Source organism: Megalobrama amblycephala, linkage group LG2 (assembly GCF_018812025.1).
Source record: "Megalobrama amblycephala isolate DHTTF-2021 linkage group LG2, ASM1881202v1, whole genome shotgun sequence".
NCBI classification, from domain to species: domain Eukaryota; kingdom Metazoa; phylum Chordata; class Actinopteri; order Cypriniformes; family Xenocyprididae; genus Megalobrama; species Megalobrama amblycephala.
The window spans coordinates 55,679,554-55,751,642 of NC_063045.1; the positions used below are offsets into that span (position 1 = coordinate 55,679,554).

The window sequence follows — 72,089 nt, forward strand, 5'->3', positions numbered from 1 at the left end:
TCGCCTCATGTTCAAGTTCACGGGAGAGTGACAAAATGCTTTACGGCAGTGGTTCCCAAACTTTTTAGAATGGAGTACCCCCTGAAGGCATTACCATCCTTCCATGTACCCCCTTCCACTTCGACTGCAGTCACACCTTTACCATTAAGGGACAATATTTGCCCCCTAAATTGATTTTCCTTTGCATTTTTTTATCTTTATGAATAACTATATAAAACTAAATAAAACTATATAAAATAAATAATGTTTTAAATAAAAATGTTCAATAGAGAAATATGCAATGATGGTAAAACTAAGTAAAACTTTTAAATATTAAACTAAAACCGCCAGTAGGTGGCAGCAAGTCACTGTTTTTGTGAGTGAGTCATCGAGTCATTCATTCAGTAACGAAGCAAGTGGCTGTGAATGAATCATTGAATCGATTCTTACAATTCGTTCAAAGAGGCAGAATTGTTCGCGAAACACAAACGTGTGTTGCAGTTCTGTGTGTAGTTTCATTGCAAAATAGAGTAAATACTGGCAGTACTGTGTTTAAAATGTACGTTTTGTTTTTTGACCTGTTGTATAATAATGTCACGTTTGCAGTCATGTGGATATTTGGGAACAATTGCATTCTTGCTCGTTATCATCATTAAATACAAGAACTCACACAAGGTATGTTTTTGTACCGGAGAAAGTTTAATCCATTTAAAGTCTTATTAAATCGAAATTAATTCATTATGTGTCTATTTTTGTTCTTCATGCGAGTAAGTGCTAAATCCCCACTTTTACAAAGGTGCATTGTCGAGAACGACAGTAATTTAGAATGATTTAAGGCAGCAGATTCGGCACGCAATCTATGCATGCTGCTTGTGTGGATACATTCATTTTTGACTGCAAATGATGAGGTCATTTGATTAAATGTACTGGATTTACGACATTTTGGCAGTTAGAAATATATGCTCTATTTTTATATTATTTTAATGTAGAATTAAATGAACTACTCAGCATTTTGTTCGCGTACCCCCTTTTGTCACCTCACGTACCCCAGTTTGGGAACCACTGCTTTACGGTAATTCAAAAACAATGTATATTATGACTTTATAAGACAATTTCGAAAATTACCCACCTCCATCGAGTGTACTGTATTTGCAAATTACCCACCTCCTCTTTCTTGTACTGTATTTGCAAAACTACTGCGCTGGTGAGCGTTGTAGTTGTTGTAGTCCAGAGCTGCGCTTGGAGTATTTACGACAGTGTGATTCACTGAAGGAACCTGTAGGGGGAGCTTCGCAAATCTTACTGAGTTCCGCTTTAATGTTTTGAAGCGACAAGAATACTTTTTGTGCACAAAAACAAAACAAAAATAACTTTATTCAACAAATTCGTCTCTCCCCCGTCATTCTCCTACTCTATTTATGTCCAGCAGGTCCGTGTTCTTCGTCAGAACAGCTCAGTATTCTTTGTTGAACATAATATTATGCAGAGAATAATGTTTAGCTTTTTATTTATTTTGTTATGTTGCAACTATTGAAAACTTTGAATTGTACATATCACCATTCAGTAATAAAATCATTTTTTTTCCATTTTATCTACATCCAGCATAATATATCAATAATGTTAAAGGGCTAATTCATTTAAAAACCTTAAAAAATACGTCATCAACCCCTAAGAGTAGACTTGGCAGCAAAAATCCAACATAAAAATGTTTTAATATAAACAATAAGGCTAATCTGATCAATTACAAAGAAGAGTGTCTCTACCTTATCTGTTTTCTTCAGGTAAACATGGAACTGTTTGAAAACCGTTGTGTCTTGAGAAATATGTGATGAAACAATGGGTCAATTCGAACACTCATATTAATAATTTCTTGAGAAAAGGAAGTAAAGACACTTGAATTGTTTGTGATGATTCTGACCTTCCAAGGAAGTGAAAGGAATGCAGCTGTGTTGAATTTATTTGTAAGAAGTGTGAAGTTTGCATGCCTGTTCTGAGCATTAACAGAAATCTTTCGACAACCACATTTGGGACCTTTTTCACCAAAAAGTCTTCAACTAGAAAAAAAAAAAGACCTGTCAAAAAAGTTCATTGTGTTCTCCTGTGATCAAACTCACCTATCAACTCTTGATATAATGGTTGTTGTGATCATTAAAGACAGATAAGTAGATGGTGATGTGTTGATTGATGTGAGTTTACAGACTCTTCTTGGCAAATGTGTGAAGTATGAGAAATCGTTGAAATGAAATTCTAGGAGACAGTTACGAGATTACTGACGTCTTTCTCGGGAAACAAACATAAGACGTGGATGACTTCCATTTGCGCTTCAATTAATCTGAAAAATGTCATGTACTTTTTAATAAGTAACCTATATAGGCTATTAACTTTTAAGTAGGCTCGATGTAGCAAGGTAAGGAATGATTTGTATACTTTTCAGTCTTTTTTAAATAGGCTGTTTCTAATGGAATAAACACTGCAATAACCAAATGAAAACTAATGCCCTTGGGTGAAAACAGACATATTCAATGTCACAAAATATTTCTTAACTTCTGTTAATTTATTATTAAAGTTATAATTTAACATAGGGTTGGTAAGCTGGAACAGTGTTAACAGACTAGATTCAAGAATTTAAAACAAAAATGGAAAATAAACAAAAAAATAAAAATGCTATATAAAAAAGCCAGGCAGAACTCAACACTACCATACACTCTAAAAATACTGTGTTAAAAACAACCCAAGTTGGGTTGAAAATAGACAAACCCAGCAAATGGGTTGTTTTAACCCAGCGGTTGGGTTAAATGTTTGCCCAGCCTGCTGGGTAGTTTTATTTAACTCAACTATTGTTTAAAAATTACTATATGGCTGGCTTGAAATGAACCCAAAATAGGTTGGAAATGAAAAACCTCTAGTAATTATGACTAGAGGCAACAATAATAATCAAAAGGTGAACATTTATTTATAAGCAATTTAATAAATGTTTATTTAATTATTATTTATTAAACATATTAATAACTGTTCATTTATTAAACATTAATAAATGTTAAATTAATTTTAAGCGAGCACTATAGTAATTTTTAAACACTAGTTCAGTTAAATAAAACTACCCAGCAGGTTGAGTCAAACATTTAACCCAACGCTGGGTTGGTCCATTGTTGGGTTATTTTTAACCCAGCATTTTTTAGAGTGAACCCAAAACATGTTGGATATTAACATTTATTAATATGGTTAATAAATGAACAATAGCATTCCTGTAAAATTGGCCTAAAATGCCTAAAAAAGGCATACCCAAAGTAATTTGCATGCTGTTCTTGAACTATTGTGTACCGGGTGGTACAGTGGAACGCTAACAGGTTAATAAGCTTAATTAATAATAATTAAACAATAAACATTTATTAAATTGCTTATTAATAGATGTTCACCTTTTGATTATTATTGTTGCCTCTATTAATTATATTTTTAATTATGTTTTATTAATTTTTTAATTTCCAACTTATTTTGGGTTTATTTTAAGCCAGCCATATAGTATTTTTTAAACAATAGTTGGGTTAAATAAAACTGCCCAGCAGGCTGGGCAAACTTTTAACCCAACAGCTGGGTTTGTCCATTTTCAACCCAATTTGGGTTGTTTTTAACCCAGCATTTTAGTGTGTATAGGCCTATAAGACGTCAACTCCAGTTTCCCCACTAATGTTTCCTACAAGTTTTGACATTTATGCATGTAATATAGCTACTATTTATGTAATAATACGTCTAATTTCGACTTTAAATTTTAAATGGATAAACGCGTTTCAAGTCGTAAACAACGATAAACTCACGCACGTGACCGCACATTCGCCGAATCCCGTTTGGCAAAAACCAACGAATATTATTAATTTGGCGGAAGAATTGTTATTTTAATCTTAATATTTAAACACAATAAATGTAAACATTTATTGAACGTGTTTTTATACCGTATTTTGGTCGTCACCGTTTTATAGTGGCCATCTGGCTTCGTAAAAGTCACTGTACACAGTGTACAGTAGCCTAAAACTCACATTTCTTCTGGCTTGTCCCCCCCAAAGAACTTTGATTCTTCCAAATAGAATCGTGTTCTTCTCTCACTGTACAGTTAATATAATCTCTCGTGTATAAGTTTTTGAACTTGAACAGCCTTCTCATTTGTAAAGTCGAGAGACTCTCCGCCCCCAGCAATGAAAGTAATAGTAAGCAGCGCGAGCTTTTCATTCTACCTGCTGATCCCGCGCTGATTAAAGCATGGCCAAATCTCAGTCGAGACGCTGCTGCCTGTGCGTACTCGCTTTAGTGTGCTCTGTTGCAATTATCTGCATTTGCATACTTTTAGCAACCAAACAGAGATGCGCCTTCACAAACGCTGCTGTTGCTGCGGACTCTCTCATGTGCTCCAACATCGGCAGGTAAGAGTTATGCTTATTAAGAGCTGAACCTTTCAGCATTGACAGTATTCTATTGATAAAAAATTTACGTTCACTTAAATACAATACAGCTCCAGTGCAAGTCAGGTAGTAGAAAGCTAAGCCATAAGTATACCAATTTATATGCTGTTGACACTCCTTTTGTTTTAAGTTAGCGTGTTAATTCTAGGAAACAATGCTGTAAAGTATTTCAAACAGTGATCCACAATGAACAATGCAACAATGTAGAGAGGTAATCAGTTTAAGAGATTAGATAATGCAGCCTTGCACAAAGTGCACAGGACACACTTGAGTTTGGATATCCTATATTTACTATATATGCATACAATTACAATCACAATCACAACCAGAGCACATCTTCTGTATATACTATTACTTATTTACACTGACAGGTCTACCATCTGCATCTTCAATGCACTTTAACATGATTTGGGCTATTTAATACTACACTCATATATGTTTATATTTACAGTGACAGCAAGTGTTATCTAACCTTATATATACACTGTCAGAAAAAAAGATATGGCGCTTGTCATTGGGGCAGTACCCTAAGGTACAAAAGTGAAAAGGTAATGCACTAATATACACTCTTAAAGTACTAATATGTACCATTTAGGGGTAAGTAAGGTACAAAGATGTCATTTTTGTACCTTAGGGTACTGCAGCAGTGACAGCACCGTACTGTTTTTTCTGAGAGTGTATATACACACACACACACACACACACACACACACACACACACACACACACACACAAACACACATACCTACATACATAATTTTAATTTATAAATTATATAATTTTTTAATTTAAAAAAAAGACTTTTGAATTACAATGGTTCTGTCCAGACTATTGTGTACATGCGGTCTTGTTGACAAATGATCTTGGATGCCATCTGTTGTAAATATTTCTGCAACCACATAAGCATGTCCAAAATCTTTTTTTCTGAGCACTGATCCAGCTGACAAACTCCTGACAATCAAAACAGGATCAACCAGATTCACAAAGCCCTACATTGCCACATTTTCTGTCCTTTGTCTATGTTTTCTGCATTTTGTGCCAAAAGTACAGTGTTTCCTTGTTTCGAAGTGTTAAGTCTTTTATGACTGTATTTCAAATAACTTGGCTTTGGTATTTAATCTGGGGTCACACTTTAACCTGCTCTGAAAGGAAACAGAAAGGAGTTAGTTACAGTTGCCAGGCATATCCTGGAAATAGGAGAAATTTGTCTGCTTTTGGATTGGATTTTGTGTCTCTTGTCTGCTTAAAATAAAAGTGACTGAGGTTTTCTTTCCGTGTCTGGCATTATTATTATGCAGATCACATAAGGCAAGACATGCAGAGCCATTAACACAATGTCTTAATGAATGCCATTCTTCTGTATTCAACCCCTGCAGGGCTTAAGTAAATACTTTTTGCTGGCTCATTTGGATCTTGCCCAGTTTTTTTCTTGCTTTGTCAACATTTTCATTGGCCCCGAGTCAGAAAAATATATGTATATGTTTCATTATACTATGTTTATAAACAGTTACTTCAAGTCACAAAAATTAATCTCTTTTTGAATCTCTGTTTGTTCATCTGGCCAGAAGAGACGACTGAGCCTGTTTTTTTTTCCATTTCTGTCACGAATGGAGTTTGCGTTCCTTGCCACTGTCACCTTTTGGCTTGCTTAGTTGGAGACACTTAAAGTCAACCTGTGGTGAAAATCAAGTTTTTAATTTTGTTTATATGTCTGTGGTGTTTTTAATATGCTTTAAAGGATTAATCCACTTTCAAATAAAATTTTCCTCATAATTTACTCATCCCCAAGTCATCCAAGATGTTCATTCACTGACGCCGCGTTCGTTCCGTAAGTTGAATAGGGAAGGCGTAGGATATACAGCGTACGCTTTTTGAAGAATACGGAAAGCGGAAGCACGTGCAAAGCGATCATTTGTGTTTATAAAGCATATACAGTTACATCGAAAATGACCGATCGTTTCGCTAGATAAGACCCTTGTTCCTCGTCTGGAATCGTTTAAAGCCCTTTGAAGCTGCACTGAAACTGTAATTTTGTCCTTCAACCGTTTGGTGCCCATTGAAGTCCACTATAAGTAGAATAATCCTGGAATGTTTTCATCAACAACCTTAATTTCTTTTCAACTGAAGAAAGAAAGACATGAACATCTTGGATAACATGGGGGTGAGTAAATTATCAGGAAAAATGTATTTGAAAGTGAACTAATCCTTGACAAACCATGTGCAAATTCATAAGTCAGCACCATTGCTGAGTATTTTCTGTTTAAAACTGCAGTGATCTAAAAACAGTCTCAAAAACGCAGTTGGTGTTTGTGACGTCACAAACTACCTTGTAACCAATCACGTCAATGTGCCAGCAGGCTTTAGCATATCATTAACTATGACCCCTCTGAAGCAGAGGAGTCTCAAGAGAAGCTTATCCTGGTATATTTTTCTGTTAATATGAAAAATTGGTTAGATTTAGCAATATGGCGGGTGTATGATGTATATTATGATGTTATGATGAACTATATGCCTTTCTTCACTGACGTTCTGAGTTGTTCAAAGCGTTTCTAAGGATACTGATTTTTAGAAGGCAGCTGTCTGATTCAGATGGCAAACATGGTTTGTGTAACATTAGCAATACATTATTAGCTGTTTGATAACGTAGTCAAGCAAAAGGCTATTATATTAATTACAGTCATGTGTCCGACATTGTAAAAAGCGATACCATTGTGCAGAGTTTACCTCAGTAAGTTGACCGAGTGGATGTCTGAGCTCGAGCGAGTGAGTGGAGGTGGGGCTAATTAGCATATTCATAGATTTGTGTATACTAAATGAAGCAAGGGTGTAGAGTTACATTCAATTTTAATGCATGAAGAATTTTTTTAAAATGTCATTTTGGTGATTAAAGATTAATTTTTAGGGATAAAATTATTGACTACAGGGGCATTTTAACATTCGGCAGCATTTATTTGAATGCACTGACACTATTGGATGAGAATTGAACTGAACTGGATGATCACATCACTGTTTTCTCCAGAGCTGCTTTATAAGTATAATCATTTAATTAAAGCTGCAAGCAGTGATGAAAAGGCGCTCGCACCCAGGGCCACCGCCACCCGGTGGCCTTAGGAAAACGGTGAATAGTGGGTGACATGCATGTAAGCGAGTAAATACGTGATAAATATGGCAAGTCATTTTGGTGTGCCACACTTCCTGGCGCTTCAAATTTTACTGAATATTGCCATATAGATGTCTTCAGGCCAGGATTCTTATCACACATGTTTGGGCAGATCAGACACTGTATGCCTGAGTTACAACAGCTTTCTCTTTCATGGCAAAACATCAGACTTTCACTTCACCCTTCATTTAATTTACACCCTTCACCGTAAATTTAAGATCTTCGCAAGTTAACACCGCTAAGACCTTAAGATTAGACTGACCAAATATAATGTTGATCTGATTAAATCTCTATGAGGAGTTAATCACAGTGTAAAACAAGTAATTTCCTGTTGCCCACAGGTGGCGCTATGACTGTCACTGAATATTGACATGTAGATGTATTCAGGCTAGGACTCTAATAAACGTGAAGTTTGGGGCAGATCAGACATTGTATGCCCGAGTTACAACAACTTCCTTTTTCATGGCAAAACATCAAATTTTGTCAGGCCGCCACGGACACGCCCTTCAGTGAAAACTCTAGATCTTCGCAATTTAACGTCACAAAGGTCTTTAGATTAGACTGACCAAATATGATGTTTATCTGATAAAATCTCTAAGAGAAAATCTCTCGTTACAGTACAACGTTTGTAAATGGCAAGAACTGCAAAGAGTTTCATGAGTTTTCGAGCATGTTTAGGCCCTCAAAAATGCGTTTCATTTCGGAAGAGAAGAATAATTGACTGAACAATTACAATAGGGTCCTCACATCATCGGTGCTCGGTCCTTAATTAAATGAATTAAAATCATTCCATAATTGATGAACTGTACAGTTAAATAACCAAACTGAACTTCTTTCAACTGAACAATGACTGTTTACAGCAGAATTGCATCATTGTTCATTATTAGGGCCTGAGCACTGATGGTGTGAGGACCCTATTGGAATTGCTCTGTCAATTCTTCTTCTTCTCCGAAATGAATCACATTTTTGAGGGCCTAAACATGCTTGAAATCTCATGAAAATCTCAAGCAACAAAAAAGGAGGTTAAAGTGGAAATCTTAAAGGTGCCCTAGAACGCTTTTTCACAAGATGTAATATAAGTCTAAGGTGTCCCCTGAATGTGTCTGTGACGTTTCAGCTCAAAATACCCCATAGATTTTTTTTTTATTAATTTTTTAACTGCCTATTTTGGGGCATCATTATAAATGCGCCGATTCAGGATGCTTCCCCTTTAAATGCTCGTGCTCCCCACCCCCGAGCTTGCGACTCTATAATACATTGCATAAACAAAGTTTATGCACAGCTAATATAACCCTCAAAATGGATCTTTACAAAGTGTTCGTCACGTTCGTTGTGTTTATGAATTATACAGACTGCAAGTGTTTAAAAATGAAAACAGCGACGGCTATTTTCCTTGCTTGCTTACCTAGTCTGATGATTCAGCTGTGCACAGATCCAGACGTTAATACTGGCTGCCCTTGTCTAATGCCTTGAACATGGGCTGGCATATGCAAAAGTTGGGGCCGTACATTTTAATGATTAATGGTGTTTGAGACTCACTGTATGTCATTTCCATGTACTGAACTCTTGTTATTCAACTATGCCAAGGTAAATTCAATTTTCAATTCTATGGCACCTTTAAAAGCTAAACAAAGATATAAAACTAAAGTAGAGCGTAAACTGGCTGAGAAGAATATTGTTTCAGCATGGTCTGGTATGAAAACTATAGTAGGTATACAGCAAAGTGTGAATAGAACTGATATTGCCATGGATGGTTTCAGGTCAAATAGTGAATAGCCCTCACTTCTCTTGTAATGAAATCATTTGAAAAGCTTGTAAAGATTGTAAGGCAAACTGAGAAAGCTCTTGACCCTATGCAGTTTGCCTATAGGGCACATAGAGGAGTTGAAGATGCTACAATTACTCTATACTTAATCTTTTGTCTAAGCACAAAAGGGGGAAATACTCATGCTAGACTGTAGTTTATTGACTTTTCCTTAGCTTTTAATACTATCCAACCTCACATTTTAGCTAGGAGACTTATGGAGCATTTTAAGCTGAGCAACAATTTTTAGTGGGTTGGATACTGGATTTCTTGACAAACAGAACACAGAGGGTGAAAGTAAATGGTATTTTATCAGATTTATTATGTTCGTCCACTGGTTCACCCCAGGGCTGTGTTCTTTCACCTTTATTTTATATTTTATATACTAATATGTGCTAAAGTAAACATGTAAATAGGACTATATTGAAATTTGCTGATGACACAGTTATCGTGAGTTTGTTACACGACATTGAGTCTGGCCATGGTCCTGTTATTGAGGAGTTTGTCACCTGGTGTGATGAATCTTATTTGGAGTGATTATAGATTTTAGAACTTGTGCTTTACATTATGACACTACGATTATTAAAGATCAGGCGGTGGATTGTGTAGAAATCTACAAATATCTTGGGACAGTCAAAGATTCTAAATTGACTTTTGAAAAGAACTGATATGTAGGGACATCAGCATCTGTTTTGCCTCAGAAAGCGGTCTAGATTTCACATTGACAAATCTATGATGACCCTTTTCTATCGGGCTTTTATTGAATCAGTCTTGTCATTCTCCCTTGAGGCATGGTTTGGTAATTTGTCTTTGAAGAACAAAAATTCTTTGAATCAAATTTTTAAGGCCGGAACACACTAAGCCGACGCTGACGAACTAGTGGCGACGAAGCAGACTGCAGAGTTGGCTCACATCAGCAGCATCTGTGTCCAAAGTTGGCCTGACACACTTCATGAACCCATGAATCAAGTCTATAGGTTTTACCTGATCTCTGAACAGTTTTATACATTTGTAGACGATTCAATTAGACATTAGTAGGCCTATAATTTAAAAGAATAATAGTAGTTAATAGTCTCTTTACTACTATTAACTACTATTATTCTTTTGCTTGCTGAAATCATGTGACTTTGGCAGTGATACATGCTCCGAACCACTGATTCGAAACAAAAGATTTGTAAAGCTTCAAAGCAGAATATTCATTTTGGGTTGAACTAACCCTTTAATGGCACCGGTGCTACTGCCCTCAAATGTTAGTCTGGAGCCCTGCAGTGGTTCTCGAGATCAGAAAAGTAATAATGATGTTAAAAGAATGTTGTCTGTTGTATATTTTCACTGCAAAACAACAAGAAAGGCTGTAAATATGGCCATAAATTTTGATAAAAGCCGTCACAAATTCTGTCAAAATCCTGGAAGGACTGGCAATAGTGGGTGGATAACATTACAGTAACGCTTCAGCTTAACACTGTAACACTAATCTAATCTTTAATCTCAACAATCATATTTAACGGTAAACCCTGAATTGTTGTCATCTTGTATTGTTGACTTAATGCACATACCATGATAATCTGATAATATGCTTTCAAGGACTGTTCATTATCATGAATAAGATGATGCATCATTATGTGATTTGATGGTCAATGTCATATGTCACATATCACTTAACAGTGATATAAGGACTGTGGTATTCCTATAAGAAGTTGTCTTATGTTTCAGATGTTATGTTTCTTCCATCACTGCCTTTGAAAGATCTCTTATTTCCTTTTATCTGTTCAGGACATCCTGTGAAATCAGACATCTGAGATCATCCTTTGTGGCATATTGCCCTGATTTCCTTCTTAATCACTGTTGCTTGCTGAGACACTACCTTTTTGACCCATATTGTGCTTAAAACACAAACGCATAATCTAAAAAGCATGAATTTTGTCCGATTTCTGCCCAATTGTGCACGTTTGGGTGTGTGTGTGTGTGTGTGTGTGTGTGTGTGTGTGTGTGTGTGTGTGTGTGTGTGTGTGTGTGTGTGTGTGTGTGTGTGTGTGTGTGAAGGCTGGAACTCCTCATGGTTCATTGAGCTCTCGGGTATCACTTGTCCTCTGGCTCAGACTTGCCTCAAGATTTTCATACTGACGTGAACACACAAAGGACCAGGGATATATCTGCTGAAAATGTGCTTGTGAATGTGTCACATTCCCTAAAGCATTGAGTTTGTAAAGGCACAATATGTAAGATTTTTGGATTAAATATCTAAAAATCACTAGAACGTTATATATTTTGTTGACTTGTGTACTCCTATCCCAAATGTTACAACAAAGTTTAAATTCATAGAAATCAGCAGTTTTAAACAGTGTAACAGCCTGTGTCATTGCGTCGCCTGTCAGTGACATCATATCCACATTATGCTTTAATATATTATGTTTTATTAGACATGTGAGCAACTGTTTGGATACCTTTATCAAATGAAAACTAATCATTGTTATCTAGCTCAACACGGTTAGTCTTATTGTTTATTTTTAAATTAATTGCATGCCATTTAGCAACACAAGTCATCCAGCTTTTATTATTATGATATTCTAATATTGATCTAGCTTACTGCAATGTGCAACAAGTGTTTCATACCAGCCACCGAGCAAACGCACAGAGTAACGTTATAACATAATTTAACACGCTCAATTGCATTTTTAGTATGAGTGTTTTCACCAGGTAAAAATAGCACTGCATTACCCCACAATTTTAATTGGTCGTTTCATTAGAATTAAAGTTCAGGTAAAAAGGAGAACATTAATTGTAAAAAAACAAACAAACAAACAAAAAACAAAGTGAAAGGAGTATAAGACACGGACCCAGGGTGACACTGAAGGTCCGGAGTGCCAAGGCGGAGCTGATGGCTCATGGGACTGAGGCAGAGACAGGGATCCGGAATACCGCTGTGGAGGCAGTGTGACCAGTGATGCGCGGGTTGATCCAAAATGAGCGGGTGCCTGCGGTCACCCGCGGTTACGAGTCATCCAAAAATATTTTTAATGATATTCGAGTCGCGGTCGGTCGGGTCGTTTGAAATAAAGATGCCAATTAAACCTTTGTAATTTTCACTTTTACTTACTAAAATTTTCAGTTTTACTTTCATGGGTATTTGTGAACATTTATTTATGGATATTGTAGCCTCAGTCTTTGGCTTAGCCTACCTGTTTTTGTTCGTCTAAAATGCGTTAATAAATACTTTATTAACATATTCTATCACTGCATTTTGTGCTTGTGAGAGCTTCAATTGGGCATTCACGTGGCGAAATAGCCTAAGCCTACTAATACAAGTGGGAAATCCTTATTTACCTTTTGAATGTTGAGCGTTATTAACTTTTGAATAAATGCTGACGCAGGACAAAATGCCCGATTTCCCAACACGTTGAACTGAGCAATACCATTGTACCATTTTAATAGGCTACTTTTAAACGCATATAGCTCAGTAATGTCAGTTTTATGTCTTTTCTGAGAGGGGGCGGGATTTTTGTTGGGAAAGTCGGGGGAGAGACGCACACTTCGATTAGACTGGATAAACACATGCAGCATCTTAATTGTTAAGAAAATGAAACAAAATAAATGAATAAATCAAGCCTTTATTACATAACACTAGGCTATACAACAGTTTGCGCTCCTAAGGGCTTTCACATTTTTCCAAAAGTGGGCCTTCTCTCAGTTGACCTGCTGATTAATTCTTCAAGCAGGGTCGAAACATAAACATCGCATTCATCAATAATATGCATCTAGACAGCTGAAATGGAAAATGATGGGCCGCCTCAAGAACTGCCTGCTCTCGCCGCTGCACCTCTGAGCGCACCACGTCAGGTCCTGAAACATTTCTCTCTTCCACAGGCTGGATTAATGGATATTATTGGCCAGGGAGGCTGATGGGGGGCTTATGGGAGGGGGGCGGCCACACCCCCCCGCACCCCTAGTTCTTACATCTATGGCCCAATGACGCTACAATGAGCATTTACTACTTTTAAAAAAATGCGGGTCAGGAAGCGGGTCGGGTACAATATTTTCCTTTTTTTTTGTGGTCCGAGTTGCGGGCGGGTTAGTTGAAAACGTCGGTCGGGTGCGGGTTGTTTATACTTTGACCTGCGCATCACTGAGTGTGACCGAGGACAATGGTGGAGCCGGAGGGAAGGCAGAGCTCAGTGAAGCCAAAGGGATGGAAGGCAGAGGTGCAACGAGCCAGGGTGACGTCTGACCAAGACAGAGCCAGTGGGGTGAGGGAGCCTGGTGGGATGACAGGCCAGGGTGGAGCTGAGCTGAGCATTGAGCCAAGGCGAACCCGATGGGTCGAAGGACCGAGGTGGAGATACAAGGATGTTAGAACTGGGCAATGTCAATGAAATAGGGAAATTTTCAGGTATAGCCTCCGTAAATCAGTCTATTAAGTCCTCCTCAAAAGTGACTAATAAGTCCCCAGGGTCCATGTTTCCCTTACACGCAGATGTGTGAGTGGGGCGGGGCTTCCATCCATGCTCTCAAACACCACAAGTACTCCCTCTGGAATGGACGTTGTTGCCGACTTGCGCACCTGGTCAGACATTATATTGGGCTCAGGCTCTGGGGAGGAACTTGGCTCAGCAGGGCTCGCTGGCTCTTTGTCTGTGGTGGAATCAGGCTTTAGTTCCGTCTGGCTGGCTATAGGCTGACTGAGAACTGGGTTAGGTGGAGGAGTGCTGGTAGGCTCCGCAATGCCAGTGGTGAATGCCGAGTTGTTGTTTACCTGAACACACTCCACACATGCGGCGAAATTATTCTTGGTACCGCTCCCTGGCAGGTTTGCTCAGGGCCGCTACCTAAGGCTCGAGATGTAAAACACGCAGAGCAAGCAGTCCGGGTAGAGTGTCAGATTTGCCAACTCTATAAAATCCCAGGTGTGAACTTCAAGGGAGTTGTCCTTCTGCTCCAGCCACAATAACTGGACTGGGGGAGGGTCCATTGTGATGAAGGGGAAAAACAAACAAAAGATGACACCACAAAAATAAACACTGTTTCGGTCCTGTCTTCTGTCATGAAACGTTTGTGTGTGTGTGTGTGTGTGTGTGTATAATATAGTTTTTAAATGATAATTAATAATAATAATAATATTTACTCTTTTTTTTTTTTTTTGCATTCACAATTAATATGCATTACCAATAGCTGTTCTTTAGTCTACATACATGTGCTGCTGTCCTTGCACTCTCTTCTGAACACTTACCTTACACAAACGTTACAGTAATATGAAAGATTCTCAAAAAAAAATCTTACTTTAATGCTAAAAGTCATATCATTTAAATGGTAAAGCATTCAATAGATTTTTGTCTGAAGATTTTCATTAATTCAGTAAGGAGAATTTGGGAAGGAAATGTGATTGTCATGAAAATGTCACAATGCAACATCTAAACTGAACATAAAAAAAAAGTCATGCAAAATATAACTTCTTATTTTTTTCTTGCTATTTTGAGGTGAAAACATAGTAACCCTATGCTAAAGTTATGATGAGACATGTCTTCTGTTCATAGGGACATGCTGATTCAGGGGGGCTCAGCGGTGGACGCAGCCATCGCAGCGCTGCTCTGCACTGGACTGGTCAATCCACAGAGCATGGGCTTGGGTGGAGGGGCCATCTTCACCATTATGGACAAAGCAGGTATGTCCTTGTATATCTATTGTGAAAAGCACTGTCAAGTAATTTGGAGTATTATAGTTATGTTTGTTTTGGCCGGCTTTGCTGTAAAAATCACATCATGAGGTGTCATAAAACATTATTTTTATGGCTGACTAAATTTCTCAAGAAGTTTAATGGAAAGCTAGATTTCCTGTTAAAAAATCCAGCATAAACCAGCAGGAATTCCTTGTTGGTCCAGGCATGTTTATGCTATTTAGAGATAGTATCCCAGCTAACAAAAATATGTGTAACGACAATCTTGTCCACTTTAGATGTTTGACTAACTTTAAGTAACCTGGCAATTACACGTCAACTAAAGCTGATTATACATGGGGCAACTTTTTGAGCAATGTTGCTGGGCAATTTTGCCGAGTGTTGTTGCTTGGGCGGTTTCCCACTGAGAATAGGCAACAAATTTCTATCTGTATACTTTTCGATCGAAATTTGTTGCATATTTTCAATGGGAAAGCACCCAAGCAACGTCGCTCAAAAAGTTGCCCCATGTATCATCACCCTAACTCTCATTAGATTATTAGTAGACTGTCTAATTAATATCTGCTAATGCTTTATTTTTATGGTCCCCCAACAGACATTCTACTGACTACAAGTCAAGTTACTCTACTAACCAGAACCCTAATACATAACCCTAACCTAACCTACTAACAGCCCTGTAGAGTCTCTAATGAGAATTAGTTGAGATGTAGTTGCTATGGTGTATAAATAACAGATTTATGCTAAAATTAATGAAGACCAGACAACTCTGACAGAATGTTCTGAGAATGTTCCCTGTTAGCTGGGATAGCACTGGTCTTGCTGGCTGTGGACCAGCAAACCAACATCACATGCTGGTCTACCAGTTCTACCACTTCACATGCTGAGAACCAGCAACTATCATGCAAAACATACCTCGTGCTGGTGACCAACAATGCTTGATTTTTGTTTAAACAGTGTTCTTAAGAGACAAAGAAAGATACACATGACGTAAATAACGAGGATTGATCATTTTGAAAAATAAAATCTGCATAAATTCACCAGTTTACGTTTTTTTTTTTAAAGGCAAAGTGAAAATCATCAGCTCAAGAGAAACGGTCCCAAAAGGTGTCCAGGCGGATCTGCTGAATAAGTGTCCAAAAACACTGTTAGTACCAGGTAAAGCTTTACTACATGGAAGCAGGCTAAAGCATCCCACATTAGCAATTTATTTAGACAGGAAGTGAAATGTCTTAAAGGGAAAGTTCACCCAACATTTACTTATTATTTACATCATCTGTTCAACCTAATGTTATTCCAGCCTCACAATATTTTCTTTCTACCATTAAAAACAATGGTGCCTTTTTGGAGTTTGGCTTGTATAAATCGCTTTCCATCCAAGCTCAAATATTCTACCTGACTTCTCCTTTTGTGATTCACGGAAGAAGGAAATTTTAGGTGGTATGAGTAACCAATGACATAACTTTATTGGGAATGTTTGGATTTCATACAACAGAAAAAAAAAAAAAAGGTATTAGATCTTATCTCGTGTAAAATAACATATGAGTAAGTTGAAGATATAGAAAGTACAATGGAACATTGTGTGCAAAAGAGGGGAATTTTGTCTTCGGGGGAATTATGTACTTAAGTGGACTTGTTTTGCTAGTTTCGTATTCTTAAGTATACTTCCTGGACAGCTAAAATGGCAGACTAGCTGATTATAGTGACTATGCCAAACATATTTACCCAGAATGACTCAAATTCAAGATTCTACAGATAACGAATTATGTGTAGTTGTCTAAATGTTCACACGCTGTTCACGCATAATGGCACTTTAATTATGATTGTATTTCTGTAATATTTATTCCAAAAAAAGAGATTTGTTTCTTTCCCAAAGGCGGTAGGTGTAATGAAACCAGACTGAAACAATTTTAAAGCTGGAAATAATCTGATTTGGCTGTAGCTCTGTCAGGATCACTATCATCAAAGATGACTGGCAGTTAGTATACAGTTTGTATTGGCGGTATGGTTCTGTTCTGGGCAAAAACTCCCTGCCCATTCATGCAGCCTATAGCATGGATAAGAGCAGGGAGAGCAGTGATAACCCCTCTTTAGGGTAAACAGAACAGAACCAAGTTTTGCAATATCATTAATTTCTTAATGATAATAATTAATGTAACAACATAATTGAAGAATATGAGTTTAATCAAAAGAAATATCAGAAGGTCAAGTCCTGACTGGACAAAGGAGGAGCTGGGGATGGCTTAGGACAGGTGTCATCAACTATATTTGTCCAAGGGCCAGAATTTTTCTCTGCAGACACTGTAAGGGCCAGATACTCGTAATATAAAATAAAATTTGAGTTGTATCCTAATATGTTATTATTTGATATACTAATTCTAATTCCAAATTTATGTTATTTTTTACATATTACCTGTACTGCAGCAAGCCACCAGGGGGGCGATAGCGATATTTTAGGCTTCATATTTGTGAGGCTGTCAAGCTGTCCATCACTGTCACATGAAGGTCAGAGGGTTGGTATTCGATTTGAAAATTTGACATTCGAATATTCGTTTTTTTTTTTTTTTTCCCGCGAAACGGTTCTCATTCCCCCTTGAATAAGGCCGGCGACACACTGGCTGCGTGAGCGTCTCAGCTGCGTGGCGTGTCCGTTTTTATTTCGGCTCCCATATTTAACAGGTTGGAGTTTGCACACTGAGACACGCGTCTCAGGCGCGCTCGAGCCACGCGGAAAATGAGTGCATGCTAGAAATAGAACCGATGCGTGTTCCAGCAACGGGAGTGTTCTCTGGCTAGAGCGCAGAACAGCGGAGTTTGTATGGACCGAAGTGCATGTCTGAGCTTGTGTTTTGTTGCTTTGACATTGTGGAAAATAGAATAATAGAAACAAAATGTATTAGCATTTTTACCCGTTATTATCAATCTAAATTAATCTCGTTTTTAATTTAACTTAAAGGTACAATATGTAAAATTTTTGCAGTAAAATATCCAAAAACCACTAGGCTAGTGTTATATATTTTGTCCAGCTGATTACTAACAATATCTCTAATGTTTTCAACTACTTGTAAATCATGAGAAAATTCCAGTGCCCAAGGAAGTCGACCGGAAGTTGAAGTCGGCCGGGTGCCGCCATCTTGTAGCAGAACTTCACTTGCGTTAGCATCCCCATTGACTCCTATTCATTTTGGCGTCACTTTGACAGTGAATAACTTTACATCTGAGGCGTTTAAAGACTCCATTTGTCCATTATTTATTTCTAAAGATACACGACAATGTATAAAGGGCTCCATTACCTTCTATGTTACATTATGGCCCCGTAGAAACAGTTTTTGTAAAAATAGGCTAACGATTGCGTCATAACCACTCGACTCTCTGTCGCACAGTAGAGAAATTACCGTAGAGACAGGAGGAGATGCTCGCAGGCAATCGGGGTGATTATCTTAATATGGCGTACTGGCGTTACATTTTAAAATACTATACAAAATAATTAATCAGAATACTTACTCCTGCTTACTCCTACTTCACGCCAAAGAACTCCCCGCTCAAGCTCGCCGTCTCTGCAAGATTAACAATGGCAGTTTGCACGCACAGCTACTAGAAGATTTACATCTGTCAGACAGGTTGCGGACGTCATCAAGCTTAGTTTGAGTCTGCGCGTCAGAAACGGAAGTGCTAAAATTCGCTAAAAATGGGATTCACTTCTCTCAATTGAGTTCCAATGGGGTCGCTGTGTCCATTTCTTTTACTGTCTATGGAAAATTCCCATTCTAAACAGTGACACGGGGCAGTGCAGTCACCTGTCAATGACGTCAGTTACCCTTTGTTACCTCCTTTACTGACGTAGAAACCACATGACAACAGTGCCGTGGACAAATGCGGAAGTAAGTGTCTAGCGTCCAGCAAACCACTAGCTTGCTTCAAGCAGTTCCTTATTTACTTCGTGCACGTTATATGGTGGATTGTGTTACTTATTTATGGAACATAATTACTGTTTACCATCTGCCGCTGGTTCCGTCGACAAGGACAGCTCCCGTAAACTCATGACAGGAAAAGCGGAAGCGGCGCCGGCGACTGTGTCATAATAAAAGTCCCGCTGCTCGTGAGGTGTGTGTTGATCAATCGCTCCAGCTCCTCGTTCAGCTCCCGCAACACTCGGTCCTGCTCTGCTTCATACTACAGTAACGTTAATAATCGCATCCACGAACATGAGTTCTTCCAGACTCCAATCCCTATTCCTTTGCACCGTCCGTTGAGATGGAGACCACATGTCCCAAGTTTCCGCTCTAAAACTTGGCGTCATCAAACTACGCCTTTGTTTTGAATAGGCTTCTAGCGACCTCTAGCGGAAAAAAATATCACAAATTGTACCTTTAATTTCGTTTTTCTTTATTTAAATTTCGTTTTTCTTTATTTAAATTTTGTTTTTTCTTTATTTAAATTTTGTTTTTTCTTTATTTAAATTTCGTTTTTCTTTATTTAAATCTACCCTTACTGTGCCAATTTGTTAGTCAGAAAAATATTAGACTACCTTAAAAGTATTGCTTAATTTAACAGACCTGTGTGTGTGCGTTTTATATCACTAGTGCAGTCCGTTCTCGGAGCATAAGCCCTGCCCGCGTGAGGTGCGCCGCTTCCCGCTCGCACTGTTCTGTAGTTTACTAAAAGTTTATTGATTCTGAATGTGTCGCGTCTCGCGTGTCCATCTATATTGCACCAAATGCGACACTGCACTCCCTTGTGAAGTCGATTGGATGAACGGTTCTCGAAATAATAAAAATGCAAACGGACATACAGACACAGATTCCTGCCTTTATTAGAGAGAAAAATATGTTCAGCCCCTCTCTCCGAAGCTTCGAATAGTCGATGTTCATTACTACCGAAGCTTCAAGCTCAAAAAATGGTATTCGGACCAGCCCTAAACTTTTTCCTCTTACAAGGCTATTCCTGAATTCAGTATTATTCTGGGGGCCGGATGGAAATCTCTGGCGGGCCGGATTTGGCCCGCGGGGCGCCAGTTGACGTTGCATGGATTTGGATATTTAGTTCCTGTGATGAAGCTGCTGGTAATAGAGTGCCTAAGGGATGACGCATTTTTTGTAGACAAAACCCGGAAGCGAGTTAGCATTTTTGGACTTCCGGTTCCAACGCCGTAAAGTCTATGGGTTTTTTGAATGGGTTTTTGCTAAATCGCCTGAAATAATGTCTGTGGTTAACAAAGCCTCTAAATACTTTCACATTTTGATCTATGATATAAAACACACCAGTTATAACCCACTTCTGATTTTTTTTTAACTTTTACTGTGTCTTAAAATTGGCGGTTGCTAACAAATTGCTAAAAGGGACTACTTCCTTTGGCGGGGACTTTAGACGTCATCATTAAAAACGGAACATTTGGACAGCATTTCTCATGAAAAAGTGGATAAGTATTCATACACAGCACATATCATAATCAGCGAGCATGTTTGTAAATAAAGTTGTTTTTTAAATACAGTTTGAGGATGCTCGGTGGTGGTGACGTTGGTGTGCTGTAGTCCGTTTATAGCCTACTGTTAGCCTTTTATATCTGACGACTTTATTTAGGCTTCAAAATCTATAAATGTTGTGTTAACTTGTAAAGATTATCTTGATAGACAAAACGTGTAAGTGTCATAACCCTTTGTTAAACACAGAGCTTATTTTCTGTGATTTTCCAAAAGTCTATGGGAAAAATGCATAGGCTTTCAGTCGAGGGAACCCGTGCGCTGCTAACTTCCGGGTTGGCCTTGGCCTACAAAAACGCGTCATCCCTGGGGCACTCTATACTGAATGGACCATATATATACGAATGCAGTGATAGGCATCGTATTCCTATAGGTCAATGTGAATCAGCTGAGTGTCAGCTGATGCGAGCTTGACTAACGTCACGTGACCTGCCAGAACTAACACAATACGCTTGATTTGATAGCAATCTTTATGTGCTGCGTTCCTGTTACAAGCCCCTGCTCTTTCTTGTGTTGTCCCTTTTGTTTTCTTTCTGAGTATAGTTACCACTTGGATGGGGGCAGAGCCTGATTATCCCTACCTGCCTATTTAAGAGTTGCTGGTGGCACTTCACCTTGGCCTACCTCAAGAAACTTGCTATTGGTGGTTTTGGAATTTGTTTTTCTTTTCTTTTGTACAGGATGGTGAGATCTGTTTGTTTAGTTATATTTAGGGTGACCAGACGTCCCATTTTTCCTGGGACAGTCCCGTATTTCAACTCTATTTTTAGTGTCCCAACTTATTAAGAAAAAAATCGTGTTTTGTCCCGTATTTCATCTTTTCATTTTCATCATATGATCCGAGATGGCAGTTTCCTCTACACAAATATTTTCTATCGTTATCCCCAACGAAAAAAGCAAATCAAGTGTATGCCCACGATCATGTGTGGGACCAGAGACACATTGAAGTAAATAAAAAGAATCAGCTAGATTCAAAAATTCTTTGGTCATGGGTGAACCAGGACAACAGACATGTATATTAAAGTCACCCATAATCAAGATTCTGTCTGCAGATGGGACGATCACAGTTAAAAACTCATAAAATTCATTAAGAAAGTTCTTATTATAGCCAGGAGGCCTATATATCAAGGCACAAATCACTGGCAAGGGTAAGTCAGTCTTCATTCATTGAACTTCAAAGCTCTTGAAACTATCAACAGGTTGTAACCTGCACTGTATCACGTTATTAAAAATAACAGTCAAGCCTCTACCCCGACAAGTGCACCAAACCTCCATGTCTTGTCCCCCTCCATGTAGTCCAGGGCAAACATGGGGAAAACATGTATCAGATAGGAAGGCCGCAACTCCTCCGCTCGTCTAACTCCACTGTTTAGGATCCTCAATATATATTATATATATTAAAATAAAAATATCATGGTCATATTGCCCACCCCTTGCTCACCTGTCCCGTATTCCACCATGAGAAATTTGGTCACCCTAGTTATATTAGAATAGAGGGAAAGCATAGGTAAGTAAGATTCTTTTGTGTTTGTTATTTTTCTCGGTAGTGAGGAAACTCTGAGTTGTAGTTTAGATTAGTTAGCTCACCAGTCTTGATCTGAGTTTTGTATGTTTATATGTTCCTTTTGTTTTTTTGTTGTTGTTGGTTTTTTTTTGTTATAGTTTTGGTACTGCCAATAAATCTGATCTTTTTATCCTGGCCATTGCGATTTTGCCTATAACTTTTTTTGAACGCCTTTTTATGTTGGACCCTAATCTGGGTTGTAAAAAAATATGGGCTTTTCTCTTTTGTTTCAGACAAGTTTCATTTACTGCAAGTCTTGAAATTTGTCTTTCCATATTGCTCATACTTGGGATTGGGGATTTAATATTAAACTTTGGTACATAACTAAGAGCCTAGCAACACCCTGACAACTACACACAGCATACTCATTAACATGCTAAAACTACTCCGAGAGGTGTCATGATTGAAATATCTTTACTGTAACTTTGATCAATTTAATGCATCCTTTAATAAGGAAATCCCTGACTATTTTATATTTTATTTGTCCATGCACCTCACAGGAATTCACTGGATAGGCGTACCAGGAGAAATCCGTGGCTATGAACGGGCTCATCAGTTGTATGGAAAGCTGCCCTGGGCCAAACTGTTCGAGCCCTCCATCAAGCTGGCACGAGAGGGCTTCCCCATGCCAGACTACCTCAATCAAATCTTCCAAATAATTAAGAAGGAAAATTTAGCTGAACAGCTAATTCACAGCACTGGACTCTGGTACTGTATCTTCTCCATCACGCTATAATGTTCAATACTGTTAATGACTGACATCTCAATGTAAGAGTTTATTTAAAGCCACGGGTGTGATGAACCTTGAAGAACATTCCTAGTGATCAGTGTCAAAGAAATAGGTTATGACTTAGCCGCAGGCAAACCGCAGGAAATATTATACATTGTGTAAAGAGATACTTTCTGCTGCATGAATAAAAGCAGCATTGATTCTTTTACCAGTTTTCTATTAAATACCTTTTTGACATTTGCTGAATTATATACTGTATTTGTGTAAATATGTAATGTGTTTATGTAATAATGTTTTCTGTTATAATGTATGTATACCTTTCAAAAGTTTGGGGTCATTAAGATTTTTTGTAAAGCAATCAATACTTTTATTCAGCAGCCACATATTAAATTCACCAAAAGTTACAGTAAAGACATGTATAATCACTTATAAATAATAAATATATCTAAAAAATATATCTATTAAATATATATAGAAAATATATCTATTTCAAATAAATGCTGTTCTAACTTTCTGTTCATCAAAGATTTCTGGAAAAAAAACGTTATAACTGTTTCAACAATAATATGAAAAAGGAGAAAATCACATACATTTCATTTTAAAATATAATATAATAATACTGTTATTTTAAGATGTAAAAATATTATCAAGTAAATACAACCTAAGTGAGCACATCTTACGACCCCAAACAAATCTTACCAACCCCAAACTTTTGAGCAGTGTTTTCTCTTTCTCTCTCTGTTTTATGTGTGTGTGTATATATATATATATATATATATATATATATATATATATATATATATATATATATATATATATATATGTGTGTGTATATATATATATATATATATATATATATATATATATATATATATATATGTGTGTGTGTGTGTATATATATATATATATATATATATATATATATATATATATATATATATATATATATATATATATATATATATTATTTTGGGGTGAAATATGATCCACACATGTTCTTGGCAGGTTTAAACACATTTTGTTTCAACTAGTTGGCTTATGTTACGTGAAGAAGGCATATGAGCATGTTTGTTTCATTTAGTTCTGGAGTTGTTTTCTGTCTGGTTTTAAAAGCTCATTTCTTTATATACTGTATGTTCTGTAGTGAACTCTTCTGCCACAAGAACAAGACGTTTTTTGGCCCAGGGGACATCTTGAAGTTCCCCCGGCTAGCAGAAACCATGGAAACTATTGCTAAAGAAGGAGCTGATGCCTTTTACACTGGAAAAATTGCCAAAGACTTGATAAAAGATGTACAAGCAAAAAGTACGTACTGTTTGTATACAAACTGCAGTCTCTGTAATTAGAATGGTTGTAGTGCTTCCGAAATGCAGTTTTTTTGGCAGATGTGCTTGTTTACACAGCTTACTTTTGGTTTTTACAGATGGAACATTATCATTAGAAGATCTGAGCACTTTTGAGGTCAGAGTGAATGATGCGTGGACAGTCCAACTAGGAGAATACAAGATGTACTTCCCTCCTCCACCAGCAGGGGGAGCGATACTGAGCTTTATCCTGAAACTAATGCATGGTGGGGTCTAGTAGTAGACAACAACAAAAATTCACCATGGCTTCTATGCCAACTGTTCTTAAACAGCTGTTATTTATAAATATTAAGCATCCCTTTTTTTCCTCAGAGTTCGGGCTTTCTCCAGCCTCCAACAAAGGAGACCAGAAAACCTTGACTTTGCATCGCTACCTAGAGGCAGTCAAGTTTGCAAATGGACAAAAGCATAACCTTAAAGACCCCCTCTTCAGCTCCAGAGATGTATGGTTCCAGCCTTATTTATCATACTGTAGTGCCTGGGCTCATATTAAAATGACATGCTTTTCTGTCTGGAACATTTATTTAAAAATTACACAACATCAGAGTTTCTGGTGTGCCTCAAATTGCTGCTGTTATATTTGCTATTGTTGGCTGTAAGCATAATATCACTGGACGTCTGTGTAGGTTTGAGTAAATACTATGAAGGGCCGGATGTTATTTCTTATGAAGGCCACACAAATGCAAGTGATTAATGTTTGAAATCAAATCAAAATGTTTAAGTAAGCATGCATTCAAACCAAGTATGATAAGAATTTCATTTAAATTAGCAACATAACAAACAATTCCAAATCTGGCACACACAAAAAAAAAGAAAACCGACACCATAATAAACATCAGATTAAACGGAATTAATTTTCCTGGGACATTATTATACTAGGTTTATTCATGTTTTTCTTGTGCCCTGTGAATGCAGATGACGTACATCACAGATGAGAAGTTCATCAAGCAAATCAGGGCTAAGATCACTGACGGCCCTACGCACGACGCCTCTTACTACAACATCACCCCGTCAGTCGACCGCTTTGGCACAACGCATGTTTCGGTGATGGCAGCAGATGGCACTGCTGTGTCAGTCACCAGCACCATCAACCAATTGTGAGACACATTTACAGTATATATATATATATATATATATATATATATATATATATATATATATATATATATATATATATATACATACTTTTATTCAGCAGGGATGTAGTGAATTGATCAAATGCAACAGTAAAGAAAAAAATTCAAATAATATTGATCATTCTAATATTGATATTAGAATGATTACTAAAGGATCATGAGACACTGAAGACTGGAGTAATGATGCTGAAAATTCAGCTTTGCATCATAGGAATAAATGACTTTAAAGTAGACTCAAGTAGTAATGTTATTTTAAATTGTAATATTTAACAATATTCCTGTATTTTTTATCATAATAAAGCATAAAAAAACTTTTCACAAGTACTAAATAATACCAACCTTTGCATTTTGAAATTTTATCTTTGCATGTTATATCTCCTTTAATATTTTATTTTAAAAGAACAAAAAAATAGTAATACATAATATTATTTATAATTTGAATAATAAATGATCCTTTATTTATAAAGTCTAATATTTTAAAATCTGTCTTCAGGTTTGGGTCAGCCTTTTACTCTCCTAAAACGGGTATCATTCTCAACAACGAGCTTGCTGACTTCTGCGGCCGAGTAGATTCCATCAAACCAGGTGAAGATCCTTCACCAAATACATCTTCTTATATTTTGCATGTTTTGAAACTTCATCACCATATTGTCTGTTTTCTGTTTTTATTTTTTCTCTCCAGGCGAACAGCCTCCCTCCTCGATGGCTCCTGCCATACTGCAGTCCCAGCACAAGACTCTGGTGATTGGTGGATCAGGAGGAAGTTTCATCACCACAGCCATGGCCCTGGTGAGCTGGAGTCAAACTCCATTTGATATTAAACAAGTTATGGGAGTTATCAATGTTCAGCCTATTTTTGTCAACTACATAGTACTTTAATAGTTATACTACAAAATATAATAGTTTGATTAGGTTCTTTTCATTGAATATTCCATTTCATCCAGGAAAAAGTCAGAATACAGTCAGTATTGACTTAAAAATCATATTTTTTTTAAAGCACTGACATGATTCCTCCAGTCGATCGAATGGCACAGATGCAGTACAGAAATATCCAACTGGAACCTAATTTAGTTTGTTTTATTGAAATTTTTATCAAAACATTTTAATCAACTATTTAATGTCTATTTTCTCTTTTTTATTGGATGTCCATGGTCTTACTGTCTAAATTGTTTTGTAATTTTTCACAATAATAATCATTTGCTTTGCCTCTTCTCGTTGAATATCCTGTTTCACCTAGAAAAATCATATTTTTGTTAGAACACTCAGTAAAAAACGTAAATTAAGCTATAAAATTAAAAACGCATTAAAAACGATTGTGGTAGTCGACAGCATGCATTGCAGAGATATCCTGTTGAAAATAACCTGTCAATAACATGAACATCCACTTGTTCTCTTTCTCTTTCAGTCCATTATGAACCACTTGTGGTTTGGGATGAACCTTAACGAATCTATCGCTGCTAAAATAGTATCTGTGGACTCCAGTAACAACATCAGCTTTGAAAGTGGATACAACCAAGTAAGTCCTTTTGGAATTTGGAATTTCCGCTCTTACATTATGATGTCGCCACAAATCTCATTGCCATAATCGCATGTTGTTAGCGTGGCCATACTGATTGTAATTGCTCTTACCTCCTCTGGAAACGCCCCCGGTCACTGTTTATAATCATTGTTTTGTAACCGGTAATCAAAAGTGACTTTTAAGTAATAATATATTGTACTTTTCTTCTCCTCAGTCTACTATTGAGGCGATGAAGGCATTAAAACACAATGTGCAGAAATCCAATTATTTTTTCAATGTGGTCAATGGCATATCGAAAGAAGGACAGTGCTTCACTGCCGTATCTGACGCCAGGAAGTCCGGCGGCTCGGCGGGATACTGACCCTGCCGTCAGCTGTTAGAGATTAGTGTGGTGATTCATCAGGTCCTGGAGGAAATGAGGGTGGAAACAAAGGGTCAGCGCTCCCTTTCAGCGACACCTGTAGACACCATAAATTCAAACACGGGGTGATTGTGTACAGGGTGTATGTTGTGTACTCTTTTGTGTACTCTTACAAAAGAGAATTACTGTAAGATTTGGGTGCATGTGAATATGTCTTGTATAACTAGTTGTCACATGGAGGAAAGGGCAATATCTCAGAAACCACACTAGGATACGTTCAAACAAGAGTCAGCTATTTAAAGGGTTAGAATAAAATATATAAAATATCTTAATTTGTGTTCTGAAGATGAACAAAGGACTTGCAGGTTTGGAACGGCATGAGGGTGAGTAATTAATGACAATTTTCATTTTTGTGTGAACTAACCCTTTAATATAGGTTGATTTTAAGGTTGAACTGTGTTTTTTTTTTTTTTTTTACCATAAATGTCAGGTTGTGGTAAGTTGTCTGGAGTTGCATAAATCGCTACAGTGATGATGTTTTTTTGTAGGCCAACCCATAGGTTCGCATTGGTTCCCTTTGACAAAAACCAAACAGGATTTTTCCATTGGCTTTTGGATTAATGCAGAAAATACTCTCTGTGACCAACAAAAGACCATGATTCTTACACATTTTGTACATCATGACAGTCTTCACAAATTAACACAACTTTTATTAATTTTGACCCCTAAATATAATCGGCAGACGAACTGCACCTCGAACGCATGGCTTCAACATTACCACCGTTAAGCTTCCGATAACTCTTTCAGTCTTTGTTTAAATTCATTTTCCCTGAAAGAACACGATTATACACAGAACATGGCTGTAAAAGCCCCTTTAAAGACAAGTCATTTCACTCGGTGGCCATCTTTGAAACGCTTCTCAGGCATTCAAGTGCAGCTCCTATCTCTTTTGAATGGGGAAAGCTTTCCATTAAATTTCATATTTGAAACCACCAATGAAATCTGACAACATAAATTTTGTTTCTAAATGCTTGAATCATGACAAAAAACTGTATTTTTCAGGCTGGATCAATCCTAAATGTGCATCTGACTGTTTCTGTTTTCAACCGGAGCTTCTAACGGCCGCTGCAGTGACGCGATGACTTTAGAATTTAGGAGGCGGGACTTATTCCGCCATATTGCGCATTGCACTTTCTCCCATTCAAAACAATACGAGTGACGCGTCTTGTGTTATTCTATAGTCTTTGAGGTTATGGCCTACAAAAATACATCATTCCTGTTACACTCTATTTGTTTGATATTTTTGTACATGATACCTTTTACATTTACCTCTTTGCCGACTAAAAATGTTTGTTTTGTGACTGTCTACTTTGATTTTCAACTGTTTTTTTTTTCCTGGCCAGTAATATGGAAATCTTCAGTAGCTTTTTTGTAGCCAAGTTTTTTTTTTTTAGCTATACATCACGTGTCTATATAGAAACGGACAGCATTTAAATACATTTATGCTGAAAAATATTGACTGGAGTGAAAGTGTGACAGCTTGTCCCTGCCATTTTCAGATTTTGTACAAAGAAACACTTATCATCCAGTACTGTTTCCTGCGAGAACTAATAGCAGTTAACTTGAGGTAAATATTTCTGAATACACTAATATCATTTACTGAATCTATTCCTATGTTTTTAAGGTTTTTATTATAAATGTCAGGAAGACTGTTAAGAAAAACGAAATGTGAATGTGACATTGCAATTGCAAAAATATCTTAGCATCTATTGTTTGACCTGTGAATGTTTTTAGTTTTCATATGCACTTTTTATATTTTCCATAATGATATTTTTATAAGCATATTTTAACGTTTTTAATAGCATATATTGGTTGAACTTAAATCATAAATATTTACTATCTACTGTATTTTATACTATTTTAATATTGTTTATTGGAGCTATTCAGAGATGGAAGTTTATGGATATTCGACATATGTCCCATGATGCACCAGCAGACTACAGAGAATGACATACTGAATTGCATTTAAGTGCATTTTAAACCTTTTTGCATGATACGTCAAAATAAATCCTTTCTAATGTCTTTAAGTGGCTCTTTTAATTGACTTTTATCCTGGAAGAAAATGGTTCAAGCTTCTGAATTACCCCTCGCTGTCCGAGTTCCAGGCACAAGCTCAAATGAGACCGTGCATAAATCATGAACACGGGAGACGCTATAGTCCACAAAGCGTAATGTGATTAAATTCAGTTTTATGTGTGTTCACAGTGAGCTGAATGCAAACGGCTTTCCCTCGAAGGGAAGAAGATATGCATTATTAAAACATGCAAATAATCCTCGTTCACGCACCTGTAGGGCAGGAGGCAAACAGAGGGATGAATTCGTTCCCCTTCTTTATACTCGGTTTAATCACGAATCAAAATTCTTACCTCATTTTTGGTTGTTTCTTGTTCAGCCACAATTTTGTTTCTTGTGAGCGTTTCTGTGACCCTGTACGTGTCCACTGACGCGGGAAAAAAACCCGCGCATATCTGGAGATTTCGCTTTGGGAGCTTAAAGTCTACTTTTTAATACACGGTCAATAAAATCCCTTATTTACAATTCATGCACGATTAAACAACGTAAACTTTATTTTCATATGCTCAAATATACATACACTGTCAGTTTAATACGTTTTCCAGCCATACTAGCACCATATTTTATTTTTGACAGTGCATTTAATGAATGGTTAACATCATAGCAATTAAAAATCAAAATCATTTAGTACACCAACTGTTTTGAAAATTGTGAGTTGTTGAAATAAGACCTTTAAAATGCAAATAACTGTAAAGACTGTAAGTCTATCCATCACAGCATCGTTTAATCTTCATTAAATTCAATATGGCATCTAGGTCTATGAAAGTGACCGAATATCATTTTACAACTAAATAGTAATATTTACCAATGAGACTTAATTTCCCCTCAAACCAGTTAAGCGCATGCGTCGGCATATGTCGACGTGACATCACAACAGGTTTGATAATATTAAGCATTGGATCCGAAATCGCATATTGTAATGTAGGCTATAGGCCTACTACATTTGGTTTTAAACTTACTTCACAACCATTAAAAAACGTTCAGATGTAAACACGGAAGCGCTGAACTGTGTTCACTGCATCAACTGCGTACAAGTGTGAGGGTAGAGAAGAATTTTTTGAATAAAGTCTTATTTTTGTTTTGTTTTTGCGCACAAAACGTATTCTCGTCGCTTCATAACATTAACGTCGAATCACTGTAGTCATGTTGATTATTTTAATTATGTCTTTAGTACTTTCCTGGGGTCTCATTTATAAAACTGTGCGTAGGATCCCTACTAAAAGTGTACGTACGCGCAAAAGCTAAATTCTGCGTACGCACAAAAAAATTCAGATTTATAAAACCATGCGTACGCCAGAACCTGCGCACAAATCCCTTTATAAACCTCAGTCAGCGGAAGATTGTGCGTACGTGCATCTCCACCCCGTCTCCTCCCCGAAATCACCATATATGGAGCTTATGACGCCTAGTTTTACTATGCATAACCTCATCTGCATATCATTTCCATACACGTTCCCATCCACGTGACACCATAGTTAACACCGTCAAAGGTACAAGACATTGGAAAATATTAGATATGGATTATAAATGCCATTTGTGCCACACATATTGATAAAGATCATCCAATATCCTCTTTATGTTTTAGAATAAATATATCAAAATATCGATAAAAACAAAATTATATAAAATACTTAAGATAAAGGTTTTAGAATAGAGCTGATTCATTCATTTCCACTGGCCAAATAGTATTTTAATAGTTTTAAACAATTCAAATCAAATTTATACAGTTTTGCTGATAAGGTGAACACATCTTTTAGGAAGTTTATAGGCTATTTTTAGTGGAAACAGATAGGCCTACTTATTTATTGCAGTCGTCTGTCTCGGCGCGTCACTGACAAAGTATTTTAAAAAGAAAACATGCTAATCTTACCGTTTTCCTCATATTATATCCTTCAAATGGTAATTGTTTGAAGATCCCTCACACGACATCAATACCTTATTATTGGACCTATTCAAACTAGACAACGGACCGTTCGACCAGCAGTGTCTTCCATAATGTCCAAGTTAAGTGTGCATTGATCATCGTTCTCGCTAAAATATTTTGTCATACCATCTGCAGTTTAGTTTAAAGAGGAATTATTGTGCTCCCAGCGCTCCTCGCTGTCATTAAAACAGCGTGTCACAGGAAAAGTGATCGAAAGTAGCACATCTACTATCTGAATTCATATCACTTTTGTTTAACTTCTGCTTAATGTAATTTCAGTGCTTATCGGCAATAGTGAAGTGTAATATTAATGTAAATGTTTATCAAATGAAAACGTGTTTCCACGCGAGTTTAAATAATTCTTTTATTTATTTAAACTGTTATTGTGGACATGAACTATATTTATGATTATGACTCAGAATGAGGATTTAAAGTGGTTTTCCTTCATCTGCCGTCAGTCCCTCAGCTCACCATCAGTGTCGCCAAACTGCTCTGTCTCCAAAATGTTCGTACGCACGGCTCAAAGTTTGCTTAAAGGTGCGCACACTCTCCCGTCAAGTTTATTTTTATAGATCACAACCTTTGCGCGGGAACTGGCGTACGCACGTTTCCAGCCCCGTTTTGTGCACGCTTTATAAATGAGACCCCTGGACCTTAAATGATAGTAATTACATTGCTTTCTATTGGGGATAAAATAAAAAATAACTCTTGGATTTCATCAAAAATATCTTAATTAGTGTTCTGGAGATGAAAGAAGGTCTTACGGTTTTGGAACAACTTGAGGGTGGGTGAGTACTTAACGACAGAAATTTCATTTTTGGGTGAACTAACCCTTTAATTTTCCCAGGCTAAATATATTTATTTTAGGAGTCAACACAATCAGGAATTTTGTGCAAGGTGAAAGATTTCCCAACAGATTTCGCAACAAGTTCAGAAAGCTGCTTGGTTTTTTGTGTACTCTTTCATTTCAAAAGGATGTCTCCTCATAACAAGTGAACAACCTTTAATATTATCTGTCAAAACTAGCAATTTGTTGACTGGATGTGAATGCAGCAGATATCAGCTGTCCTAAACTGCCATAAAATCATTAGCAGACCAATGTCTGAACCTACCGTTTAGGGTTGTATAGTCTCAAACTGTGTTCCACCTGAAAAATTAGACTAAAAGTCTGGGTAGTGATCTGGGGTAAATTGTGGTGCTGCCGCTGTAGTGATGAGTGCCATGTGACCAGGCTTTATTGTCAGCCCCTATGGGAGAGCCGGGAACAGTGAAAGAGCCTGACCTTTTCCAACCAGCACGAACCCGACAGCTCTCAAAGCCACCCGACGGGAACAAACGCCCCCGAAAAACACAAGACAATGCTAAAATATTGGCAAATGAAGAGGCAGGGACTGCGCTCAAAACATGTCTGTGCACTTGCGTAGAGCTTGCTCTATGAAAACAAGATCTAAACAGACTTCACAACATGACCTTTAATAACAGTATGAACTGCTATAATAACGACAAGCTTTGAACTTCTGTGTAAAGCGCAAATCAGCTTTCCTTTCCTAACGCAGGGGCTGAAATATCCTGCTTCTGACCTCAAAACTGGGAGATACTAAGATAAACGGGTCACAAAAACTGAGGTGTTTTAGTGTGTGATGGCTGTAAACAAGAAAGATGCATAGCAATTACTGATTTGGCATTAGCTAGTAATATTAGCGATTGGATGCTCTTAGCATGAGAAACTGGTTAAAGGTGCTACAGAGGATGTTTTGTTTTATACATTTTTGCAGTATTACTTGAAACTGTCTTTACTAACTGATAAAAGACTATTTATTAGGTGCACTGAAAGGAATAATATTAATATACATAATTTGTGCACGAGGTAGGGCCTTAAAAACATCGCGTAGACGATTGGCCCTCTGGCTTGTCAATCACTGCCATGACATTCCTTGTAGGAGACGTGCGCGGCTGCGCGCTCCAGTAACTTTCCACACTACAGGCGCCGCATGCAATGTTTTTGTCAGGAGACAGGAGTAACAACTGCAGATTATGAGTTACCTGCGGTGAGTCCGACATAATGAATCCACTAACACGACACAGCGAATGCCAGTGGTAAACAAACACTCGTGCACGAGTTTTGGGAGGCGTTCCCTCGAAATGAGCTGTGAAGGAGGGGGGTTGTTCTTACGCATTCTTTCTCAGTCGACGAAAAGATCCTCTGTAGCACCTTTAACATAACCATTAACATCTGCAGGTACACTTATTTTCAAAACACTTCAAAGGCACATATTACACTGTTGTAGCATTTTATTTTTTTAAAAAGATAGTTCACCCAAAAACACTCATCCATGTGTCATTCCAAACACGTAAGATGTTCATTCATCTTTGGAACACAAATGAAGATATTTTAATGAAATCTAAGAGCTTTCTGTCGCTCCATTGACAGCCTATGCAACTACCACTTTCAAGCCCCAGAAAGGTAGTAAAGACATCATTAAAGTAATCCATGTGACTCCAGTGGTTTATCCTCAATTTTATGAAACGACGCGTGTGCTGTTGCGCAAAAAAAAAACATCATTTACCACTTCATTTACAAAAAATTGATCTGCAACATGCATTCACGCAACAATAGCGGTTTCCGTCACCCTGTTTTTATGCACATTTTGAAGTATCGCATCAGAAACGAGTGAAAAAAATGTGTCTATGAAGTTTCAGCTCAAAATACCCCATAGTTTTTTTTTTATTTATTTTTCTAACTGCCTATTTTGGGGCATCATTAAATATGCGCTGATTCAGGCTGCGGCCCCTTTAAATTCTCGTGCTCCCCGCCCCGAGCTCGTGCTTGCCTTAACCAGCATAAACAAAGTTCACACAGCTAATATAATCCTCAAAATGGATCTTTACAAAGTGTTCGTCATGCAGCATGTCTAATCGCGTAAGTATGGTATTTATTTGGATGTTTACATTTGATTCTGAACGAGTTTGATAGTGCTCCGTGGCTAAAGCTAATATTACACACTGTTGGAGAGATTTATAAATAAAGAATTAAGTTGTGTTTATGAATTATACAGACTGCAAGTGTTTAAAAATGAAAATAACGACAGTCTTGTCTCCGTGAATACAGTAAGAAACGATGGTAACTTTAACCACATTTAACAGTACATTAGCAACATGCTAACGAAACATTTAGAAAGACAATTTACAAATATCACTAAAAATATCATTTTATCATGGATCATGTCAGTTATTTTTTCTCCATCTGCCATTTTTCGCTATTGTCCTTGCTTGCTTACCTAGTCTGATGATTCAGCTGTGCACATCCAGATGTTCTGCTCTTGTCTAATGCCTTGAACATGAACTGGCATATGCAAATATTGGGGGCGTACATATTAATGATCTCGACTGTTACGTAACAGTCGGTGTTATGTTGATATTCGCCTGTTCTTCGGAGGTCTTTTAAACAAATGAGATTTATATAAGAAGGAGGAAACAATGGAGTTTGAAACTCACTGTATGTCATTTCCATGTACTGAACTCTTGTTATTTAACTATCCCGAGGAAAATTCAATTTTTAATTCTAGGGCACCTTTAATTTGCAAAAAAGTTTTTTTGCTTGCTTGAGGTGATTTTTGACATGTGCGAAAAACGTTAATGCGAATAATGGGGGAAACGCATTTGCCGAATAAATTCTGACATAGCGAACATTAAACCCACATGACTAATTGTCTGTTTCCGCTGATGGTGTTGTAACAGACATGTTATACTTTTGATTCTGTTATGGTTATTATGACACATTAATCCTGGATACTGGCGCTCGTCATATGTGTGTGCAATGCATTTTCCCTTTTGATGCTTGCCATAGAAAGACAACAGCCATGCACACTTTTGTAATGGAATGTCGCGGGTTTTTTCGGGGTTGCCCTCTCACGTGTGTGACACTTCATAAAGTCGAGAAGAGTTCAGACGGCTCTTGTTTATTATTTAATATTCATAAGTGTTTAGGCGAAGCGTTCAAGAATGCTCAGTCACAGTACTGTTTTATTTACTGTAGGTGTTACCATACCATCATCATCCACTCGAACAACATGATGGAAAAAATCTCATAAAATCTCATAAAATTGAGATTAAACCACTGGAGTCACATGGATTACTTTGTCTGTACCTTTCCGGGGCTTTAAAGTGGTAGTTGCCTAGGCTGTCAATGGAGGGACATAAAGCTCTCATATTTCATTAAAAAGATCTTCATATGTGTTCCGAAGATGAATGAAAATCGTACGGGTTTGGAACGACATGAGGATGAGTAATTTTTGTCATTTTTGGGTGTACTAACCCTTTAAGCATTTTACTAGAAAATCCCAGAAAGCATAATAATGCACCATGATTAGCTTGTATTCTGATCTCATTTTTAATTCAGCCACTTTTTTCCCCACAGATAGGCTACCATTTTAGGACGAAAAAATGGCAGTTAATAATTCATGGTAAATCGTTAGCCATTGTTCTGCCATGTTGAAAATTTACTTTCCATGTCAGATTAAAAATGTCACTCATTTTTCTGATGTGCATCTCTCAGCCAGGCAGCTGTATTTCTGCCTTTTCGAAATATTTTACTGTGACAAAAATGAAGTACAATTTGTTAGATTAAAGAGTGCGACACATCTTACCTCGGTCTTTTCTTAAAGTTCGGTACAGCCAAAGTTTGAAAGTTTAATTAAGGGCTGTTTATGTGATTTTTCTCTGTCCCCCACAACTTCAGCATAAATGATGCTGCTTGATGTTGGGCCGGTGCCTGTGGGTAGGACCACATACTCGTGGGACATTAAAACGAGCATTTCAACTCTTGTTCATGCTTCAGCTCTTATTAGAAGCTTGATTAAAACTTCCTCCCCTGAGACACTCCCGCTAAGTCTTACAAAAATGTTCTCTTGCCTGGATTTAAATCTCAGTACAGACAGAAGACACACAAAATAGCTCGTAATCGGTATCACAACACGTTTATTTGCAGAAATAAATATCATTGTCAGTACAGATCGTGTTGTATGGATGTCATCGGAAGAAATTGTGTGTTCTCAGTGTGTGTGTTTGAATGCGATTTACTCTTCATTCAATGAATGCGGAGTGGAGTGTGCAGAGATCAACATTGACAGAGCTTTTGATTGTCCAGAGCTGATTCGCCTGTTGGATCTCTGATGGAGGCACTTGGTTGTTTCAGAGCAGCATAGGGGAAAAGTGTCCTTGCGGTCTTGAAGTAGCATCTCGATTGCCTCCAGCTGGCCTGGAGACTTGAATCGCTGAGTCGGATGTCAGTACCCAGCTGCATATCCTCCCTTACGGGGGTCTGACTCAGCGCTGAGGCCAGCACTGTACCGCACCACGGCTTGAACCACTGCGCCCGTGGACTTCAACACCTCCGTAACATGGTTCTTCTGGGCAAGACCCTCCAAAACGGCCTGTGGGTCGAGTGGGTTGTGCTTAGCCAAAACGACATGTGTATTCAGAACAACCAAAGAAAATATCAAGAAAATATATGGGATATGTTTCAGTCCAACACTGAAAGAAATTGCTGTTACAAAAAATTCATTTTGGGGTACAATGTGACCAATAATAAGTGGTTACACTCAAAAACATGCCTACAGAAATATACAGAGCTACTGCAAAACGGAAGTTCACTGTAAGTGGTAGTCTTTATAAGAATGCAAAATTTAAAAGAGAAAAAAGAAAAAATAGGGAACATTTACAGTGTGAATAACATGCCCCCTGAAGTTCTGTATACACTTTTCTTATCACAAGTACTTTATTCAGATGAGAAGTATGTTGTACATGACCTCAGCAATTTCTTATCTTATGATATAGTTAGAATGACACCTGTATTACTTCACTCACCTTGTCAAAGTCGGGCTCTCCCTGTGTGGTGTTTGGACTGAGTTGATTATGAATTCTTGGGTCTTCTATCGCTTTCTTCAGGTCATATTCGAAGAACAGTGCATTTAGGATCACCTGCGCAGAAGATGTCAGTTATGCATGAGATGATAAGGTTTAAACTATATCCAGCATAACTTTCTGGACTACAATAAAATGAAAATGCACCTGAGCCACTGCTGTGGTGATCTTTGTTCCTCCAGAGGCTCCAACTACCATTTTAACATTATTGTTTTTGTCTAGCAGGATGGCGGGACACATAGAAGACATGGGCCTTTTATCTGAGCAAAGATGTGAAGCAACAGGGTTACCAAACTATTAAAACAAAATCTTTAAAGATGCACTAAAGTTCATGGCTGTGTTTGAAATAATGCTTGCTATTTGCAAAAGTATTATTTGAAATGGTTAAATGCAACAGTAAAATTTTGATCTTTTAATCTTGTTTGCATAAGAATAAGATGTTAAAATAATATTATTTTTCATGACTTATTCAAACGTTATTATAAATTATTATATTCATATATTAAATTATTTACATTTAAAATATTTATTGTATTAAATACTATTTAAAAGGATTTATTTAATATTCAAACAATATTTAAGTATTAATTTTGTAGTCTTTTTAGAGTAGTAATTTTTAATAATATATTAGCCAAAGGTGAGATATAACATTTAACAATTTTTACTCTAACTAACGTGGTGTCTTTTATCATATTGTTGCTTTTATAGAAGCTGTAAGTCACGTTTTACAGTGATTTTACCACCAATAATGATAATAAGACATGTATTGCCAATGGCTGTGATCATGTTTTCTCACGTGGGACAATGAAGTTGTTGGGAGATGGAGGAACTCCAAAGTTGTTGGTGATCAAGGGAGAACTGAAGTCATCCATCTCGTTGTTTAGTAAAATTCCTGTTGAATTTGACATAAACTTGGAGCCAAAACTGGGAGAGAAGAAAGATGCCATTTACAAATATTAAAAGTGATTCTCCTCCCAGCTTTTTGGATATTACCTTTAGCTATTTGTGAATGTAAAAGGTCTGCAAAGTTTCAAAGATCAAAGTACATGATAAATTGAGTTGCTGCATCCTAAATCTTAAAAGTGCTGCCTTCGGAAGATACATTCCAAGGTAGGAAGGCATCAAGGCACTTCCCAATCCAATGTTAGCTTCACTTCCTGTCTCCTGAGATACCATCTGATCATCTGAACAATTTTTGAAGGCAGCATAGATGTATCCTTCGCTACCCTTTACCCTTTACCCTTTAATCTTATGCATTCCATTTGGTGACAGCTGAGCTAAAAATAAATATGGCATTGTGGTTGGTGGTCAGTTTCTGTGTAAATGTACATTTTTGACCAGGTGTCATTTCTAGTAATTACTATTGTAGTAATTATACATTTGATTAATTATCACCAAAGATCCCTCTTTTTTGCTTTTATGCTACCTCAGAAGCCTGTCCGAGTTTTGTGATATCTTGCTGCCTGCAAAGTCATTGCCTGATGGGGCAGCAAGGCAACAGGTCAGCTGTCTAAGCTTTAGGACGCAGCCATTGTCTCCCAAAATAAAGAACAGATTCTGAAATGCCTGAAACGAGTCGTCAGTAAAGACAGTATTACTTCCTGCACAAGCCTAACAAATTTGTAACAAATTTGCATAATGCCTATGGTCTTCATTGGCTGCCTACAAACAACATCTACTTTGATTCACCCTCAAACATTGTAGTTGTAGCAGAGGCCTGCAAGACTTTGGTTTGTGTTGTCGACATGTCGAGAAGACGCTGTTTTCTGCTCTGCTAAAGCAAATCCACTTTGCATGCACTTCCGAAGGATGAGGACTCAGACTCGAATTGATGCAGTAAAACCAACTGCATCATTATTGTTCGTATCACTGTGTATACGAATGCTGAGGAAGCTTTCGGAGCCAAAATTCATAAATGGTAACAGGCGTTTCGTTTCCAACACGCACTGTAAGAGGTAGACCAATCACAACAGACTGGGACATCTGACCAGAGGAGGCTCTTGGAAAGAAGGGGTTTAGAGAAACTGAACCCTTGATTGAACTGTTTCAGACACTGAGAAAATAGATGCTGCAATGTATATAATGAGAAAATTAAAGTGTTTTTTGAACTTGGATGCATGTCAACCTACTGTAGGAGACAAAATTAGGAACCTAAAATGGGAGCTTCTTGAGTAACCTGGAAAGTCGTGAACCTAGCATAGTAGGAGCTAGTCTGGCTATCACCAGACCAAGCTCAATTTAAAATTGAGTGATTTACAATCAGATCAACAATCCGGGTGTTTGCAGAAGCAGCAATGGCATCGAGCGATTTTTGCAGGTTGTGCCAAAAACATGAAAGTGAGTGGTATTTACACCCAGTCAAGCGATTTGTTTGCTAAACTTAAGAAGTCATTCAGCATCGTCGAGAGGTTAAAAGGCGACTCTGATGTTCTGGTTCAGTGTAACGTTAAATGAATGCGGAATATAGCCGCCCTAAACTACGTCATTGTCATGACAACCAAAAAGAATTCCAGTCAGCTCAGGCGGCGCGAGATTCAAGAAGCAGGAGACGAAAACATATAGAGCAAATAATAAAAATATTGTCTATCAACAAGGGGCATTGAAGTAAAAGAGTCCTGTACTCACATCGTGAAGCAAACCACCAAAATAACAGCAGAGAATCGTCGTGTGTCATCAATTGGCTTTCGCCGTTTGTAATCCTCCTATGAAGAGACTGTCGGATCAACGCTCTGCTACGTTTCTCTCAGATAAGGTAAATGCTTAACACAATCGGCGTTACTGTGATTGTGCATTGTTATATTGGAGTGACGGGTAGATCAGATTGAGTTTGAAAACTGCTTGCCGTCGCTTCTCTATCGTCATCGTGTTATACCCGCCAATAGCGAGCAAGGTGGCTAAGCCAGTCTGTGACTGGTTCCCGCAAAAATTTAAGAGATGCAGCAGAATTGAATGTACGGGTTTCCAGACTGAGTTGCCGGGCGAAATCAAATCGCCGGCAGATCAGGCTGGGTTTACCCAGACTAAGTAGGAGCACTAAGTAAGCCAATCATAGGCTAATTCCCCTAAAAATTGTAAACTGTTGTGACTAAATAATGACTGAATTTTTGATGCCTATGTTGGAGAAAACATCTGCTTGGCAAAGAAAAAAGGCAAATGCTCACTATAGGTTGATGGTGCTGGTGGCAGCGACCGCGCTGCCGTCTTCTGCCACCACTGACACGTGCGACGTGCCGTGATTGTCGGGAAGGTAGAACTCGGGTTCATAGTAGCTCTCTTGCTGAGTCGTATTATCTGTGATCTTCTGAAGTATCATGTCAGCGTAGCCCTTCGAGGTAATGTTCTGGATGAACTGCCAGAGAGAAAGAGGATCACAGATCATTACTGTGGCCCTGCTGGCGGCACAATAATCTACAGCTTGAAAGAACAGCTGATCAAAAGAGTGAACACACAATGAGCCGTTCAATAGCGCACTATTTTCATGCTCTGTGATTAGTGTGAGATACAGCGTGTCGGTTTCAATAAAGGCTTTGATCACAACGAGAGAGGCTAACATATGCCAATGCCATCTGTCAACCTGAACAGCTGCTGAAGATACATGTGAGAATTTTTACATTGAAACAACGCATTTTGGTTGTGGTTTAGAGATTTCGGTGATTGAACTAATGTGAAAGCACCAAATGAAATTACTAAAACTTTAACTAAAATTAAAAATGAAAAGATATACAGGTTTGGAACCACTAAATGATGACAGAAGCAACCAAAAAACAACATTGATTAACTTTCATAGTTCATAACTTACATCAGAGATGTTGAGAAATTGTGGATCCCCCAAGACGCTCCTTTTTGCATACGCAAACCGGAAGGCCTCGACTATGCGATGATAGGTGAGGATTTTATTTTCAGTGGTGGAGACACTGTCTGGACTAAAGTTGTAACCTGAGGAAAGAGAATGAGAGCTCAGTTTAGATTCACTACATTGATTGTTCAACCATGATAAACTGCTGTCATATGAATGGCTAGAACTGCCAATCATCAAGATGGCTGCCATAGAAAGGTCTTCAGAAGCCTGACGACATATTCATGTGAAGAAATGTTCAGTATATTATTTATTGTGACGTCAATAAAGTCAAATGTAACTGTTGTATTCGTCTTATCAAATCTGAATATGCAGAAGCACAAATGAGATGGAAAATTTCAGTTCTTAAAGGGGACCTATTATCCCCTTTTTTGTTTTTGGGGTCTACTAGAATACGTTTTCATGCCTGAATGTTAAAAAAAAAACACATTATTTTTCAAATATTTTACACTGTTGCAGCACCTCTTTTCCCAGTCTGTCAGTAACGCTCTGGGTAGCGTTTCCCAAAAGCATCGTAAGCCTAAGTTGATCGTAGCGCCATTGGTTTCAATGGAGCTACGATCAACTTAAGCTTACGATGCTTTTGGGAAACGCTGCCCTGTTCAGTTCCTGTCTCTATGAAGCCCCGCCTTCAGAAAAGCGCAGTGTGCTCTGATTGGTCGGCTGGACCAGTGTGTTGTGATTGGTCAACTGTTTCGAAAATGTCGCACCTCTTACCATAACGGCGAGTTTTAACAGACTACTAAATAACTCAACCAGGCCTCGCCCCTTTTTTGAGTATGTTTTGAGTGGGAAATATTAAAATGAAGAATATTGTGATGTGTTCGTTCCCAGAGGAAAACTCAAGACTACAATCGAGGCATTTCAGGGAGTTCAGAAACAGTCCTTACTGATATAGAGAATAACTCTCTTTGGAGTGACTTTGTGCTTTTTAACTTTGCAGACATTTTTCATGTTCAAACAGCAACATTACACACTACAGAAAGTTGAAAATGTAAAAAAAAAACAAAAAAAACATAACAGGACCCCTTTAAAGCCAAACAATTCTGCTGAACTTTCTTCAAAACATCTCATTACATGTTCCACAAAAGAAAATAAGTCAAATGGGTTAGAAAATTACATGAGAATGAGTAAATGATGACATGATTTTCAGTTTTAGGTCAACTATTATTTTAATATTGGACAACTGACCCAGTTTTGCTGTCTGAAAACATCTCAAATTGTCAGACACGTCTTTTTGAAATAATTGAACAATTATGAGAGTTTCAGCGTGGAAGATGTTTCATAACTTCTGAATAAATAAAGCAACATTGTGAAAAAAACAAGTGCTAACAGTGTTTATCGACAGCCGTGCCCTGTCTGGCAGCAACTTAATGACTAAGTATCTCATCAGTAAAGCTACAGTGTGGGTGTTTAAAAAAGACCAAGACACAGAGCTGCGGAGAACGTCCAGCTCGCCGCAAGAAAGCAAAGCTGATGAATCTCAAATGACAGGCTGTTTCAGAGTATCCCCTGCTGGAGGAACCCCAAGGAAAGGGTCGGAACACGCTGACTGCATAGATTTTTCCATGCTTGGTTTGTGTCCAATTAGTGGCAAACAGCCCACGATAGTGTTGGTGTGGGAGACAGGAGGACAGGCATGGTGGAGTGAAGGGTGGAGGGATTTTAATAGCTAATGGCAAAAAAAAAAGTTAGGAAGTTCTGAAGTCTCATCCTCCTCTGACACCGTTCCACATGAGAAAATGGTTAAGAACATTAAAGATTGACTAATGGTCATTGTGTAATCAGTATCAACTGGATGCTTCCTCTTCCGCCACTAAAAAGACCAGATTAGACCGGCGTGAATTTTCATGCTGGTCCACTTTGGTGATATGGAAGCTTGTTTCTGCCTCAGAGTAAAAATAGTTCACATTGTGAGATATAAAGTCACACTGTGACATATAAAGTTGCAGTTGTGAGCAGGGTTAGTATAGTTAGAACTATACAACTGAAACTAAAACCATAAAAAAAAAACACTTAAATAAAATAAAAGTTAAAAATGAAAATAAAACATAAAAAACTTAAAGGGTTAGTTCACCCAAAAATGAAAATTTTGTCATTATTCCAAACCCGTAAGATTTCGGAACACAAATGAAGATATTTTTAATGAAATCTGAGTGATTTCTGTCCCTCCACTGATAGCTTCGCAACTAGTTATTTGACGCTTCATAAAAAGATCATAAAACAAATACATATGAATCAATTGGTTTAGTCCAAATTTTCTGAAGAGACACAATCGCTTTATATAAGATGAACAGATTTAATTTATGCTTTTATTCACATATAAATATTCATCAACTCACACAGTAGTTGTGGTAAACGGAAGCTCAAGCATGTTCACGTGACTTACGAGAACCAATGAGGTTCATTCTCTTGTTACACAGCACGTTTGAGCTTCTGCAAGAACCAATGAGGTTTGTTCTCGCGCATCGAGCAGGTTCGATTGAGCTTCTATTTATGTTTGCTGATCAGTGTTTATATGTGGATAAAAGCCTAAATTCAGCCTGTTCATCGTATAAAGTGATCGTGTTTCTTCAGAAAATTTGGACTAAACTGCTCAATTCATATTGTTTTATGACTACTTTTTGAAGCATCAATGTGGTAGTTGTGTAAACTGTCAGTGGAGGGACAGAAATCGCTCAGATTTCATTAAAAAGATCTTCATTTGTGTTCCGAAGATGAACGAAAGTCTTAAGGGTTTGGAAAGACATGAGGGCGAGTAAATGATGACAGAATTTTATTTTTTGAGTTAACTATCCCTTTAAACTTATTTTATTTCGGCTAGTTTTCAAGGCAATATTTCTCATTTTCATTTAGTAATGACGTATTAAAAATAATTACAATTAAAACTGAAATAAAAATTATATAGACATTAAAATAAACAAAAACTAACTAAAAAAATTATTAATAATTCAAAGTGTAAATTTTAGCGGCATCTAGCGGTGAGGTTGCAAACTGCAACTAACGGCGCATGCTCTGTAGAGTGTTTGTCCGTTTAGGGCTGCTGTAGAAACATGCCGGCGCATAATGGCGACTTGACATGGAGGGGGATCCGCGGTGTATGAGATGAGATAGAAGTGGCTCATTGTAAGGAAATAAAAACATAAAGGTTTATTATGTAAGGTCTTTATACAGCACTGAAAACATAGTTATGTATATTATATTGCATTTCTTTCAATAGATCCTCACAAATTTTACACATTGCACTTTTAATAGAAACTATAATAGTATCTCAATGATACTAAAATGAAATATTCTTTCAAAACTGACTTATATTTATATTGCACAAAAACAATCACGATCACATATTGGAACAAATTTATGCTTAGTAAATACACAAAAAAAAAAAAAAACACCCTAGTTTAGGCTATGTTATTTAAATTGTAGTCTATACATTAAAGGTGCCATCGAACGTTTTTTACAAGATGTAATATAAGTCTAAGGTGTCCCCTGAATGTGTCTGTGAAGTTTCAGCTCAAAATACCCCATAGATTTTTTTTAATTAATTTTTTTAACTGCCTATTTTGGGGCATCATTAAATATGAGCCGATTTATGCTGTGCGGCCCCTTTAAACGCTGACGCTCCCCGCCCACGGAGCCCGCGCTTGCCTTGAACAGTGCATAAACAAAGTTTACACAGCTAATATAACCCTCAAATGGATCTTTACAAAGTGTTCGCCATGCATGTGGCATGCATGCGTCGGATTATGTGAGTATTGTATACTGTTATATTGTTTACATTTGATTCTGAATGAATTTGAGGCTGTGCTCCGTGGCTAACGGCTAATGCTACACTGTTGGAGAGATTTATAAAGAATGAAGTTGTGTTTATGCATTATACAGACTGCAAGTGTTTAAAAATGAAAATAGCGACGGCTCTCTTGTCTCCGTGAATACAGTAAGAAACGATGGTAACTTTAACCACATTTAACAGTACATTAGCAACATGCTAACAAAACATTTAGAAAGACAATTTACAAATATCACTAAAAATATCATGGATCATGACAGTTATTATTGCTCCATCTGCCATTTTTCGCTATTGTCCTTACTTGCTTACCTAGTCTGATGATACGGCTGTGCACATCCAGACGTTAATACTGGCTGCCCTTGTGTAATTCCTTTCATAATGCTGGGAACATGGGCTGGCATATGCAAATATTGGGGGTGTACACCCTGACTGTTACGTAACAGTCGGTGTTATGTTGAGATTCGCCTGTTCTTCGGAGGTCTTTTAAACAAATGAAATTTATATAAGAAGGAGGAAACAATGGAGTTTGAGACTCACTGTATGTCATTTCCATGTTCTGAACTCTTGTTATTTAACTATGCCAATATAAATTCAATTTTTCATTCGAGGGCACCTTTAAATGTTCCAATTTCAAGCACAAAAAAACTGTCCAGGACTGTCCAGTGGGTAAACTCTGCACCTACCGCTCAGGATGTTGAGCATCAATGTGAGGACTGGGCCGCTGGCAGGAGCATTTGGTGTCACCATTGTGAATTCACCCACGGTAGCGCTGGGGGGGTTTTCATCCAGCAAGGGTTTGTAATCTCTCAAGTCCTCCAGAGTAATAATCCCCCCTGCAACACACACGACACAGACGCCCGTATGACGCATTATTCTAAACAACTTAATGAGATCAAACCTACTGAGTTATCGATTTAGTCATTAATAACCAATTGTGTGTCATCCTTCAACACCTCTGCCTGGGTGGACTATTGGCAGCACTGCAGGAATTAGTGGGTTGTAAAATATTTGGAAATCAATGAACCACAGCACCCTCAGCCACAACAGAAGCTTAGAAACTGCTTAGCATCTTTAAAACACTAATATGGGCAGTCAAGTACATCTGACTTTAAATGAAAGATGTGGCTCTATGCTTAATGTGGTTTACCATAGCAAACTGTAAAAAAAGAAAAAATCCATAATTTTCACAAAATAAAACTGGCAGCTGTGTTTGCCAGAATAATTCTTTAAACCAGTAAATCCAACAGTCCTTTTCTGCCGCTTCTAAAATCTGTTTTTTACATTTTACAATTTTACATACAATGACAACCACTATAATAACAGTGGTGGTAAATAGCAAACCACATGATGACTCAAAGTTCAGTACAAGTAGTTTTTCCACAAGCTGATTTCCACACTAATATATAGAAGGTGAGTCATGTAACACACATGACTCTCAAATAATGCAATAAACATCCGTTTAACAACATAAGATGCAACATAAAAGCCAAATGTACATAACTGATAACAAAAACGGTCACATTTTTTACAGTCTTTAAAAGTTAAAATTGCAATCATTTTTTTACAGTGTAGAATGTATTCCTGGATCAACATTTTAGTCAACCAATCAGATTTTGAGTTAGATTAGGGCTTGAGACTTCAAGAAACTTCTTTTGGGTTGGCTAAATCAGGGGTTTTCAGACCTCCAAATATGATAATGCATTTTCACTTATACAGACCCATTAATGCAGTGTTTGATTACCGGTCAAATGTTTGGAATAATCAAGATTTTTTTCATGTTTTTGAAAGAAGTCTTATGCTCACCAAGGCTGTATTTATTTGATCAAAAGGCTGTTTTCTATTTGAATTTTGTCCTGAGTGTCACATGATCCTTCAGAAATGCTTTCAAAAAAGTACAAATTCTATTGAGTATATATATATATATATATATATATATATATATATATATATATATATATATATATATATATATATCAGATTGTCCTTCAAAAAAAACGACCCTATAGGTCGTTTTTCAAGCATCTTATTTTGACCTATATTTACATTTTAAAGTCATGCGTAATGACAGTACTGACAGTGTCGTGTTACGTTTGTCGTCATGAAATGACGTATGACTGTTGTTACCAATCAAAATGCGTGTTCATTTAAATGCAATGTGTGGACTTTTTACACCATTTGTCCTATTTCTATTTAGCAAAATTAATTTTTTATTAACAACACCCAGCGTTGGGGGGTTACACATTACAAGTAACCCGAGTTTATGTAATCAGATTACTTTTTTCAAGTAACAAGTAAAGTAACACATTACTTTTAAATTTACAACAAAATATCTGAGTTACTTTTTCAAATAAGTAATGCAAGTTACTTTGTTTTCCCATTTATTTACTGACAGTAAGTGCAGAGGTGTTGAGTGCGCTGTCTGAACAAGATGGTTATTGTAGTTCTAGACTAAATGTGAACATGCATTTAATATGTATTTAATCTCACTTCACTAACCAATGTCTTTGCTGCTGTGATGATCCAGTTCAACCAATCATTTGGTGTGAAAGAGCCTTTGCATTTGCCAAAACATTTTCATTTTCAACAAGCAAGCCCAGCCCAGGTGAGAAAAAGTAACATAACGCATTGCTTTCTATAAAAAGTAACCGAGTAACATAATTACTTTTTAAGGGAGTAACGCAATATTGTGACGCATTACTTTTAAAAGTAACTTTCCCCAACACTAGTCCAGATTTTATATGAGCTGTTGATTCTAAATAATGGATAGACAGACATATGTGGGAATAAAAAAAACCTGCAGCTTGGATGTCCCTCACAAGGTTCTCAGCAAGCGGTCCGTTGTAGAACGCATCCGGCCCATTCTCTGCTATGACCTCGTAAGTGTCTGCCAGTTTTAGAAAGGTGATGGTGTCATTTTCCTGCAGGATGTTTCCAGTGGAATCGCAGAACACAGAACTAAAAAACAAAATAATCAGCATGTATAAAGCTTGTGGATAAAAGTAGATATCACATATCACACATTAGATTATATAAAAAGAAAAATTACTTAGTGCGCCATGTTAAAAGTGCTAAAAAGAATATGGATTTTTTTTGTAAGGTAAATATCTTGGTTGAAAATATCTATGTGTGCTTACCATAACGTCTTATCATTCATAATGGTATTTCTGTTTGATCTAATGGCACTGGCCAGTGCGCTGCCAACAGGAAAGCCGTTCCTGGCCAGTTCTATGCTTGGTAAAAACAGATCTCTCCATGGAAGCTTGCCATGTCGTTTATAGGCCATCTCATACCCCCGAATCTCTCCAGGAACAGCGACAGACAAACCACCTGTGGATGAATTTTTACATGCATGATTCCATGTGCTAGTATCTAAAAAGACAGTGTACTTATTTGAAATATAAGAAAAATTCAAGCCAAGTAATAAAAATGCAGTGTTTCCAGACTATAAAAAACGTCACCAAATGCACTCGATGACAGTATGTTGTTGTGAAATGTCCATGTGCACACTGTACTGAGATACAGTTTTATGGCTTTCCTCAAAAAGTCCTACGTTAACTGTATGCAGAGCCTATTATACTCTGAGTTATTGATTGTTGAAATTGTGTTGATAGTTTTTGATGGTTATCTCTCCATGCTGGCACCGTATCACAAGGCCAGTCATCGTGAGAATCCTGTTTCAACAATGATTTCCTCAGTTTATGTAATGTAGTTAATGACTACCTTTCTGGGAAAGGTCTGTACTGTTTCCAAACATGTCTCTGGTTGCGTTTTCAGGGGCCGTCTCACGTGCATTGATGGTTTCGACTTTTCCTGCAAATAAATAAATAAATAAATATACTCACATACATATTAGTGCTGTCAGTCGATTAACAAATTAACTAATTAATCACATTTTTCTGTAATGAATCGCGATTAATTGACCCCAACAAAGTTTTTAATATATTTTTATATTGTAATAATTTCACATTTAATCTCCAAATTAATGTAGAAACAACATAAAAGCAGTATATTTTAAATATTTGATCTAACAGGTAGGAAATAATAGTTAAGAGCAGTGAGTGATTTTCTTTTTTCTTTTGTTCTTTAATTAAAGCTGCAGTCCGTAGTTTTGCCTCTTTGTCGCCATCTCTGTTTGAAACCTGCAATTGCAGTTGTTTGTGGAATTATTATCTTTACGGGCATTGTGCCTCGGCGGATGAATCTGATGTTTGCTGTCAATCACCACATCGGTGTGGATACTGTACTTTGGAATCACAGATTGTAGTCTTGGAAGTGTGACCAAAATAAGAATTTTCACCAGAGAATGTCATCTGAACAAGTAAGTAACATGTCTGCCACTATTGTTTTGACCAACTGAAGGGAAAAAAAGCATTACAGTAAAATCGCACTGCCAATGATGATTAAATCTAACGATCGCTTAGCTCATATCATGTCAAACCAAGCGAATTATTAATATTGTCATACTTTGTTCTGAAATTGTTAATGTTAACAACATCAGCATTGCATGACTATGTGTATTTAGTGAGTATTAGCGTTACCTGTAGATCTAATCTCTAACATTAATTTGGCATACCATACAATCCGCCACCAAAATAATAAGTTTAATTGCAGATGCTGTGAGAAAAGTCTATAAATGATCCGTCTCACATGCGATATAGCCTACTAGCTGGGACTCGTTTACAGATGTGATGCGATGACGCAGAGACAAACGGTGACATGCTCAAATTTCCTGTGAAAACCCACCAGTACCACCCAAATTATAAGGTAAGGAGAACACTGGCTGGTTATGTACATGCTGAAAAATTGATTTTGAATAATTTTTAACCAAAAAAAGTTGGACAGCAGCTTTAACATTAATGGAAGACTGTAGCAAGTTTTATTAGGCTACTGTCACTTTAAGACCTGCCACACATGATGTCGATCTGCATCCTATTTTCACACAACACTTTACGTTCATTTAAGACTTTATTAGACTTTAAGACTGTGCTTATGAGGATACTCAAAAAAAAACGGCATTTTGGCAGAATTTTATTTGTTTTTTGTCCGTTCAAGCGCGAAAGAGAACTCAATGCGGTCTGAAGGCGCTTTTTGTGCGCATGAGTCGTGTGTGTCTGTCAGACAGGAGATTCACGGACAGTTTTGCCTCTAATCGTGCTTGAATGGTTTGAATGATAGCATCATTATGTAGCTAAGCTAAAGGATGACGGAAAAACGGATGCTGCGTTAATTGCGTTAAATATTTTAACGCGATAAACTGAAAAAAAAATTAATCGCATTAAAGCGTTCATTTTGACAGCGCTAATAAATATAACAGTAATAAAATTAGGTCTTTAAAGAAAACATGTAACGTACATGAATTCTTCATATAGGCTACACACAGACACTGCAGACCGATGTGTCAGGTTGAATCAGACAGGTAATGGTGACTGCATACCTGTTTTGGCATCATAAATAGTGAAGAAGAGCCCTCCTCCGATGCCCATGCTGTGGGCATTCATCAATCCCACGCACAGCAGAGCAGCGATGGCAGAATCTACAGCGGAACCGCCTCTCTTCAGGATGTCCCTGGAGTGCACACAGAGAGGGCATTTGGCATGCAAACCTGGGTATGATCATTTTAAATCAAAATGCGACAAAAAAAAAAAAAAAAGAGTTTGCTGACAAATGCCACAAAAAATATTTCAAGAAGAGTGACAAAATGTGCGTCGACAATTTTATTTATATTTTATATATAAATATAATATATATTTTTGTTATATATATATATCCATGCATGTGTGAGTATTTATATATCCATAATATACACAGTACACACACACACATATATTATGTAAACACAAACTTTTATTTTGGATGCGATTAATCATGATTAATCGTTTGACAGCACTAGTTTGCAATATGTCAGAAATTGTCCAAAAAAAACTAGTTTTCCCTAACATAAAAAGTACAAATGTGCAGTTAGTATCTTAAAGGGATAGTTCACCCAAAAATGAAAATTTGATGTTTATCTGCTTATCCCCAGCGCATCCAAGATGTAGGTGACTTTTTTCTTCAGTAGAACACAAAAGATGATTTTTAACTGCAACCATTGGCGTCTGTCAGTCAAATAATGGGAGTGAATGGGAACTCGATCAATAAGAGTCGAAAAAACTTGCATAGACGAATCCAAATTAAACCCTGCGGCTCGTGACGACACATTGATGTCCTAAGACACGAAACGATCGGTTTGTGCGAGAAACCGAACAGTATTTATAGCATTTTTTACCTCTAATACACCACTATGTCCAACTGCGTTCAGCACTCGCTTAGTGAGGTCTGATCGCGCTCTGACAACGGCAGTGATGTCTCGCGCATATACTTCAATGAGTGCGAGAGATCACTTCCGTTGTCAGAGCAGTTGGACATAGTGGTGTTTTAGAGGTAAAAAATGATATTATAAATACTGTTCGGTTTCTCGCACAAACCGATCGTTTCGTGTCTTAGGACATCAATGCGTCTCACGAGCCGCAGGGTTTAATTTGGATTTGTCTAAGCAAGTTTTTTCGACTCTTATTGATCGAGTTCCCATTCACTCCCATTATTTGACTGACAGACGGCAACTGTTGCAGTTAAAAATCATCTTTTGTGTTCTACTGAAGAAAAAAGTCACCTACATCTTGGATGCGCTGGGGGTAAGCAGATAAACATCAAATTTTCATTTTTGGGTGAACTATCCCTTTAAGGATCTCTTTCTACTTGATGTGACTTTTAAAATGATGTTCATCAGTGTGCTTCGATTCACTTACATAAAACCAGATCTAAATCAAGTAGATTGTTTACTGGCATGAGGGCGGGGCAACCTGTCACTCACATGACATCGACCAATAGCAAACCACAACCATCCAATGATTCAATCAATTCCCAATGGACAAAATCAAGTCCCGCCCTAATTTTTTTCTTGTTCGAGAAGCTGTTTCACTCAGATGTACATCACAATAGGGAAGAAAAGTCTGTTTCATGCTGACTTTAAAAATAACTTTCGTTGGTGTGATTGAGGATGTATTGATGATTCAGCTAAGAAAATCTCTGACGTAAATAAAACGGGTTCATTTTTAAGTTAACAAACCAAACATCTTTACAGTGTGCTCCTCATATGGCCTTTGCTGTTTATTTACAATAATATCATTTCTGATGATATTTTAATGAATTAATTTTTATTTCAGCTTTAAGATTCATAGATGGCAAAAAGTGCATGTCAATCAAACCTGCCGATCTCTGAGCATGTCCCAGCATCTGCTGCCACCGCTGCCTTGAAGTAACCAGTTTCAGGTTCAGGAGAGGCCTTCTTGCCCTGAACAGAAAAGAATACGGCCAAAAACGTGCCGACTGCAGCCAGCAGCAGCAACGTGAGGCCCAGGACAGTAGACTTCTGCACCATTTTCCTGCAACATGCATCAATTCAATTTCAATTCACATTTATTTGGATAGGGCTTTTCGCGATACATATCGTTTCAAAGCAGCTTTACAGAGAATGCTTATCAACACGTGTCTAGTTCTCTTTTGCTGGTGTATATAAACTGCTTGTTTATGTTTTTATGTCACCTTATCTGCAAGCAATTCTATCCTTAAAGAGTTCTGAAGTCAAACTGAATGTGAATTACTGATTTTAAACAGATTAGATTAGTTTTAACTGCTAATTGAAACAAACCATGGACTAACTATCCCAGAGAACAGATAAGATAAATGGGACATGTGCATTCTCATATAACCATGACCTGGTCATATTAACTTTTGCAATCAATGATTGTATAATGTAAGTTATGCTTAAAGGTGCCCTTTAACCGCCTCTAACCATTATGTAACACATCATAATTCATAAAGCAGAAATACAGTAATCACTGTCAAATGCATATATATCTATGAAAAATTTCAGTCAGGATTCAGGGTCCATTACAGACTTACAAGTGACTTAGCTTCTGACCAATGCTGCATCTCAATACTAGTTTTACTTGAGCTTAGTGCTGTATTTGATAATATAGATCATGACATGCTCTTAGATCGATTACAAAATTACACTGGTATTCAGGGACAGGCATTTGGGTGGTTTAGATCGTACCTATCTGATTGTTTCCATTTTGTTTATTCAAACAGGGAATTGTCCAAGTTAACATCAGTAAATGATGGAGTGCCACAAGGGTCTGTTTTAGGCCCTCTGCTGTTTTCAGTATACATGCTGCCTCTTGTTAATATTATTAGAAAACCTGGAATTAGTCTCCAGTGTTATGCAGATAATACTCTGTTATATTTACTATATGTTTATTTGACCAGATGAAATTTCTAAATTATCCAAGTTGACAGAGTGTGTTAAAGATATAAAATATTAAATGACCAATAATTTTCTTCGATTAAACTTGGATAAGACCGAGGTATTACCTGTACAACAGTAATCACTGTCATGCAAGGAAGTTAATAAGAAACATCTTACAGCTGCAGATTGAATACACTTACAACATTTTCTGCTGTCTTGCTAAATACACAGTCATGGCATATTTGCAACGATTATGCATTCAAAATGCATGCAATAAATTGTTCTCTATTAGTATTCCTCAGAGGAAATTAGCTAATCATGATTCTCCATTGCTTCTAATTCTAGTCTAGTTTTTCTATTAAAAATGTAATGAATTGATGATTTGATGATTGTACACATGCTTATTTGGTTCCCAGTGTAAATCAACCCCTGATTCAAAAAACGAGTACTATATAAAGAATTACAAAATGCATCCTGGCTCTTTCGTATTCTACATTTTGTTGCTTAATGTAGCTTTATGTATCCCTGCCAAAGGCAGCAAAATTTCATGCATTTATAATTTGAAAACTTGGAATAAAAAACGGCTTGTATGAAGTGAAATCCTCCTCAGAAAAGCGCCTTTTCATAGTTTCAAAGCTCTGCTACTGTCCACATTAAATCCTGTCAGACTGTGCTGTGTGTGGGAACGAACTGCAGCACATCTCAGAGAAACCTGCAGTGCCTGCAGCCAACAAAATTAAACCCACCACACAAGAGACTAGAATTTTCTCACACACAGAGAAAAGAGCAAGAGATTGTGTTATTTCCTCCTACAAATCGCAACAAAAGAGTGAAAATTACAATCCTCTGCGTTCGGTGTGTGTTCCAACATAAAAGATACAACAGGAAGGATGCTGCATAATATTTTTTATACAAAAATGCTTTGCTTTGTGTGAGAAAATAGTTGAAGCTCTCATGATGATTCAATTAAATTCATAACTGATGAGTTTAATGTAGATTGTGATTTGAGTATATGGAGTATCACCTACCTGTAGACTTCACAGGCCTCTTGTAGAGTCTCCTATAGAATGAGCCTCCTTTCCACAGGCTGACGGAGCCAACGCTGTGAACCTCTGGCTCTCAATGTATAACTATCATGAACATCAAACTTTAACCAAATCACCAGTGGAATCATCCATAATTGTTTTATTGACACTGGTGTAAAGGGCACAGGTAGTAGTGATGGTAAATTCATGTAGACTGAAAAAACAACCCTAGCAAATGTTTCACAACTACAGGTAGCTTTTTGTTACTCTATCACTTGTATTCACACATTTGATCTTTGAATGGTTAAGCCTTTCATGTTCTATTACATTTGCCTAGGTCTAGTGAATGATTAACTATAGCAAGTTTAGTCAGTCACCACATCGGTGTTCTACATAACGTAGACATCAAAAACACAAATGGGCCAACAGTATATTCAAACTAACAGGGAATGTTCTCAGAACATTCTGGGAAGGGTCCCTCAAAGTTGTGAACAGTGTTAATAGAAGGTTTGTTCAAGTTATAGGCCTACAACATTCCCAAAACATGGTATTGCCGTGGTCTAGAAAACCAAAGATTTTGAATTGATTAGATGCCTCTGTATTTATTATGGTCTAATTTTCACTGTGAAAATGAGACCATGGGTACCATGATATTACTATGCTTTTGGGGATGCATCTTGACAGTACTACCCATACTTTTTTTTTTTTTTTTTTTTTTACAATAATACCGTGTTAATATTCTTTGAAACACTGTGTGGTACAATGTAAAAATCCGAATACAGGCAATTTCAGTATTGTGTCAGTATTGAGAACTATAGAACCGGTTAATAGTGTGAGGCCGACACGAGAATCTTTTCCCTTGATAATTCAGGAGCTAGTAAGTCACATGTCCATATTTCCTGTCGGCTATTTAGAATCAGAATTAGAGAGATCCTATATGGCTGTTTTGAATCAGTTCTTTACAATGATTCGATCAAACGCGTAAGCAAAATGATCTGAATCGATTCAGTCTTAATCATTCAAACATAGCACTAAATTGTTTGGAGCAGCTTTATTCTGTAAAACAACAATGTAAAATATATACGTTAGATTCACAGAAAACAAAAAGTCTATATTTACCTACAATCATTTGAAGCCAAACCTGCATCATGCTGTTTGAAATGAAAATAAGGTTTGTATTATATGTTCAATGCCTGCATGTGAAGCTTGTCAACTCTGTACTACAGGTTAAGGCATTTCAAATCCATTTATGTCTACTAGAAAACATTGTGTCCGCTCAGTTGTGCTCCTTCCTGAAATGAAATGATATCTATGAAAAATTTCAGTCAGGATTCAGGCCCCATCATAGCACAGAAACTGCACTCATTAAAATTACAAATGATTTACTTCTAGCTTCTGCGTTTGACACTACAGATCATGACATACTCTTAGATTGATTGTAAAATTACACCGGTATTCAGGAACAGGCATTTGGGTGGTTTAGATCGTACCTATTTGACGTTACCATTTTGTTTATTTAAACAGGGAATTATCCAAGTTAACATCAATGAATGGCGGAGTGCCACAAGGGTCTGTTTTAGGCCCTCTGCTATTTTCAATATACATGCTGCCTCTTGGTAATATTATTAGAAAACATGGAATTAGTCTCCACTGCCGATGATACTCGGTTATATCTTCCATCACGACCACATGAGTCGGTACACTGTAGTCACGCTGATTATTTTAACAATGTCTTTTTCTGGACCTCAAAAGGTGCAATGACGTTGCTGCCTATGTGTGGTTCAGAAACCCTTGGATTTCATCAAAAATATCTTAATTTGTGTTCCGAAGATGAACTAAAGTCTTATGGCTTTGGGACGACATGAGGCAGAGTATTTAATTAAAGGGTTAGTTCACTCAAAAATGAAAATTCTGTCATTTATTACTCACCCTCATGTCGTTCCACACCCGTAAGACCTTCGTTAATCTTCGGAACACAAATTAAGATATTTTTGTTGAAATATGATGGTTCAGTGAGGCCTCCATAGCCAGCAATGATATTTCCTCTCTCAAGATCCATTAATGTACTAAAACGTATTTAAATCAGTTCATGTGAGTACAGTGGTTCAATATTAATATTATAAAGCTGAAACTGCTGAAATCACGTGACTTTGGCGCTCCAAACCACTAATTCGACACGCTGATTCATTATGATCCGAAGCTTCCTGAAGCAGTGTTTTGAAATTGGCCATCACTATATAAGTCGTTTTTTTTTTTTTTTTTTTTTTTGGCGCACCAAAAATATTCTCGTCGCTTTATAATATTAATACTGAACCACTGCACTCACATGAAATGATTTAGATGTGTTTTTAGTACATTAATGGATCTTGAGAGAGGAAATGTCATTGCTCCCTATGAAGACCTCACGGAGCCATCGGATTTCAATTAAAATATCTTAATTTGTGTTCCGAAGATTAACGAAGGGCTTACAGGTGTGGAACGGCATGAGGGTGAGTAATTAATGACAGAATTTTTATTTTGGGGTGAACTATCCCTTTAATTAATGTAGAATAAAGCATTTTCTGTAAAGCTGCTTTGAAACGATATGTATTGTGAAAAGCGCTATACAAATAAATGTGAATTAAATTACCCAGTTATAAAAAATAAAAAAAATAAAAAAACATCTTTTTTTTACATTTACATGTAAATGCCATGTAAATGATAGCCTACATCATTTTACTGTAGGCTACATTTTGGAAATGACTGGAAATATTTCTGTGAAATTGTTCTGGTTAGTTTTTTATTTTTAATTTATTTTATTCCTTTTTAATAAACACAATTCAGTATACAGTACCTATACTGTAGGTGCTGACAGGACAGAACGGGCTTCCCATCATCAACACTGGGCTGTTGAAAGTGGGCGGAGCCGTGACTTCTGTAAACACATGTGGGAATCGAGCGCTCTGATTGGACAGCGAGTGAGACATGGGCGTGGCATATGGTGAAGCCTGGAAGAACACAAACACAGCGGAGGTTCACAGGGGCAAGAGAAACGCGGAGAAAGTGACATTTTAATAATTTTGTGCGGTGAATATGCATTTTTCTTGATGAATTTGATCCTACACGAGCAACTGTACCCGCTGAAGTGCAATTATGAGCGTGCATTCACTAAAGAGATCTTATAAGGTTTACTTTACACATGCTTTATGAAACAACAGCGTTGCATTATTCTATACTGAGACTAAAATAGGAAAGTTGAAAGATGGGATCCAAGTTGACCAGGCAAAGTAGTTTGGACAGCCAGGCGACTGTCTTTCGTAGGGGTCGACAGCATCATGAACGGGATGTGGAGAAGAGGAGTGGAGGAAGAGGAGAGTTTTTATTCAGTTCTCTGATGCTCAAGTCCGACAAGCTCCCCGGAATGCTGCGCAAATCCAGTCCTAGCCCTTATGTCCGGAGAGTGGCTTGGGTTCGGGAGATCCAAACCCTGCTGAAGGAGCAGAAGATGGAACAAGCCATCGATGTGTTGAAACTGCTTAGAAAGGTACAAAACATTATTTATTCATAAACCAGATTGTATCATCCACTACAGGTTGTTGTTGTTGATGATGCTGATGATGCTATTGCAGCAGGTTTTTCCCCCTAAGAAAAATCACAAATTTGTTGTAGGCTACTGTTTCTGCAATGAGATGTATATTAAAACCATCATCTGAAAAAAAAAAATAGTCCAGTAATCTCACATGCGTCTTCAAAATTCAAAATTAAATTTCAGCGTCTAAAACTGTTAAAGTCTGCAATGAAAAGTATAGATTCAAATTCAAATATTTCTAATAAAATTCTTACAAAAACATTGTATCTAGCTGCAATAAGATAATAATTCATTTAAATTTGAAATAAAACTGTTAAAGTTACAAACCTTACAAAAAGTACTTTGGAAGTACCATGGTAAAGACACGGTAATACCGTGTGCCAGGGTACTAAATGAGTATCATAATGGTACACCATGGTATTTATACTTCAAAGAACGTTTTACAAAATAGAAGGTAATACCATGTTACTTTTTGTTAAATATATAATAAGTGTATATTATTTATATAATATATACACTGTAAAAAAATATTTTCATGATTTGTGATAAAATTTTTTATTTTGTTAAGTCAACTTAAAAAAAAATGAATGTGGTTCAGATAACGTAATATTCTGAGTTTCTGTTGATTAAGTCTGTCGCCTTCATTGTATTAATCAAAATTTTTAATTTCAACGAACTCAAAATTTTAAGGCAACCAGGTAACTTACTTTTTTAAGTGAAACCAACAATTCTTTCTTACAGTGTAGTATAGATTACTTGATTATTAATTTGTGGTTGTATGTTTAATCATGATGGACAAACCATCGTATTAGGTTCTTTATAGTCCAGTGTTTGCTGTGCATGGCTGATAGATCCTGTCTCACAACTTCTTAACAACCTGATCTGAAAGCATCACAGTCACTCAATATTTTCCTTTACAAATGTGCTTCATAAATGGGACTAATTCTGATTTGCATTTACTTGAATTGTCCAAAAGAATGAGCTGGACTCAGGATGTCATTCAGGATGTTACAAATTGTTCAGAGCAAATCCCATCTCTCCAAAGCCATTCACTTGATGTTTCTTGATCACGACTGAGAGATCCGATAGCTGTTGAACAGCTGAGGTTTTTGTGTAGTGCTCAGATATTGCAGCTGATGATTGACAGGCTCCTCAGTGCTCCGTAAGTCCATCATTTTATCCTGATGGTAAACCAGATCTGCGTAGATTAAAGCCAGTGCTGCAGACTCATTGATCCAGCTTATGCTAATGGAAGCACCACAGTTCAAGCTTGAAGTGTTTATGAGAGAATCAGCACGTATGAACTTAATGGAGGATTTTTTGTCATTCAATTGTGTTTATTGATTAGCTTGTCATTGTCAAGAGGGTCCTCAAATCACAGGAACATCTCAATGTATGCAGCCTGAAGATGAGGGTCCTCCAGTTGCACACTCACTGGATGAAAGGGGCTGAGAAAAGCCTCTTTTGTCTTTTTTTTTCAACTTGAGTCATTTTAATGATGCCTTCTAGCTTGTTGCACATCTGGAAGGGGATTCTGGGCATCTGGATCAAAAAATAATTGGAACAGAATGAAATTATGGCAGATCTGATAACTTGAAAACAGTAAAATAAAGCTAGATTGTCACAGTTTCTGTGCTTGTCTGTGCAAAAAGATGCTAAGGTTGCCAAGTGGTTGCCAGGTCGTTGCTAAGGTGTTCTGAGTGGTTGCTCGGTGGTTGTTTACCCCCAAGTCTGTGGATATGGCTTTTTTTTACTAGCCACAAATTTTGATACCTGTTGTTGGTAGGCGATACTGTTTGTTCAAATTATAATAGTTGTTTAAGTTATTTGAATTTAAAATGTCTCTCTTTGAGTGCACTTTAATATTTCTGTAATCCCAAATATGACTCTGCTTTCCCATATTGTATGGGTCATTAATTCTGTAGTATATTTTCATGTCCTTATGTCTTAATATATTGGATAAAGATGAATAATTGGATATTAGTGCTGTCAAATCGCGATTAATTGCGATTAATCGCATCTAACATAAAAGTTTGTTAATATATGTATGTGTGTGTATATATATATAATATATATACACACACACACACACTTATATTATACAAAAAGTTTTGTATTAAACCAAACTTTTATGTTAGATGCAATTAATCATGATTAATCGATTTGACAGCACTATTGAATACAGTTTACGTTGCTAAGAGTGGTTGCTAAGGCTGTTGTGTAGTGATACACAGAACTGTTGGGTGAAGCAGTCATAGCTGTATTTTATCGTGAATAAAACACAGCTATTGACCAATCAGAATCAATGACAGGAACTAACCATTTTATAATCAAAATTAAAAATGAATTAGAATAAAATATTTAATAATTAAAACTAAATCCATGAAATGATCCCATGATGGAATACCTAAAAGGTTCTATATATGAAGCGCCTGACAGAACCCTTTAAGTTTCGAATATAGAACCTTTTTTTTTCTGTGTAAAAGTGTATTTAGAAATATTTCTTTAAAAAATAAACAAATAAAAATGACATAAGCACATAATGCTTAGTTTGTTCAAATTATTTTAGTCTTTTAAATATCTGCAAAAAGTTCAGATTTAGTCACGGTTAAGTGCATTTTCAGTCCTCAGTTTCAGCCCAGTCTAGATATGGCACTTTGTCACATGGATGCCCAGCCAGTTGAAAAGCTTTCCAAACATGGATCCGTCTCACTCACCCCGGCTCTGGAAGCTCTTAACACTCTGTTGAAGGAGAGAGAGGGGTCACATCAAGGCAATCCTTGCTACCTTTTAAGACTGTAGGTTGCTGAAAGAAATTAATTTCTCTGCATTGAAAAGCAGCTTTTCCGTTCAGGGAAAAATGGATTGGATGTTAATCAACTGGGGGTCAAAAGGATGGTGCAGAAAGCTTCCTTTGCCCCAGAGAGAGTGAGTGAAAGAACAAGAGGAGGACAAAAACAACATCCCTTATCTCTGCTGTAGCTCTTCCTGTGCCCTAATGAGTGCAATTCATTTTCCTCCGTTGACTCTCATTGAGCAAAGGCAGGAAACAACCCGCTTACATGCTCTACTGAGCACATGCAGTGGATGTCAATGCTACACAGATTTTGTGGTTCCATAATAACGTTGAATTTAAAATGTTGTCTCTTTGATTGCACTTTAATCTCCCAGATATGACTCTGCTTTGCCATATTGTTTGGGTCATTCCTATTGCAGTATATTTTCATGTCCCCATCATGTATGGATAAAGATAGAAATCAAATGAGTTTGTTTACATTTATCACATCTGTTGTTATTGTTGTTAACTAAAACTATAGTTTTTGGTAATTAAAATGAAGCTGAAATCAAATAAAATATAAATATTATGTGAAAAACTGAAACAAAAAAATCGAATATAATTTTTTAAAAATGACTAAAACCTAAAATTAAAATGAAAACTGAAAATATATAATTATAAAGCTAATTCAAAACATTAATAAATACTCTAATAGTATATAAATAATACTAAAATAACATCGATCACAATTAAACAAGCATAGGGACGAATGTAAAATAATTTCATTGATTTGCTTTGTGTGGATTTTGCCATTTTTGCTATCTTTCAACAATAAAAACCATTATTAAGAAATATTCTAGGCATTTCTTTTTCTCTAAGCATAACATTTTAAATATTGCTGTATAAGTTTCAGTATCTAAATAACAAAGACTTGTCCTTTTTTCTTTAACGAAATCTAGTTCCTAAATGACATCACCTTCCAGGAAGTGACAATTTCATCAGAAAATATTAGGAATGGATTTGATGAATTCTGTGAATGTTTTGTGGATTTGTATTATCAATAATTTTAAAGGAAAGTTAAAACATGAAGTTCAAGTTGACATCCTCGTGTAAGTTAAATCTCAATCCTTTACTAAGCAATGGCTAACTTTAGCTTTTTATTTCCATCCTGGCGTCATATTAATTTTCTTTACATAGGCAAAGTTTCTGCAGAAATCCTACTAAACACCTTTATAGAAAAGCTCTCTTAAATTACAATGCAATCATATTCATTTTAGAGGTTATGCTGTGTTCAATAAGTACTGCAGAACAGAAATGACCTGTGCTTATGCTTTATAGATGAAAATAGAGAGCTTGGAGGAGCTTCCAGATGTCAGGGAATCCCTGAGCAAAAGAAGAGCAATATATCAGCATGAAACCCAAAGGGAGTTTCCACTTCCCTGGACTCAGCAGCATTCCTCCGTCTGCCAGTTTCTTCATCAATTTCTGCAGGATCTGTCTTTGAAACGGCTCACAGGGTGGCGTAGTTGTTGCTTTGTGATGCTGGCATTTACCCGGAGGCAGTAAATGTGTTTCGCCCTCTATACGTTTGCTTTGTGTCCCTACTAATTGCGCAGACCGGTGGATTAAACAAGAAACGTCGTCCTCAGGGAATTATTTCTTGATTCTCCCGCATGCTTTTTTCTTTCCCTGTTGGTCGTATCAGACTTGCTTGCCTTGGCGGTTCAGTCAGTGGTGGAAAACACTTTAGCTGTCTACGATAAGCCCGGCTAATAAGCTGTCACTGTGTCTGCACACACTTTCTCTGCCTTACATAAAGAAGCTGGACTTAAAGGTTAGCGGCGCTAGTCCAGCAATAGATCAACAAACAGTTCGGCTTCTGTTTAGACTTTCTTTCTTCTAAAGCACTAGAAGTAAACATGATGGAAAGATTACTTTATCTCCATGTCATTCAAAAAAGCCTCTCGTGTAATCTCGCGAATGGAGATTGGAGGCGTAGGATGAAAGGATTAAGTTGTTGAATATTGAGGTTTATCAGTGACCTTTACTTGAATTTGTAATCCTACATGCTTAACAATCTCTCTCGCTCTCTCTTGTTCTTTCACGACAGGACCTGGGTCTTGAAGGGACATCTCTCAATGATATCCTCTACAAGAACGCTGCCTTCCTCAACCTAGTGGATCCGATTTCCCATGAGCTTTTGCTCAGTTTGGCCCGAGACATGCAGTGTCCAAAGAGGGTAAGCCACCAGCACTAATAAGCGAAGACGATCGTAAACACAAACTCACGAGGTGGCTAGTCGAAGGGTTTGACTCAGCTGTCGCCATGAACTCTGGATCCCTGTGTGAGCTTGAGCCAAAACCTGTGCACACGTTCATTACTCAGTCTCCAGATATGTAGAGCGTTTATTTTTAGCTTGCGGTAAGAGGCTTGGCGGGCCAATTCTACAGTCCCGCCGACTGGATAAGACCACGGGCAGCTGTCATCCCACGGCCGAGACTGGAGTTCGGGTGCTTCGGCCCTATCCTAAATTAGTTTGCAAAGCGTGAGAAGTACAGAAAGATGGCAGTGACCTTTATTTTGCTCAAGAGAGCCATCAGTGATGTTTTCATTCCATACAGAAAATCCACAGTCCTGTTTGGACTTAATTGGACAGAAAGGCCAGTGAGAGGAGCACTTTCCTATAATAGATCCACTTGAAGGGGCAAGGCTTGTCCTTTTCTTTGAATAGCAAATTGAATCAACATTTGTCATATTTCCAACCTAGGTACTATACGTGCCTCTACCAAAATTTTTTCAAAACTCCAAAAATTGACGTATAAGGCAGTAAAACTTCAACGACGTGTATTCCTTTTCACTCAAGCTGTGATTATCAATTAATAAAGACTTATTTGCACACAGTTCCTTTCTCAGTTTGTTATGACCTTAAAAGTTTAGTTCACCCAAAAATGAAAATTCTGTCATAGTTTACTCACCTTCATGTCGTTCCACACCCATAAGACTTTCGTTCATCTTCGGAACACAAATGAAGATATTTTTAATGAAATCTGAGAGATTTCTGTCCCTCCGTTGGCAGTCTACGCACTTCAAAAAAGTTCATGAAGAGATCATAAAACGAATCCATATGAATTATGCAGTTTAGTCAAAATTTTCTGAAGAGACATGACCACTTTATTTGATGAAAATACTGAATTTAGGTACTTTTATTCACATTTAAACATTGATCAGTGAACATAAACAGAAGCTCAGCTGAACCTGCTTGACGCGCGAGAACAAACCTCATTGGTTCATGCGGACGCTCAAACGTGCTGTGTAACACGAGAATGAACCTCTTTGGTTCTTCTGGAAACTCAAACGTGATGCGTAACACACGAGAATGAATCTCATTGGTTTTTGTGGAAGCTCAAATGTGATGCGTAACACACGAGAATGAACCTCATTGGTTCTCACACATCAGGCAAACATGCTTGAGCGTCCGTTTACCACAACTGATGTGTGATTTGATGAATATTTATATGTGAATAAAAGCCTAAATTCAATCAGTTCATCATATAAAGTGATCGAGTCTCTTAAAGCAGAACTAAGTAACTTTTTTTACCTTCATAAATAGTCCTTACGATGGTTAATTGACTTGTAGTGGTGTGTTTGAGGCGAGCACTAACCCCCTCTGGCACGTCTACGCCAAAAAAACAGCACTTGCAAGTTGAGCTGTACCGACCCGACACAATCTCGCCTCATGTTCACGTTCACACGAGAGTGACAAAATGCTTTACGGTAATTCAAAAACAATGTATATATTATGAAATTATTACGAAAATTACCCACCTCCATCGAGATTTCTTGTACTGTATTTGCAAAACTACTGTGCTGGTGAGCGTTGTAGTCGTTGTAGTCCAGAGCTGCGCTTGGAGTATTTACGACAGTGTGATTCACTGAAGGAACCTGTAGGGGGAGCTTCGCAAATCTTACTGAGTTCCGCTTTAAAAAAAAAATTGGACTAAACCGCTCAAATCTTATAGATTAGTACGATCTATTTATGAACTTTTTGAAACGTCAAAGTGGTTGTTGCGTAGACTGTCAATGGAATGAGAGAAATCTCTCAGATTTCATCAAAAAGATCTTGTTCTGAAGATGAACAAAAGTCTTATGGGTTTGGAACAACATGAGGATGAGTAATTAATGACAGAATTTCCATTTTTGGATGAACCAACCCCCCAAAAAATATTTTTAAACTAATACTTTTTGACATTTGCATCACATAATCAGCTCCATATGCATGGCTTTCCTGATGCAGTAAACTTGCTCGGTAGGTCACTATAAAAGAGCTCAAAGACTTATAGAACAAGCTAAAATGGCATGGGTGCTTCAGCAAATGTGTTTGTGTTTCACATTTGCTTTTGTTAACGCTATATTTGTTAGGGTTAAGTGTAGGTGGTACATTGTTTAACCTTTCAGCCCTTCTGTACTGCCGTGATATGTTTAACTGCAAACATAATAAAATGTTACCACATTCACATTCTGTTTTGGATAAAACTGAACGCTTTTAGTGCCACTCCATGTGTCGCAAAAAGTGAAAGAATCAAAAATGTCACCACAGACTTGTTTTTCCAATGAACACGGGCAGCATATTTCTCATATAAACAGAAGTGCCGAGAAAACCTTTTGTCAGTCAGTTTGCATATCTGATGAAACAAGATCCAAGCCAACATTTTGGGTAACTTACTGTAACCTACCGTCACTCTCTGATTAAGAATGTAAGAGGGGTCACTGACTAAACACGTTGGTTGACTAATCGTTGGTTTTCGATTCCCTGTCACGTATCGCAATGGCCCATTTTGACAGTAAATCAATGTGAAGCTCGCTGAAATAAGAACAGGAGCACATCACAAGCATAAACAATTGTAATAGACTGAATTAGGATGCAACTCATTGAGTAACTTTAACATGTGAATGTGTCGGTATAGATGCTGTTCAGAATTTAGTTGAGAATCAAAATTCCAATTCTAATTTAAATGTGAATGCAAGGAAGTTGAAATTCAAATAAATTAATGTAACTGTAATATTTAACTTTTTTTCTAAGTTTAAAGGCTTATAAGTCTTATGGACAGAGAGATAGATAGATAGATAGATAGATAGATAGATAGATAGATAGATAGATAGATAGATAGATAGATAGATAGATAGATAGATAGATAGATAGATAGATAGATAGATAGATAGATAGATAGAAAATGATTTTCATTCAATAAACTGTTTTGCCTCTGCTTTTATTAGTCATTTTATGTAATAAAACTCAAGAAAAAAACATTTTGTTTACACAAGCATCAACATTAGCATTTACCTTCTAGCTTTGAGTTTGCTGAGAAAAACACGCTTGAATCAGATCTGAGCAGGACAGTGGGATTAGTGGGAGTATTTTAACATTGCAAAAATAGTATTCAGGCTGGATTTGTGGTGAAGTTTCTTCTAGTTCTCAGCTGGACTCTTAGTAGGCGCCTCAACGGGAGAAGCCTTGAGGAGCTAAGCATCTAAACCCAGAAAACGAGAGCAGAGGATTGAAGGGCTCTCAATTTCCTCTGCATCTTTTCTTCCTCTCTGGCTTAATAAACATCCAGTTACCTGCTGGCAGGTAGACAAAATCCCATCCTATTGAGCTCAGAAAAGCCACCATGCTCCTCAAAGTAATGGGTTCATGTCATTCAGATGCCATGCCTGAAATCCAAACCTGTTAGACTTTGTTATACTTTAATCTATATCTAAAAGTAGAGACCATGTATGTATGTATGAGTCAGAAAGTCTGATTCATTTAAATGAATTAGTTTGTGTACATGAACTGGATCAAGAAGAAATGATTCACTGATTGAAATCTCAATAAACTCGTATGAAGCATTAGAAAATCTGATTCATTTCAATGAATCATTCCATTCAGACAGTTTATATAAATAAACTGTTACAAAAAAATGTATTTACTGATTCAAAACTCACTAAACTCATATGTAGCTTTGGAAAGTCTATTTAATTTTGATGAATCGTTCATTTGTTTAGACAGTTTGTGTAAATGAACCAGATCAAAAAGAAATGTTCACTGATTCAGTCTCTGTGCAGAAGTCTCTAGAGCCATTTGCATCCGTTTTATTAGTGTGAATTTATCAGTTCATTTATTTATTAGTTTTAATTTATCTGTTCAAGTTTAATGTTGTCACCATATAATTCATTAATTCAAAAACCCTTACTTTTTTGAGCCATAGAAAAACTAAATTATTTACTTTAACTTAAATACATTACCTATTTGTTTCATTTTAAAGTATATTTCCCCTTTAATTAAATAAAGTATAGTTCTTGTTTGGTAGCTTTAAGTGTGTATTTTGCAGACATAATGCTTTAAATAACATCTACACATACTTTAAAGGTGCCCTAGAATTCAATATTGAATTTATATTGGCATAGTTGAATAACAAGAGTTCAGTACATGGAAAAGACATACACTGAGTTTCAAACTCCATTGTTTCCTCCTTCTTATATAAATCTCATTTGTTTAAAAGACCTCCGAAGAACAGGCGAATCTCAACATAACACCGACTGTTACGTAACAGTCGGGATCATTAATATGTACGACCCCAATATTTGCATATGCCAGCCCATGATCGAGGCATTACACAAGGGCAGAACGTCTGGATGTGCACAGCTGAATCATCAGACTAGGTAAGCAAGCAAGAAAAATTGCGAAAAATGGCAGATGGAGCGATAATAACTGACATGATCCATGATATCATGATATTTTTAGTGATATTTGTAAATTGTCTTTCTAAAGGTTTCGTTAGCATGTTGCTAATGTACCGTTAAATGTGGTTAAAGTTACCATCGTTTATTACTGTATTCACGGAGACAAGAGAGCCGTCGCTATTTTCATTATTAAACACTTGCAGTCTGTATAATGCATAAACACAACTTCATTCTTTATAAATCTCTCCAACAGTGTGTAATGTTAGCTTTAGCCACGCAGCATAGCCTCAAACTCATTCAGAATCAAATGTAAACATCCAAATAAATACTATACTTACATGATCCGATGTATGCAAGCAGCATGCATGACGAACATCTTGTAAAGATCCATTTTGAGGGTTATATTAGCTGTGTAAACTGTGTTTATGCTGTTCAAGGCAAGCGCGAGCTCCGGGGGAGGGGGAGCGGGAGATTTAAAGGGGCCGCACAGCATAAATCGGCTCATATTTAATGATGCCCCAAAATAGGCAGTTAAAAAAATGAATTAAAAAAAATCTATGGGGTATTTTGAGCTGAAACTTCACAGACACATTCAGGGGACACCTTAGACTTATATTACATCTTTTAAAAAGAAGTTTTAGGGCACCTTTAAATAAGAAAGATGTTATCATTTCAATAATATATTTCAAAAACAACATTAAATATTGGCAGCAGCTGTATCGTAAAACCAGCTACTTTAGCTGTACTCAAAGATGCAATTGGCTGTTTTTTGACTGAAAAGCGTGACTTTCAGTATTGCAGCTGCGTGTGGTCCGTCTCTGGTTGAACATCTTCCACGTAGGTAGCTTGTAGCTTATTGAGCTACGGTTTTAAAGTAGCTTGTGATTGTGTGTCTCAGTACACCACCATCTAATGAAGTTTTGAGTCCCAGGAGTCAGCTGATCCTCCATCGCAGCAGTTATTCATGATGGGAATCATGGGAAATATGGAAAGGCATTTTAATGAGCTTTTGTTTGTGCGCAGCACATAGATTTTGTTTTTCATTTAGGTGTCTTGCAATTGACAGTTTTTCATTAAACTGTGGCAGTTGCGTATTGAGCTATAGCTAATGTCTTAATGTTCAGTCACAGATTGAAAGTTCACGTAAATCCTTCCGACAATAAAACTCCCTCTGGAGTCAGTGCACACCATCCAATGGCATCTTTATTAAGGGAGATCAATAAAAATAGTTTGATAATTGCTGTCACTCACTGCTACCGGCAGCCCACTTAATATGCGTCAGAGATTCAACAAATGTCTTTGTTTTGTCTTAATAGCCATAGGGAGGCCACCAAGACGTACATGTTTAGTTTCTGTCATTTCTTAGCTAGCCGACTCCAGTCAATCGCTTCGTCCAGTCTTTTGTGTTTTCCTGCCTTGCTTGTGTTGTTGTGCTGTAGCGCTGATTAAATTTGCTCAGCTCTGCTCCGGCCAATCCGTTTAAAGAGGGAGAGGTGAGCCAAAGCCTGTTTTGATGCAGGAATGGCTGCAGGCATTGTTGAGCAAAGGACCTGAGATCATTTTACACCAACCTCTCTCACCCAGCAGTTCAAAATGGCATAAGACCTTTTAAATGAACTCTCAACTTTGTCTTAAGCTACACGTTTAGGAAGAGTATCGCAAGAGTACAGCACTGTTAGCTGTTTTTAAAGTCAAAATTTATATGATTATGTAATCTTGAGTTGAAAAAAAAAAAATAGAAATTATATTATGCATTAAGAAAATGAATTTTTAGGACCATTAAGATTTGTTTTACAATAAGACATTATTTTAATGGCAATTAAGCATATTTTCCCCCAAACTTTTAATTGATGTCTCCAGACATTTCTCTTTAGGGTTTTTTGTTCTCATTAAGATTCTTATTACTTTAATACATTATTACTTTTTTTTTTTTAAATCATCATAAATTAAGGAGACACTATTTTACAAATCGCACAGACCATACACTATCTTTCAAAAGTTTGGGGTCAGTAAGATTTTTTTTTTAATTAATACTTTTTTTTAAAAATAGGAAACAAATAGAGTACCTCAGAGATTATGTGTTTTTGTAGGCCAACCCGGAAGTTAGCGGCGCACGGTTTCCCTCGGTTGAAAGCCTATGCATTTTTCCCATAGACTTTTGGAAAATCGCAGAAAATAAGCTCTGTGTTTAACAAAGGGTTATGACACTTACACGTTTTGTCTATCAAGATAATCTTTACAAGTTAACACAACATTTATACATTTTGAAGCCTAAATAAAGTCGTCAGATATAAAAGGCTAACAGTAGGCTATAAATGGACTACAGCACACCAACGTCACCACCACCGAGCATCCTCAAACTGTATTTAAAAAACAACGTTATTTAAAAACATGCTTGTTGATTATGATCTGTGCTGTGTATGAATACTTATCCACTTTTTCATGAGAAATGCTGTCCAAATGTCTTGTTTGTCATGATGACGTCTAAAGTCCCCGCCAAAGGAAGTAGTCCGTTTTAGCACTTTGTTAGCAACCGCCGTTTTTAAGACACAGTAAAGGTTTAAAAAAATCACAAGCGGTTTAAAACTGGTGTGTTTTATGTCATAGATCAAAACGTGAAAATATTTAGAGGCTTTGTTAACCACAGACCTTATTTCAGGCGATTTAGCAGAAACCCATTCAAAATACCCATTGACTTTACGGCGTTGGAACCGGAAGCCCCAAAATGCTAACTCGCTTCCGGGTTTTGCCTACAAAAATGCGTCATCCCTGAGGTACTCTATAGGAAACAGTTATTTTAAATTGTAATAATATTTCACAAAATTACTGTTCATACTGTATTTTGATCCAATAAATGCAGCCTTGGTGAGCAGGAGACTTCTTTCAAAAACATTAATAAATCTTACTGACCCCTAACTTTTTATTCATATAGTGATAGTTATTATTAATAACTTTAATTAAATATTGGTGTCTTTTATCAAACTGATGTTGATTCCATTTCATAAAAGCAATACACTACTGCTGTGCTGTTGCCACTTAACAGGGTTTTTCGCCACGTTTAAAGGGATGGTTCACCCAAAAATGAAAATTCTGTCATCAATTTCTCACCCTCACTCATGTTGTTCAAAACCTGTATGAGTTTCTCTCTTCTGTTGATCAAGAAGATGATATTTTAAAGAATTTTTGTAATCAAACAGTTGACTGTAGCCATTGACTTCCATAGTAGGAAGAAAATACTATGGAAGTCAACTGTCTGGTTACCAACATTCTTTCATACAGGTTTTGAAAAACACAAGGGTGAGTAAATGATGACAGAATTTTCATTTTTGAGTGAACTATCGGGCAGTGTGAGAGCTGCTTATGTGTCGTGTCATGCCCACCAGCACCTCTTGACTATGGTAAAATTGACGAAATGCATGGCCTCTTGTGGCATATTGTGTGACCCTATTCATACTAAATCATCACTTACAGATTAACTTGAATGTTTACCTTTGTTTAACCCTTTTAATAGCGTTGGACATGGTAAACTTTCAAGTTCCTTTGGGTTATGCTGTCATAAGCCCTCTGATTGAAGCTTTATCTGACTCCCAGAATAGCTCTTCATCACCTGCTTCTTCTCATCCAGGAGTCTGATGCTCTCAAGTCCTCTGAGAAGATCTGCAGGCAGCTGATCTATCACCTGACCCCTCACTCCAAGTGGAGCAGACAGAACGTGCCCAGGAGGAAGTCGCAAGCCTGGTAAGAGTCTTGCGTCTGTCCATCTGTCCCTTATTAAGATACACCTCCACAGTGAGGACAATCAGAGCTTAGAAAACTCTGTGCTGACAGATTGAAACACAAGTGGAAGGAAACAAGATTAGCCATTCCTGACGTTGGCATAAGATGCTTAAATGGGTATGAAAGTTTAATCGGGTTAATATTGAGCGACTACAATTACTTAAAGGAGCGGGTCACTGACAGTTCAATAATGACAATTCTGTAGTCATTTACTCAACCTCGCCATCCAATAAAACTGTATGACTTTCTTTTTTCTGCAGAACACAAAAGAAGTTATTTTGAACAATGCATCGTTTTTTGTACATAGAATGAAAGTCAATTAGGTCCAATGTTGTTTGAACAAAGAAAAAAAAAACACTGAGAAATTCTTTAAAGTATCTACTTTTGAGTCTAATTAGTTTCTTTTGTGTTCTGCTGAAGTCATAAAGATTTGGTGAGTAAATTATGACAGAATTTCTCATTTTAGGTAAATTTTTGTGTGAGGATCAGACTGAAATTTATATCTTATTTGCACTTGTGCAAATTTAAATTTGCCATTTGTCATGTCGTGCCATTGTTCCTCAAATTTTCTCGTAACTGTGCCCAGTTTGAATATGTGGAAATGTGATTTTTCAATGACAGTTTGTTGTGTGTCCAAGGGATAAATTTTTTTATTTCAATATAATTACAGTTTTATATAACAGATTTCTATTTTCATATATTTTATTTATTCCTGTGATGTAAAGCTAAATTTTCAGCATCATTACTCTAGTCTTCAGTGTCACATGAAAGTTCAAACCCGAAATATTTGCACTATAAACCCGAATAAGTTGGCAAAACAAAAAATTTTAGATAATCAGTTAATCACATAAGTTAAGAAATTCAAAGTTTAAGCAGAACTGGTAGATTTCAATTTTGTACTCATACATTTTAATTGCTCTTAACTTAATATTTTTGAGCCAGTTAATTCATACATTTAACCTAAAATTATCATGTAATCTCAACTTTAATATTTTTAGTAGTGAAAATTTAGTTAGCTATAACTAGCTAATTCAACAAATGCTAATTGTTAACACAATACTTTGATAACTTTAGCATAGCATAGCAATTGCTGAA

General features: G+C 37.0%; 3 protein-coding genes and 1 long non-coding RNA gene across 5 annotated transcripts in view; 2 read left to right on the plus strand and 2 right to left on the minus strand.

Annotated features, from left to right (window-relative positions):
• The first annotated feature begins 4,181 nt into the window (after positions 1 to 4,181).
• ggt5b (gamma-glutamyltransferase 5b) lies at positions 4,182 to 29,295 on the plus strand. Its single transcript, XM_048181027.1, has 12 exons — positions 4,182 to 4,391; positions 14,923 to 15,050; positions 16,125 to 16,217; positions 22,604 to 22,811; positions 23,978 to 24,138; positions 24,257 to 24,403; positions 24,510 to 24,640; positions 25,113 to 25,294; positions 25,827 to 25,918; positions 26,016 to 26,122; positions 26,739 to 26,849; positions 27,067 to 29,295. Exons 1-12 carry the CDS (start codon positions 4,231 to 4,233, stop codon positions 27,211 to 27,213), a joined length of 1,668 nt encoding a protein of 555 aa, XP_048036984.1. The 5' UTR covers positions 4,182 to 4,230; the 3' UTR covers positions 27,214 to 29,295.
• Positions 26,447 to 26,836, minus strand: LOC125262322. The gene is made up of 2 exons (XR_007183546.1): positions 26,696 to 26,836; positions 26,447 to 26,566 (listed from the first exon to the last, which is right to left on the minus strand). It is a non-coding gene; the product is annotated as an uncharacterized LOC125262322 (long non-coding RNA).
• Positions 29,296 to 36,229: 6,934 nt separating the features above from the next.
• ggt1b (gamma-glutamyltransferase 1b) lies at positions 36,230 to 54,300 on the minus strand. Of its 2 annotated transcripts, XM_048181028.1 has the most exons (13): positions 54,154 to 54,300; positions 52,083 to 52,259; positions 50,273 to 50,403; positions 48,559 to 48,648; positions 47,973 to 48,165; positions 47,633 to 47,793; positions 45,522 to 45,671; positions 40,992 to 41,128; positions 40,354 to 40,541; positions 37,989 to 38,116; positions 37,340 to 37,452; positions 37,136 to 37,249; positions 36,230 to 36,702 (listed from the first exon to the last, which is right to left on the minus strand). In XM_048181028.1, exons 2-13 carry the CDS (start codon positions 52,253 to 52,255, stop codon positions 36,556 to 36,558), a joined length of 1,725 nt encoding a protein of 574 aa, XP_048036985.1. In that variant the 5' UTR covers positions 52,256 to 52,259; positions 54,154 to 54,300; the 3' UTR covers positions 36,230 to 36,555. The 2 variants fall into 2 exon arrangements, with proteins under 2 accessions (XP_048036985.1, XP_048036987.1); XM_048181030.1 differs by lacking the exons at positions 47,973 to 48,165; positions 48,559 to 48,648; positions 50,273 to 50,403; positions 52,083 to 52,259; positions 54,154 to 54,300 and having other exon boundaries at positions 47,655 to 47,778.
• Positions 54,301 to 57,113: 2,813 nt separating this feature from the next.
• The window catches only part of lrrc75bb (leucine rich repeat containing 75Bb), a 40,507-nt gene continuing 25,531 nt past the window's right edge, over positions 57,114 to 72,089 (plus strand). Inside the window, exons 1-3 of the mRNA XM_048181031.1 lie at positions 57,114 to 57,673; positions 62,605 to 62,733; positions 70,843 to 70,955. Coding sequence (XP_048036988.1) covers positions 57,392 to 57,673; positions 62,605 to 62,733; positions 70,843 to 70,955 — 524 coding nt within the window. The 5' untranslated portion in view covers positions 57,114 to 57,391. The remainder of the gene's footprint in view (positions 57,674 to 62,604; positions 62,734 to 70,842; positions 70,956 to 72,089) is intronic.

Coding starts and splice junctions, on each gene's coding strand:
- ggt5b (XM_048181027.1), top strand. CDS start 4,231: ATGGCCAAATCTCAGTCGAGACGCTGCTGCCTGTGCGTACTCGCTTTA. Junction 22,812..23,977: donor ATTCACAGCACTGGACTCTG/GTACTGTATCTT, acceptor TATGTTCTGTAG/TGAACTCTTCTGCCACAAGA. Junction 24,404..24,509: donor TATCCTGAAACTAATGCATG/GTGGGGTCTAGT, acceptor TTTTTTCCTCAG/AGTTCGGGCTTTCTCCAGCC.
- ggt1b (XM_048181028.1), bottom strand. CDS start 52,255: ATGGTGCAGAAGTCTACTGTCCTGGGCCTCACGTTGCTGCTGCTGGCT. Junction 38,117..40,353: donor ACCAGCACCATCAACCTATA/GTGAGCATTTGC, acceptor CTTCTCTCCCAG/TTTTGGCTCCAAGTTTATGT. Junction 37,250..37,339: donor TCACCACAGCAGTGGCTCAG/GTGCATTTTCAT, acceptor TCTTCTGCGCAG/GTGATCCTAAATGCACTGTT.